A 70,415-nucleotide genomic window follows, 5' to 3' on the forward strand; every position below is an offset into this window, starting at 1 on the left:
GTGGTGTCCTCCATAAGCCTCGGAACGACACTTGCGTAGGATCTATTCCTGTTCATGCTCAGGTACACAACGTCTAATAACACCATCTACTCCTTCCTTATAAAGATGTGGGTCATCCCAAAAGTAATGTCTTAAATCATAGAAAAACTTTTTCTTTTGCTGGTATGTGAAGCTGGGTGGTATAAACTTAGCAACAATATAATTAGCATAATCAGCATACCATGGAGTACTACGAGAAGTACTTATAACATTTAATTGTTCATCAGGAAAGCTATCATTAATAGGTAGTGGGTCATCAAGAATATTCTCTAGCCTAGACAAGTTGTCTGCAACGGGGTTCTCAGCTCCCTTTCTATCAACAATATGCAAATCAAATTCTTGTAGCAAGAGAACCCATCTAATAAGTCTAGGTTTAGCATCTTTCTTTTCCATAAGATATTTAATAGCAGCATGATCAGTTTGAATAGTTACTTTAGAATCAACAATATAAGATCTGAACTTATCACATGCAAATACAACTGCTAAAAGCTCTTTTTCAGTAGTAGCATAATTTCTTTGAGCATTGTCTAGAGTCTTACTAGTATAATGAATAAAATTTAATTTCTTATCAACTCTTTGCCCTAGAACAGCACCTACAACATAATCACTAGCATCACACATAATTTCAAAGAGTAGGTTCCAATCAGGTGGCTGAACAACAGGTGCAGTGACTAATGCTTTCTTAAGTATTACAAATGCTTCTACACAATCATCATCAAAGACAAATGGTATATCTTTTTTGCAATAAATTAGTAAGTATCCGGGAAATTTTTGAGAAGTCCTTAATGAACCTCCTGTAAAATCCGGCGTGACCAAGGAAACTTCTTATACCTTTGATGTCCTTGGGACATGGCATCTTTTCAATAGCATCGACCTTGGCTTTATCAACTTCAATACCTCTTTCAGAAACTTTGTGCCCCAAGACAATACCTTCATTAACCATAAAGTGGCACTTTTCCCAATTCAAGAAAAGATTAGTTTCTTCACATCTCTGCAAAACTCGATCAAGATTGCTCAAGCAATCATCAAAAGAGGAACCATAGACGGAAAAATCGTCCATGAAAACCTCACAAATCTTTTCACAGAAGTCAGAGAATATAGCCATCATGCATCTTTAAAAGGTAGCAGGTGCATTACATAAACCAAAAGGCATACGTCTATAAGCAAAAGTACCAAAAGGGCATGTAAAAGTAGTCTTTGATTGATCTCTAGCCGACACAGGTATTTGAGAGAAACCAGAATAACCATCTAGAAAGCAATAGTGTGTATGTTTGCATAATCTTTCTAGCATTTGATCAATAAAAGGTAAGGGGTAATGATCTTTTTAGTAGCTTTATTTAATTTACGGAAATCAATTACCATCATATAACCTGTGATAATTCTTTGTGGAATCAGTTCATCTTTATCATGAGGAACAACAGTAGTACCTCCCTTCTTAGGGACACAATGGACAGGACTTACCCACTCACTATCAGCAACGGGGTAGATTATACCTGCCTCCAGAAGTTTGAGTATTTCTTTTCTTACCACTTCTTTCATTTTAGGATTTAGACGTCGTTGAGGATCACGAACTGGTTTGGCATCTGCTTCCAAATTTATTTTATGTTGACATAGAGTGGGACTAATGCCCTTAAGATCATCAAGAGTATATCCAATAGCAGCACGATGCTTCTTCAGAGTTTTCAATAATCTTTCTTCTTCATGCTCTGAAAGGTTAACACTAATAATAATAGGATATATCTTCTTTTCATCAAGATAAGCATATTTAAGATTATCAGGAAACGGTTTAAGCTCAAACACGGGTTCACCCTTGGGTGGGGGAGGATCCCCTAAAATTTCAAAAGGCAAATTATGTTGCAGAATAGGTTCCTGTTTAAAGAATACTTCATCTATTTCCCTTCTTTCATTCATGAACATGTCATTCTCATGGTCTAGCAAATAGTGCTCTAAAGGATCACTAGGAGGTACGGCAATAGAAGCAAGACCAATAATTTCATCCTTACTAGGTAATTCCTCCTCATGATGTTGTTTACTAAATTTAGAGAAATTAAACTCATGAACCATATCATCCAAGCCAATAGTAACAACATTCTTTGTGCAGTCTATGGTAGCCTTGACAGTATTTAAGAAGGGTCTACCAAATATAATGGGACAAAAACTATCTTGTGGGGAACCAAGAACAAGAAAATCAGCAGGATATTTAGTTTTCCCACACAAGACTTCAACATCTCTAACAATTCCCATCGGTGCAATAGTATCTCTATTAGCATGTTCAATAATAACATCAATATCTTCTAACTCAACAAGTGTAATGTCATGCATAATTTCTTTGTATAAGTCAATATGTATTGTACTAGCACTAGCACCCATATCACATAAGCCATGATAACAATGATCTTCTATTTTAACAGAAATAACAGGCACGCCTACCACAGGTCTATGTTTATCTTTATCACAAGGTTTAGCAATTCTAGCAGTTTCACCTTCGAACTGAATAACATGCCCATCAATATTATCAGACAAGAGATCTTTAACAATAGCAATATTAGGTTCTACTTTAACTTGCTCAGGAGGTGTATAAGTTCTAATATTGCTTTTACGAACAATAGTTGAAGCTTTAGCATGATCCTTTATTCTAACAGGGAAAGGTGGTTTCTCAATATAAGAAGTAGGAACAATAGCATCATTATAAGTGACAGTCTTTTCTTAAGCTTTAATAGGTGCAGCTACTGTTACTTCTATGGGAGGATGATATTTAAACCACTTCTCCTTAGGAAGATCAACATAAGTAGCAAAAGATTCACAGAAAGAAGCTACTATCTCAGAGTCAAGTCCATATTTAGTGCTAAACTTATGGAAAATATCGGTATCCATAAAAGATTTAACACAATCAAACTTAGGTGTCATACCTGACTCCTTACCTTCATGGAGGTCCCAATCTTCAGAGTTGTGTTTAATTCTATCCAATAAATTCCATCTGAATTCAGTAGTCTTCATCATAAAAGAGCCAGCACAAGAAGTATCGAGCATGGTGCGATTGTTATCAGAAAGCCGAGCATATAAATTTTGAATAATCATTTCTCTTGAGAGCTCGTGATTGGGGCATGAATATAACATTGATTTAAGCCTCCCCCAAGCTTGAGCGATGCTTTCTCCTTCACGAGGCCAGAAATTATATATATAATTGAGATCACGATGAACAAGATGCATAGGGTAATACTTTCGATGAAATTCCAGCTTCAATCTTTTATAGTCCCATGATCTCATATCACCACATAGCCTATACCATATCAATGCGTCTCCCTTCAAAGATAAAGGGAAGACCTTCTTCTTAGCAACATCATCGGGTATACCTGCAAGCTTAAATAATCCACAAACTTCATCCACATATATTAAGTGCTCATCAGGATGCTTTGTTCCATCTCCTGTAAAAGGGTTAGCTAGCAGTTTTTCCATCATACCCGAAGGAAATTTAAAAGGAGTTTCATTTTCAATAGGTTCAGTAGGTTGAGGAGCAACTCTTTGCTCTACTGGACGGGGTGAAGATACCCCGAACAAGCCCCTCAGAGAATTACTTTCCATAGTAACAAGTGACAGTAAATTTCAGCACACTATATAATTTTTTCCTTACCAAAGGCGCTACACTCCCCAGCAACGGCGCCAGAAAAGAGTCTTGATGACCCACAAGTATAGGGGATCTATCGTAGTCCTTTTGATAAGTAAGAATGTCGAACCCAACGAGGAGCAGAAGGAAATGATAAGCGGTTTTCAGCAAGGTATTCTCTGCAAGTACTGAAATAAGTGGTAACAGATAGTTTTGTGATAAGATAGATTGTAACGAGCAACAAGTAACAAAAGTAAATAAAGTGCAGCAAGGTGGACCAATCCTTTTGTAGCAAAGGACAAGCTGGAACAAACTCTTATAATAGGAAAAGCGCTCCCGAGGACACATGGGAATATCGTCAAGCTAGTTTTCATCACGTTCATACGATTCGCGTTCGATACTTTGATAATTTGATATGTGGGTGGACCGGTGCTTGGGTGCTGTTCTTACTTGAACAAGCATCCCACTTATGATTAACCTCTATTGCAAGCATCCGCAACTACAACAAAGTATTAAGGTAAACCTAACCATAGCATGAAACATATGGATCCAAATCAGCCCCTTACGAAGCAACGCATAAACTAGGGTTTAAGCTTCTGTCACTCTAGCAACCCATCATCTACTTATTACTTCCCAATGCCTTCCTCTAGGCCCAAATAATGGTGAAGTGTTATGTAGTCGACGTTCACATAACACCACTAGAGGCTAGACAACATACATCTTATCAAAATATCAAACGAATACCAAATTCACATGACTACTAATAGCAAGACTTCTCCCTTGTCCTCAGGAATGAACGTAATTACTCACAAAGCATATTCATGTTCATAATTAGAGGGGTAATAATATGCATATAGGATCTGAACATATGATCTTCCACCAAATAAACCAACTAGCATCAACTACAAGGAGTAATCAACACTACTAGCAACCTACTAGCACCAATCCCGGACTTTGAGACAAGAATTGGATACAAGAGATGAACTAAGGTTTGGAGATGATATGGTGCTGGTGAAGATGTTGATGGAGATTGCCCTCTCCCGATGAGAGGAGCGTTGGTGATGACGATGGTGATGATTTCCCCCTCCCGGAGGGAAGTATCCCCGGCAGAACAGCTCTTCCGGAGCTCTAGATTGGATCCGCCAAGGTTCCGCCTCGTGGCGGTGGAGTCTCATCCCGAAAAGTTCTTTCTTATTTTTTTTCTCATCGAAAGACTTCATATATGAGAAGATGGACGTTGGAGAGCCACCAGGGGGCCCACGAGGTAGGGGGCGCGCCCTAGGCGGGGCGCCCCCCACCCTCGTGAGCAGGGTGTGGCCCCCCTGGCCTTCATCTTTGGCGGGGATTTTTCTTTATTTTTTTAATATGTTCCATGGAGTTTCAGGACTTTTGGAGTTGCGCAGAATAGGTCTCTAATATTTGCTCCTTTTCCAGCCCAGAATTCCAACTGCCGGCATTCTCCCTTCTTATGTAAACCTTGTAAAATAAGAGAGAATAGCCATAAGTATTGTGACATAAAGTGAAATAACAGTCCATAATGCGATAAATATCGATATAAAAGCATGATGTAAAATGGACGTATCAGTGGTGATCCAACACCTCGGCATGGCAAGAGGCTAACGGTTTGGAAGTGGTGGCGGCGAAGAGGGGAAATGAGGCAGGCTAGGGTTGGGTTATCGCAGTCTGGCTTAAATTGCCGGCTTCCCCCCTTCGCTGGCACGCCGGAGCGGGGCCACACGACGCTGAGCGGAGGAGGCGCCCTCGTATTAGTGCATCCTCGTGTGGGCCCTAACCGCCAATCCACCGTGGCGGACACGTCTAGGCGTCCTATATCCACCCCAAATATAGACCGGGTATGGGTAGTGCCGGTCTGTCCGGAGGTTTGGGCCGGCTACGAGGAGCCCAGTTGGGTGTCAAAAAAACATGTGGGCATTGATCGGACGGTCAGTCCGGACGTTGGGACGGGCTTGAGGTCCGGCTATAGATGCTTGGAGGCAAGTTGGGAAAGGAAAGAGGGGAGGGGCGGGCGTCTTCGCGTCCCATTCATGCATGCCCCCGCCCCCTCCCTTCCTCTCTCTCTCTCTCTCTCTCTCTCTCTCTCTCTCTCTCTTGTCCTAACCTAAACCCAGCCTGGTCTCTTTTGTGCCAACGGGCCGCATTGCATTGTCGTTGCCCTATATCCCTTTCGCTTCTCCCAACCATCTTTTTCCCTCCTTCCCGGGAAAATATCTGGTGCACCGATGCTTGTGGTGCTACCGGTGCATCGAACTCATGTTGCACGTTTTAAATGTTTAAAAAATTCTGAAAAAAACGCACAATATTTATGTAGGTTGTCACAAAATTTTAAGTCAAAATTCAAAATATAGCTCTAAAAACAAAAATGATAAATTCAAGACTGAATAATACATAACATAAGTTGGGCTTTAGGTTTAACCCATTATCACACTGATGGCGAATTTGTCTTTTTTGTATCTCAAGAAATGTTTCAAATTTTTATATGAAATTTTACAACAACATACACTGATGTTGTGTCAATGTGCTAGTTTTTTTAGATTTATTAAAATGTTGTATGGCATCCGGTGCATCGGTAGCACCACAAGTATGGGTGCACCAGATACATTCCCCCTCCTTCCCTGTCGGCATGCAGGGTGGTGGACAGGATCGCCACGCAGGTCTGGGGCTGGCTCCGGTGACCGAAAAAGGCTTTCGCCCCGCTTTATATATAAAGCAAAGATCATCAACAACCCAGTACAAACGCACGCCAACACAACACACACACCCAAGGCAGGATACAAAGATGCTGAGCGCAGCAACACCACCCCTACCACTACAAGAGCAACCGGAGAACTCGGCCGTGAACACGCCACCACCAAGAGGTGAAGCCGCATATGGCGAATCGTGTGCTCCAAGGCGACACCTCCAGGAAGGGAACGACACCAGAGCGCCGTCACCGCCCGACACGAGGGTCAGGGTTTCCCCTGGAACAACACGGCGGGCAATGAAGGTCGCGACGACGCCTTCAAGAAGGGAACGATTAACCGCCGCCGGTCCGTCTGAAGATAGAGCAGGTTTTCACCCTAGCCGACAATCACCACCATCGAACGCCACACCCCGGCAACCATGCCGCCCACACGGCCATGGTCACCAGGCAGCACCAAGCCACGGGCTCTGCCCATGAGCACCGTGCTCCCACCACCAGGGCCGCCACCCTGTCATCCAAGACCTTGACACCACCTCACCCGAGAGCAGCCGCTACTCCAACCAAAGAGACGAGTGGAAAGGCCCCGTCTTTCGCACCCCTGGGCGACCCCCAGCGTCGAGACCCAAGAGGCCGGCTGAAACTAGCCTCCATCGTCCTGTCCTGCTGCACCGGGTGCGAGACGGGCTCAGTCCTGCTGCCGGGCACGAGACGAGGTTGGTCCTGCTGCCGGGCGCGAGACAAGCTCGGTCATGCTGCCGGGCACGAGACGAGATCAGTCCCGCAGCACCGAGTGCGAGACAGGTGATGGACCGCAGCTGGGAGAGGGCCAGCCCTTTGATGAAGGTAGTGTCCGAACGCCGAGGAGAGGAATAGAAGGCCAAAACAAGCCGCTTCCCGACGGGCCGACGACGGAGATGTCCGGTTGCCGCCGTGAAATGACCCGAACCACCGCCATGAGCCACCACCATGCCGTGGCAGCCCACATCCATGCCAGGACCCCGAGGGGCAGCCCCGAGCCGCCCTGCAGCGGCTGTGGTGCGCCACCGAGGTCGCAGCCCACCCCCGCGCTGCCCGTCTGCGCCAAATTCCAAACCAGGAGCCGCCGCCGCCATGAGCACTCCAGCCACCGCGCAGCCTGCGCCCCAGCCCCGCCACCACCTCCCGCACCGTGCCGGAGCAGACCGGAGTCAGGTTCGGCCAGACCTGACAAAGGACACCCCACCGCGACCAACGGAAGAGAGCCCACCTCCCGCGTTGCCTGGATCCCGCGAACACAGCGTGCTCCACCGCCCCCGTGCAACCCTCCGCACCACCAGGAGACGCCCAGCACCGCCTCCAGTCACTGCCACAGCGCCGCCGGCGCCGTCCCGCACCACGACGTACCCCGTCCCGATTGAATCTGCCCGCGGCAACCACACCACACGAGGGGGAGAAATCGCCCCGCCGCCGCCTAGGCCGATCGGGCTTTACCCGCCAGCGCGAGCAGGCGGCGACGAGGAGGGAGGAGGAGAAATAGGGCTGCTGGTGGGGGGCGGCTAGGGTTCCTCCCCTGCCGCCCGCAGGAGCGACAGAGGGAGGAGCGGGGCTGACAACAACGTTTCGGGCTTGCTGTTGTTGTCCTTGTCGTACTTTGGATAAGGTGGTTTTGTGGTCCTGGCTCCGATGATCTCCCTATCGGCCTGCAAACCTCAACTTCTTCTGTTGCTGAAGTACTCCCCAATGCCTTGTGGCCCCGAGACCATGACCAAGGGTGGTACTTAGCAAGGGTGGCCATGTGAAATACCTTTTTCCCTTTGTTTTATCATCTTCCCTAGCCTCCCTTGGGTAACTACCGCGGAGTGGTTTACTTTTTGTTCATTTGGATCTCTCCTTTCAACCAGCAGGTACTGAGGTAGAACTGCCAATCCACCTTTTTTTACACGGGACATAAGAGCAACTTCAATGGGGCGACCCATTTCGTCCGCGGCCGTCCGTTTGGGTCGGCGCGGACAAAAAAGCGGCCTAACATGCCGACCCAAATGGACGTGCGTCCGCTTTCGTCCTCCTGCCGACCCATCCCGGCCCATTTTTGAGCCTGATTTGCGTCGGCACGGACACAAGACGGACGCGCGTGCTCGCCCTCTTTCCTCACCGGGCCCGCTGGTCAGTGGCACATTGGATTCACACCCTCGCCCGCCTGCTACATCGCCGACGCCGCCGGCCATTTTTTCAGATAAAAATGGATACATCGATAGTTCTAGTGTACACAGATAAAAGAAAAGACCACTACTCGTCGTTTTCTGACTCCGACTCGGTAATGTCCTCCTCCGACGTCTGAATGTAGGCGTCAGCATGCTGCTCGTCTTGAAAGTCCCAACCCGACGTTTCTCGTAGCTTCAGTTTCAATTGAGCTGCCTGCTTCCGCGAACGCTTGTCCTCCCGATAGGCGGCTCGCTCCCTCCTCCTCGCGTCCCTCTCCAACCTCCTTTGCTTTTAGAACTGGCGCTCGTCGACGATGTCCTGCGGGAAGCCTCCGCGCCACACCACCAAGGCTTCCACGTCCTTCTCCGCGATGGCGAGGCAACGCTGCCGCCTCTGGTGGACACGACGATCCTCGTCGGTGAAAAGCCGCAGGAGAGGCGCCAGATCCTGCGTTCGCTGGCTCGACACGTTGGGAAAATTCATATCCCGACGAGGCCTTAGGAGGCACCACGCTGCCGCGTCGTGCGCGCGGGCCGCCTCCTCTGCGGTGTCGAAGGTGCCGAGGATGAGACGTTTCTCGCGAAACCAGATCTCGGAGGAGAAGGCGCCGGAGCGGCACTCGCGGACTCCGCGAAAATCCGAAGCGCCCAGGCGGCGGATCGACATGGTGGCGCAGAGGCGGCGAGAGTGGGCGACGGACAGAGTGTGGAGGGAGTGCCTTCTTTATAACGAGCGTCAGCCGCGGTGCGCGCGCGAACCTTTCCCGCGCGCTGGAGCGCCAAAACCAGCGCGCTAGGCCGCTTTCCCCTGCGCGCGTGAACCTTTCCCGCGCGCTGGAGCGCCAAAACCAGGGCGGCGACATGATCTAAAACGCGCGCGGTCATGAAATGGGTCGGCTCGTTGGGCACACTGCCGACCCAAAACTAAAAGAGGGCGGACGGCGGGCGGGCGGCCGACCCAAACGGGCAACCCATTGGAGTTGCTCTAACAGAGCATGTTATGTTACAAACTACTACCTTTGTTCCATAATATAAAAACGTTTTTGACTCTAGTGTAATGCCAAAAATGTTTTTATATTATGAGATGGAGGGAGTATTATATTGTACATCCCCATTGTAGTTTTCTGGCATGGATCTCTACTATCTTACTGCCATTTTGTAGTCACCACAAAAGAGAAGTTTTTTTGCGGGGGACCACAAAGAGAAGTTTGTAACATAAAATCGTAGTTACAGACTTCCATCTATGATTTGGATCTCAGCTATCTACTGTTGTTGCAAACTGAAGGCATCAAGTGAAACAACATCGGTCCAGTTACTCAGAATCTTTGACAGTTTACTGCGCAGTGGGAAAGCAGAAATGGTCTTTGCGACTAATCAACGAATTATTGTAAACTTCTTTAATGGGCACACAAAATGCACCGAAAACACTATAATGTGGATTCAGCCAAGACATCATTTCGTATTCAACGATTTCTTCCAGCAACCCTGCAAGAACCACTCCCACCAAGTTGGCAGACAAGCCTGACCAAAATGGCATGCCCTGGACAGACATGACGATGGCACTTGCCCATGCTCCGGTGCCTGGGAACGGAACGGCTACAAACAGCATCAGCCCGAGCCACTGGGACTCCTAGACGGGTGCAACCTTCTGTCACGTCCGCTCCAAGAAAGTTTCGAGTTTCTTCAGGTAGAGGATGATGAATGGCACAGGTAGAGCCCCTCCCCCCAGCCCCCGCGTCGCTCCGCTCGGGGCGACTCGGGCGGCAACGAAACCCTAGCGCGCGCCACCGCCCCCTGCTAGCTCCTCCCTCGTCGCCACCAGAGTAGGTCTTCGGGCAAGCCAGTGCGGCCGACGAGGACGGTAGCGGCGAGGATCTACTGCTCCGCCTCCATGTGGAGAGCCACGGACGCCGAGGCGGCGGCCTCGAAAGGAGAGGCGCCGGCTGGCTCTCCGGCGAGCAATGGTCACGGGTGCTGCTCCGCCCCCTTGACCGCGCAGGCGGCGTGGTGGCGGTGGTCGTTTGGTGGCTGGTCTTCGCGTGCGGTCTTCCCCCCGGCGGACGGCGCCAGATCTGCAGGTCTTTCCCTCCCCCTCTCATAGCTCCTTCCACCCCGGCGTTGTTGGTCCTTGGCGGTCCCTAGTTGCCGGATCTGGTGCGTTTGGGGTGCGGGAGTGGCGGCAGTCCGGGAGAAATCTGGTATGGCCCGGCCACAATGGTGACGACATCAGCTGTTGTTGTGCCCCTCCCTGGAGGCTCCGTCGAGGTTCTGTTCCCCTCTCCCCCCTCTCGCCCCGGGTGAAAACCTCATCCTTTTGGATGGGGCGGCAGCGGCGCTCTCTGCCGTCACCTTCCTGGAGGTGCCGCTCTGGTGGTTCGAGAGATGCGAGGGCGTTCTGATTTGGGGATTGGGGGATCGACGGTCGCATGGTCCGATTTTATCGTTCCGCGCTTCCTTCCTCAGCACCTTCGATCTTGATAGCTTCATCCCTTCGTGTGTGGCTCTATGTGTGTGGGCGAGGATCTTCCAAGGCGAACTCGACTCAGCTGGGGGCTGGGCTGAGTATCTCTCAAGGTTGTTCGTGGCTGCCATCTTATCTGGCTCTAGGGTGAGCTTCCCCATCTTCCGACGGTGCGGCGTCCTTCAAGCCAGGACGAGGGGCAGGGGTCCTCTTCGGAGATGGTTTTGGGTAGGTTGTTGCAGCTCACCACTCCTGGTGCAGATGAGGGCATGCTCCCTGCCTATGATGGGTCTCATCTTGTGAGTGGAGCCCTCCACCTATGGTGCTCATTCTGCGGCTGGGGACATCATCGACATCAAGCGAAGCTTTGTTGTACATTATGTTGTAGTGTTTGGTGTTGTTGAGGTTTGCAAGTTGTCTAGTAGCACCATGTATCTGCCGTCTTTTTCTTTTTCCTCTTGTAAGGTGTTGTCCGATGTAACTCCTGGCCGGTTGATGGTTTTGTTAATTCAAAGCCGGGCTCTCTCTCGAGCCTTTGTTCTAAAAAAATGAATGGCACAGGTACCATGTTCCAGGAGAAACAGAGATGTAAAGTTATTCATAGCATTAAACATTTTCTCAAGATAGATGACAAGTTGCTGACACTAGAGTGATAACTTGCAATTTACATTTTAGTCGGGCCATTGTAAATATACAGTAAAACATCATCACGGCCCTGTATATCAATCAACTGGATAAAAAACTACTATTATCAATGTTGAATAGCACTAGGCTTCCACATCATCTGGATTTTACGCACGCGGATGCTACATAGATCTATTCAGAGTGGATTCTTTCCTCTTCTTCTAAAATGGGAGTGCAGATTTTCTCCAAATGTTGATATATTGGAATTCTGCAGGAGGTTGTCAAATAGAAGCGACCCCGACCTTTGTAGTAGTGAAAGTCGAACAGCAGTTGAGTCACGTGGTTGGGGCTAAGAAGAAGAGCTTGAGAGGAAGATCGACACGTTCACCCTCCTAAACCAAACAGAATACATGTACTACAATACTAGTACCATGTCCTAGTTTCTCTCAGTGGAAGGGGGTTGTTAGACCAAGTAGTACTGACGAACTAAATTCAGGAATTTCAGGCTAAACTTGCATTGTCATGGCAGTTTCAGAGGAAGGATTCCAGAGTACAAGCTCGTTACAAGAGGAACTAGCCAACCAGGAACACTGACGGGCGACGGCGGAAGGGGGAAACCCTAAAAATGTCTGAATAGCTTGCCCAGTCTCAAGAGAGGTGGCTTTATTACAAATGAGAGAAAAACGAAGGGAAAGCAAATGAAGTACTACTGTAGACTTTGCCGTAAAGTTGAACAACGACAAGAGCGCTAGCACGAGCCGTCCGATGCTCGATCAACGATTGCTTCTTCGTCTTAACTCCCAAAGCGGTACGAAGGAAGGTGACACATCCGATGGCAGATGAACGGTGATGAAGTCTTCCCGCGCTCTTCTCATTCAAACTTAACTGAATTTAAACTACAATAGCACCGTCTTCAGATAGAACGTTGTTGGGTCCTGATAACTCCCCCTGATCAAGATCAAACCTGTCCTCAGGGTTTGAATTGAGGGAAAACTTTCTAAATGAATGTTGCGTCTTCCCGTGTAGCTTTCACTGGTGGTAAGTTACTCCATTTGATCAACCAACGGACTACAGGGATCTCGATGTCCCCTTACTTCCTTGGTAGGAGTCGGATGACTACGGCTATGACCTGGGCACCAGTTTATATAGCAATGGTGGAAAGCGGCGCCGGCGGTGCTCTCTTGGCCGGCGCACCGCTCCAATACGAGCGCCGAGATGCACTTACACATGCAACTCATATATAGTGCATTAGATACTTGTAAGTTATGAGATTTTGAACCTCTATGTTGTTCATGGTCCACGAAGTAGTAGTGAACAATATCAAGGATTTTTTGTTTCTTTCCAAAATAAAAAATAATAAAAGGACTGTGCTAACGACCAGCGACAGATCAAAAAGTGCGCTACATGGGATTCAAACCTGCATCAAATAGCTAGGGCAGGCCTAATACCATGACCAACAACCATTACACCAACCCAGGCTGTTGTTCAATACTTGAAAACAAAAGTCTTTTAAAATTCTTTTTCACCATTGTCTGATGACAAAAGGAAAGGTATTTTCTTGAAAAAAAATCACTGCATAAATGATGATGTACTATACGTGTAAATGTGTAGAGGGACTCCTCTATGACTTTTTTATCAGGGTCAGGTACATAAGTTATCAGGTCTGCGATGTGTGAGTTACCATGATATTCACACAAAAGTTATCGAGGGGATGTTTTATCAACTCCCCCCCCCCTACCCTCATCGCCAAAGTTATCAGGACCTGGGTACATAAGTTATCATGTCTACGATGTGTGAGTTACCATGCTATTCACACAAAAGCTACCAAGGGGATATTTCATCAACTCCCCCCACCCTCGTCGCCAAAGTTATTAGGACCTGGGTACATAAGTTATCAGGTCTACGATGTGTGAGTTACCATGCTATTCACACAAAAGCTACCGAGGGGATATTTCATCAACTCCCCCCACCCTCGTCGCCAAAGTTATCAGGACCTGGGTACATAAGTTATCAGGTCTACGATGTGTGAGTTACCATGCTATTCACACAAAAGCTACCGAGGGAATATTTCATCAACTCCCCCCCCCCTCGTTGTCAAAGTTACTAGGATGACTCGCATTAGTTATCAGGTCTGCGATGTGTGAGTTACCATGCTATTCATACAAAAAGTTATCGAAGGTATGTTTACACTAGTTTTTTTGGGTCAAAAAAGCTACTACGTTATTTGTACATCAGCTATCAGGACTGCGATGTGTGAGTTACCATGCTATTGACACAAAAACTATCGAGAGGATACTTCATCAACCCCCCCTCCCCCTCCTGCCAAAGTTATCAGAATAGGGTGCATAAATTATCAGGTCTGCAATGTGTGAGTTACCATGCTATTCACACAAAAGTTCGTCAACTCCCCCCTCCCCCTTCGGTCGCCAAAGTTATCAGGACAGAGATATATAAGTTATCGGGTTTGCGATGTGTGAGTGACCATGTTATTCACATAACAGTTACTGGGGTATATTTGATCAACTCCTCACAAAAAAGAAGGAAAGAAAGCAACATGGAATGGTCAAATAATATGGCGTGCATTCTTTTTCGCAACAAATGGTCCAGCTGAGCTGTTTAGTGTGTGTTTCACATTATTTGCTAGGCGTGGGTTCAAATCCCATATTTAGCAAGATTTTTTTTTGACTAAAAATGTAATGAGGGTGTGCCAATAGATCTAGCACCCCCCAAAAAAAATGACAGATCCAATTTAGAAAAAAATCGCGACAGTCAACGGAATTCGCAATCAAAGTTAGCGAGTCGTTCACATTTTAAATCTTGAACAGAGAGCCACTACGCAATATATTCATAGCCTGGACACTTTTGACAACAGCAAAGTCTGGGTGAGTTGTTTACCGTGGTGGGCCAATTGCAGGAGGTCGCGGGTTTGAATCCCGTCCTGCCCCTTTCTTTTTCGATTCCTGCCGGCAGGAAATTAGCTTTGTCAATAATAAAATACCATTTATACATAATAAAGTGGTACCCCCATATTATTACTTGTCTTAGATTTGTTGTATCTAACACTATTTTCTGTCGAATGAAGCCACACCATGAACAGGCCCGGGATCATCTAAACAGCTACGTCCTGCCCCTTTCTTTTTCGATTCCTGCCGGCAGGAAATTAGCTTTGTCAATAATAAAATACCATTTATACATAATAAAGTGGTACCCCCCATATTATTACTTGTCTTAGATTTGTTGTATCTAACACTATTTTCTGCCGAATGAAGCCACACCATGAACAGGCCCGGAATCATCTAAACAGCTACGTCCTGCCCCTTTCTTTTTCGATTCCTGCTGGCAGGAAATTAGCTTTGTCGATAATAAAATACCGTTTATACATAATAAAGTGGTACCCTCCATATTATTACTTGTCTTAGATTTATTGTATCTAACACTATTTTCTGCCGAATGAAGCCACACCATGAACAGGCCCGGAATCATCTAAACAGCTACGTACTCCACATGCCTACATCCATCCGTTGCATAATCAAGCAAAATCAAAGCAAAGATACCCAGTTGCCCATATAGACACACTTTTCTTTCTTCTCAGCCACCATAGTTAGGCTTGTGGTCTAGTAGAGGCAGGCCACCGGCACAACAAACTCATACTCCCTCCGTCCGAAAATACTTGTCTTAGAAATGGTTGTATCTAGACTTATTTTAGTTATAGATACATTCATTTTATTCATTTCCAAGGACAAGTATTTTCGGACGGAGGGAGTATTAATTATCAAAAGTCACTCCAAAACTATCTTGTGAACTGGGAAACCAGTGCCATCTGTGAGTTCTTCGAGCACCTCCAACCTCTCGCACTCATGCCACTCCCGCCGGTGCGGGAGAATCTCCAGTCCGACGAGCTCCTGCTCCTTGTCCTCCACGACGTGCCCGTCAAGCAAATGGACACGCCCCAGCCTCCGCGACGCCCTCATGATCCGCTTCACAAAGCCGGTCTGCCACGCCACTCCATCGAAGCCGATGACCACGAGTTCTCTGAGGTGATGGTGCTGTGGTTGCTCGACCTGCACGTCTAGTGATCCAGCAGCACTCACCTTCTCCAAGTTATTGTCAAACTGCATTCAGATTTTCAGAGTTCAGGATATTTGCTTTGCAGAAATATTTCAAAATCAAAAAGGTACGTGTTTTGACAAAAAAAACATAGTTATTAGGTTATTGGGTCGCCAAGGGACAGACATGAACATGTAGCGACTGCAAGTAAGGTGCGGCAGCAAATAGGATGAATATCCAGAATGTATCCCAGTCCACTGGCACGTTTGCAATGAATAACTTCTTCAGATTGGTAAGCCGGCTGATTATGGCGGTTGGTTTAAGCCACATCTGCAGACATGATATAGTGATATTTAGAACCACCTTATATAGCAATGCAACATTATGATTGATAAAGACAAGATCATTTCAGGAATGGTTCCTCACCTGATGCCCTCTCAATTGCAGAAAAAACTCCTCTACTGGTGGCGGCACCCCTTTAAAGAATTTGCTTAGTGAATGGGTGTTTTTTCTAGGAATCAAATCAAGCTCACCAGTATATGCACATCCAGTTTCCAAGAAGTTCAAACTCACATGCCTAAGCCGAGGCACCTCACCGTAGCGTAGTTTGGTTGGCTGACCCCGACAAGCAAATGTTTCAAGACAAGGCACTGAAGTCAGATAGATTTTAAAAATATCGCAGTTGTCCACTTGCAGATTCTTCAACCTTGAGTTAGGAAAATTGACGTGTAAAGGAGCTCGGCTATGCGGACTATCCCTCAGCCTCAAATCCACCAGCTGCAAGCAATCTCTCAGAATATCGTATACGAGGTGGGGACGTGAACTTCCCTTGCACAGAGTAAGTGTTGTGAGCCTCTGAAAAAACAATGGGGGGGTTGCATAATAATGACAGTAATTGGATAGCAGAAGGCGTTTCAGCCGCACATTCTGGCATCTATCTAACCGATAGAATCCCAATTGCTTGCAAGGGCTCTCGACGACAATCTCTAAATCTTCAACCCCCCATCTGCCAACCGCTGCCTTAAACCATTCATCAAGACCGGGCCTCCAAAAGGTTTGAAGCCTCAGCTTCTGGAAAGACCGTCGCTGAACATTATCGGGAGGCAGAAGGAATGCATTCACCCGTTTAACATAGCATCGCATGGCCAGACGCTCATAACGTTGCAGGATGGGTGTGAGCAGACGGACTTTCCACATCCACTGCTCACTCCTGTCTTTGATGGCATTATACCGATCGTACTTGTCACAGATGTCAGTCAGATTCTGAGTCCTCTTCACCACCTCATAGCTGGCCTTAGTCTCCATAGCTATTTTCTTCAGCCTGTGGTAGCGTGGAGGGAGAATATCATAAATGGAAAAATCATAAAATGCGTGTGATCGCCGAGGAAGATCCAGCCACCGCTTTGAAAGGACAGTGGTGGTTATTGTTGTGCGCGCGTCTAGCTTGTCAAGGATCATGATCAGTATCTCCTCAGGTAAGCTGCTGATCTTGTCCTCGCAGCAGCTGCTGTGTTCCTCCTTCGTACGCATCTGGTTTCATTTCCATGTGAAAGAATATGGAGTTATGGTCAGTGAATTCCAAGAAGCTTACCCAGATAAGTAAGCTACTTGTATTAAAAAGTACTCCCTCCGTTCCTAAATATAAGTCTTTTTAGGGATTTCAACACGGACTATATAGACATATTTTAGAGTGTAGAATCACTCATTTTGCTCCGTATGTAGTCCGCGTTGGAATCTCTAAAAAGACTTATATTTAGGAATGGAGGGAGTACTTCCTCTGTAAAGAAATATAGTGATCTAAAAGGTCTTATATTTCTTTACAGAGGGAGTAATTATTATAAGACCTCTAGTATCACAGCGAAAAACACCTTGAAAAGTGTTTTTATCAGAAACAAACAAAATAGTGACGTTCTTTTGCAGGGAAAACTAAATAATGACGTGAACAAGGAAACAGTTTAAGAGCAATTCTAACAAGTAGATAGATTATAACCCAAAAAACGCAGCAAAACAATCACCTTAAACTGCGTTGTCTCTATTTACGGCATCAGTATATATTGATACAGTTTTGCTAAAGCACATCTAGATGTGCCATCACATCTAAGTCCTATGGCATTGATCTTACATGGAGATTCGTGTGAGCATTTTCTTGATTCTGTTTCTTTTTCTGTATATGCTTGATTGAATCACTTGGGTGTACAATAACTAATAACTAAGGCACATCTAGATGTACTCGCTCTAGACAGCATATTGGTATATTCGGCAACACATGGAGCGATCCAGAAAATACAGAGATTTTTTCTTGGAAAACTAAAAAGGGGGGATTTGCGTGGCCACCAGTTTAATTGCTGGACGAGTTTGAACATTAATTGGCAGCGAGAGCAGAATTGCTTCCAAAAGATGTGAAATTTATAGGTAAAACAGGAGGCGGAGGGGGAGAGAGAGGGGATTGGGGGTGGTCGCGTACACGCTTGGACGAGGAGGGAGCGGTTGTGGCGATGGAGATGTCGGATGCCTTCCTGAGCCGGCGGTAGAGCCGAGGTGATGCGTCCATGGCCATCGGGTCTCCGAGCAGCGGTGGCTGGCCGGCCGGCCGGCAGCTCGGTGGGGGAGTAGACAGCAGCGGTGGATCTGGGATTGTTTGCGTGTCGTGGGTCGTCAGGGGGGAGAATATCAGATGGTACTTCATCCTGTACTAGAATCTGTGCCGTCGATTTGTAATCCAACGGTCCAGATTCTATGCTAGTCGCTCCCGGAAGTAAGAGACCAGACCGGACGGAACCTGGTTCGCTTCAGTACAGTATTTTCGCCGGGGGGAAAAAGTGAGTTTCTCGCGGGCGGCGGCGGCGGAGGCTCGTGCTCCAGGTCAGTGGTTCGCCGGAGATGGCCGGCGAGGGCGGAAGCGGCGGAGAGCGCGGCAAGGACCCGCTGGAGGGCGTCCGCGCCATCGTGCTGAAGCCGTCCGAGTCCCTCGACGAGTCGCGGTTCACCAAAATCGCCGGCGCCGACTTCAACGACGCCGGCCTCGGCCTCGACGGGCTTCTTGGGTCGCTCGCCTCGACGGGGTTCCAGGCGTCCAACCTCGGCGACGCCATTGACGTCGTCAATCAGATGGTACGGTACACCGCCCGCTTTTCCCTTTCTCTCCATCTGCGAGCTTGCCTTTTCCTTTTGAGCACGGGATTAGTTAGCAGAACTAGGTGAAGCAGATGATTTATTCCGTTTATTTCGCCATTTAGAGCACTTAGATAGTTGGATATATATCGCTTTGATGCAGGGTGGAGCTGACAAGTGTTTTTTTTTCCCAAAGTAAATCTTTTAGATGTATCTGAACAGTCTAGCTGAATGTGTGTCACTTTGGAGTCTTTTATTTAATCCAAGTGCTGTGCATTAAAATAGCTGGAGGTAATCTATAGATGAAGGAATGCCTGTCATATCACTATGCATGCTTCCGAAAATTAAGTACTATTTTCCAGAATTTTTGCCGATTTTCGCTACTCTCCTTACATTCTACTGACTCTTTCTCCACTGTAATTTGCTACAATGAAGTTAGATTGGAGGTTGTCGCATGAGAAGCCAACCGAGGACTGTGATGAAGCTGAACTTGACCCGAAATACAGAGAGTCTGTGAAGTGCAAGATATTCCTTGGTTTCACTTCAAACCTTGTTTCTTCCGGTATACGGGATGTAATACGGTTTCTAGTTCAACATCACATGGTAAATGCTCCAACTCTGTGTCACGTGTGCAAATCTGAAAGCAAAGCAACCTCAAATATCATTTTAAGAATCTGTGTATTAGAAGTATGCCTAGTCGCCTGGAGATGTTTGTTCCAGTTAATCACTAACTGCATATCCATTGATTTCCTAATCCATGCTAATTATTTTCCACAAAATTCTTCAGGTGGATGTTATTGTAACGACAGCTGGGGGTATAGAGGAAGACCTCATAAAATGCCTAGCACCAACGTACCGAGGTGAATTTTCTTTACCTGGGGCACTGCTACGGTCAAAAGGACTTAACCGGATAGGAAATCTGTTGGTGCCTAATGATAACTATTGCAAGTTTGAAAACTGGATCATGCCACTCTTTGACCAGATGCTACAAGAACAATCTACTGAGGTAATCATTCCTCTTGGCTTAAGCAAGCTGGTAATAATCAGTTCTAATTTTCGTTCGGTATGTCCCTAGTTACCGAAATCCCCCAATAATGTGGATTATGGCTACCCTTCCTTGTACGTGTCATGGGCCCATTATACTGCACACGGAAGCTTTTGATGCATAAATTAGCTGCAAAGTTGGTAATTTGCAGGGGATGCATGAATAGGAGAGTACATTAATTATATCTTGTATTTAGCGAAACTAGTAGTAATATAATTTTGATAGGGTTGTCTTGTAGTCTTTGAAAATTTCCTTAATTGAAGGGTACACAATTACTTTTCTGGAACAACAAATAAGCAGGAAAGAAAAAAACAATTAAAATGAAGAGAACTTAAATCTGACTCAAAGTACTTACAATAGTATTTGTTTCACATGCTATAGAAAGAATGCTTAAAACAACTGAAATTCTACATAACATGAAGTCGCGAACTTTATTGTAACCCGGTGCCATGAGTTTCCTTTCTTTCAGATGTATGCATCTAGCAATATATACATGAATAAGCATCCAGACTACAGAATCTTGTCAAACCTACTGTGTGAAGTACACTTTATAAGTTTCTGCACAAATTGCTGAAGTCTATGCAGATATTGTTGCACCTCGGTTGATATTTGATCTTTTAATTAAAGATGATCCAGCATTTCCTACAATGTGAATTCTTTGTACAAGCTTCACTGCTGACCATACTTATGTTTTTTTTTATTTCTTGTTACCTACAGAATGTTTGGACACCATCAAAAGTGATTGCTCGTCTTGGCAAGGAAATAAATGATGAAAGCTCCTACCTTTATTGGGCATACAAGGTAGCATGCTTTTGACAGTTCTTCATTATTTTTCATATTATCAGAAAGTCTGCAGGCATGTGTTTGTGTAAATGCTGATCGTATTTAAGAAGTCTGGAAATAACTATGTTTGGTAAACAGGGAGATAATCTAGAGTTTCTTCTTAAGAATTTTGTTGAGTTTGATTCTCATATTGGTTTTGTTTTACCATAAAAAATTCTTTACCGTATTGAGTCTTATGATTTACCCAGAAATAGTAATCATTCCTTAACCAAATTTTTATTTTTTCTGAAGTGGTGGGTCACAGTTTAGCAGATGTAAGTAAGCATGGTAGAGTTGCTGGCTGGTTGTTACACTTATTGGGTTGTCCTTCACTTTATTCCATGGAGAATATGCTTCACACTGGGTTCTTTTTTCTCGGTTGAAATTCTTAACTTTCAAGAACTATTTGTGCAACGACTGAAGTTGCGAAGTGCTGACTCATTAAAATCGACCAGAACAATATTCCTGTATACTGCCCAGCATTGACTGATGGATCACTCGGAGACATGCTGTTTTGTCATGCAGTTCGCAATCCTGGTCTTATTATCGACATTGTACAAGGTAAGTTCCACTTTATTTGATATCCTTACTTTGTGTTCGTTTTCAAATGCTTGAATGGTTTTGCAGATATAAGGTTGATAAATGGTGAAGCCATTCATGCAAGCCCAAGGAAGACCGGGGCCATAATTCTTGGTGGAGGCCTTCCAAAGCATCACATATGCAATGCAAATATGTTTCGCAATGGTGCAGATTATGCAGTCTATATCAACACAGCTCAAGAGTTTGATGGAAGCGACTCAGGGGCACAGCCAGATGAAGCAGTTTCATGGGGAAAGATCAAAGGTTCAGCAAAGCCTGTAAAGGTATATACAGATGCTCACAAGTTTGAGATATTTTTGTTTTGTGTTTTGCATACTAGTACTAGGTAAAATGTTCCTTAGGTATAGGGTATAATGATCATGATGCACCTGCCCAAAAGAACTGGCCCTAATTGTGCTGTGCGATGGTTTTCATACATCATATTTGGTGATCATCATTATTGTAATCTAACATTCCAGCTTTTGGAAATCCAGGTTCACTGTGATGCGACTATCGCTTTCCCGTTACTTGTAGCCGCAACATTTGCACGGAGGTCTCACGGTGCAAATTCAACCAACTGAATTTCTGGCTGCGAACTAAGGGCCTCAAATTTATTTTTTATTGATCTCCAATCATTTGACTGGGCTCTTTGGAGGATAACATAGAAGGTTTTTTGTCAGATGCCGGCCACAATTACTGATTCCTTTTGCTCGATGTACACCTGAGGTTGTAATACCAATTGTATGCTTTGTAATGAGATTATGCAAGAGGAAATGGACGATTGAGTCGTTCCTCTCTTTATCTGACTCTGGAAAACTGCGACTTCACAAGCAAAGTATCTGGTGAGGATCATTTGATTTTTTAAGACGGGCTTGAAAGAAAGGGGACTGGCTTACATCATTGGGTCAACAAAATAAAGTTGTTTGGTTGAATCAGTTTGCTGATTGACCCCTAGTACAAACGGGGGGAAATTCTTGCTAAAATTGTAAATAGTGATTGTGATACAGTATTATGAAAACGCTTGCAAATGCTATGGTCCCTATTACATCACAGTTCATTAACCGGCCTCTGGGTTGCCACAGCTGAAGCAGAATAACGGAGCACACCTCACCAAGTCAACATTGTTGTGCCCTTCAGTTCTGCTGAAGGTTATTCTGCATTTTCAACACAAAATAGCATCGCCATACAGCTTTCCTATGTCCAGCATTTCCTGCTTTAATAAAGTTACACCATTTCTGAAGAAAATGAATAGAACTAAATGAAGAGGGGTCAACAAGGTCCTCAATGAGAAAAATGGTAGTTACATGCATCAAGTCATGTTCCTTTTTTTTTATATATTGTGATCATATCTTAAACATCCTGTGAAGAGATGTAAGCAACCTGCTGAGGACTTGTTCGGTTTGCGGTTTTCCTAGAGGAATTTTTCATCTGTTAGAATTTGTTTCAGAGGAACATAGGTACAAGATTCCAGAGGATTGTGTCTATATTGACCTCATTCCTTGGAGGATTCTTTTGTTCATTCCCTAGTAGGATTCTTAGCATTAAGTGAGACCTCGTGGAAATTTTCTAAGGATTAGAGTTGGCATCTCATTCTAACCATTTACCTTTCCTACCCCTCTGATTTGGAAATCCTGTAAACTGAACGAGGCCTCAAAGAATAATGGCTAGAGACACACTCCCCACAAGATAGATTAACAAATCGTTGCTTCATTGCAGAACAACCTGAAATAACAAGAGCATGAAAGGAAACCAAACAAGTTTGGGAATTTCACAAAATGTTCATGTTTCCAAAATTTGTTCATAGATTAAAAAAATGCTTGCGTTTTTTTCAGAAATTACAAAAACTGCTCCATTTTCGAAAAAATATTATCTTTTATAAAAATGTTTGTATTTACAAAGAAATCGGAATTTAAAAGAACTGCCTAAAAAGACTGATTTTTTTAACTTCTAAAATAGACTGCTGCAGTGCCAGTACGACACAGCGAAATCACTAATTAAGGAGTACTCATTGCAAAGAACACTCCACTTTTCCAGGTCGCGACAAGTGACGCACATGCAGCGCGTCACTTGTCGCAACCTGGGAGTTTACCCTTTTTCGTAGATCCGTTTATTCAAAACGTTTTATCTCTTAAACCGTGCGTCCAAATCTCGAACCGTTTTCACCATTGAATTCCTCGCGTCGAGATCTTCAAAATTAGATCCCATGTTGATAGATTTTGACAAACTTTTTTTTTCACGAAAAAAAACGGACGAAAAAAACCGAACCGGGAGCATGGTTTTTTCCCCTTTTCGAAAGAGGCACGCCCGTGCCTCTCGCAAAATCACAACCGTGCCTCTTATGGAAGCAAAACAGTAACTTTCGTGTAAGGAAAAAAAACAGAAAACGCGTTTTTTTCCGTTTCCGAGAGGCACGGCCGTGACTCTCGCGGAAGCACAACCGTGCCTCTCACGGAAGCAAAACAGTAACTTTCGTGTAAGAAAAAAAAACAGAAAACGCGTTTTTTTCCGTTTCCGAGAGGCACGGTCGTGACTCTCGCGGAAGCACAACCGTGCCTCTCGCGGAAGCAAAACCGTGACTCCCGCAAAAAAAAAACAGAAAATGTGTATTTTTTCCCTTTCCGAGAGGCACGGCCGTGACTTTCGCGTAAGCACAACCGTGTCTCTCGCGGAAGCAAAACCATGACTCTCATGAACGAAAAATATAGAAAACACGTTTTGTTTTTCCCTTTCCGAGAGGCACGGCCGTGACTCTCGCGAAAGCACAACCGTGTCTCTCGCGAAAGCAAAACCGTGACTCTCGCGAAAGAAAAAAAATAAAAAACGTGTTTTTTTTTCGTTTCCGAGAGGCACGGCCGTGACTATCGCTAAAGCACAACTGTGCCTCTCGCGGAAGAAAAACCGTGACTTTCACGAAAAAAAGAAACAAATTTTTTTTTTAAAATTTTTTTGATCGAAAAGCTAAGAAAGACCGGGGAAAAACTAAAATGTCGAAAAAAACCCGGAAAAAACCGTTTGAAAAGCCGAAAACTCGTGCGGAAAAATAAAAAAACAAAATCCGAAGGGAGCGTCCAGAGCACGACACGTGGCGAATGGCTGAGAGTGCGCCAAGTGGCGCTGATCGTTGCGAGGCTTCCGAAGGAGCGCTCGTTAACTAGTTGCTCCCCACGACACAGTGCATCGGACTGGGTCGTGACCGTGCGCGTCAAATGGGCGGCCCAGTCGTGGCCTCCCCTTTGGGCCGTGATCTTTTCGCTCAGGGAGACGGGAGCTGACATGGGCTGCCGTGCATCCTCTCTTAAGCTTAAGCTTAAGCTTGAGGCCCAGCCCAGTCCAGCAAACAGGACAGCCACCGCCTGCGGAAGCCGTCACGCCACGCCGTGAAACTGTACAGGCCAGGGTGTTGCAACCGACCGGAGCCGGAATCCGACGGCACCTCTGCTCCCTCCACCGCGCCGAGCTCCCCACAAAACACCGTACGCCTCCGCCCCAATCCCGGACGCGCGCCTCCCCAAGTCCCCCGCCGCCCGACGCTCTCTCCGACAAGTAGACCAGACCCCTCTCCGCCGCGCCGGATCCCCGCCGCCGCCGACCTCCTCCGCCTCTCCCCTCGTCGGCGGAACCTCCCTTCCGCCGCCATGCTGTTGGGCGCGAAGGTGGTTCCCCGCGACAAGGCTGTGCTGGTGAGCTCCCTTGCATCCCCTACCTTCCACTTCTCAGTCTGCGCACGGGATTTGATTTGGTTTGATTTTACTCCTTTCTGTAGAAGCAAGGAGGCGGCGACGGCTCGGGATCCGACGGCTCTCCCGGGAAGGCGCGCACCAAGCGTGGCAGCAGCAAGAGGAGAGACAGGGAGGAGAAGCGGAGGCGGAGGCACCGGCGGAGGAGCCGGCGCAGGTCGGACAGCTCGGAGGAGGGGTCGGACGACTCGGTCGACGAGGAGGAGGAGAAGGAGCTGAGCCGGAGCAAGCACCGGAGGAAGCGCCGCAGGGGGCGCCGCGACTTCTCCGACGAGGATGAATCCAGCGCCGAATCTGATAAAGGAAGAGGTAAATATAATAAACGTGGTGAATTTTGGTTCAGGTGTAGGTGTGCTTTGGTCAGTAGGGTTTTTCAGGGTGGACTGTGCTTAATCGCGTGGCATTTGCCGGTGCAGGTAGTGGCAAGGGGAAGCAAAGAGGTGCTGCAAGTGATGATGATGATGATGAGGAGGATGAAGAGGAAGAGATGGGAGGCGACGGGATGAGGGCGGGTGAGGTTGTCAGAAAGGAGATGGGCCTTGAATGGATGCTTAAATCGGCAAGCAGCAGTCAGCCGGAGGGCAGCCGTGCTCAGAGGGCTGAGAACGAGGAGGACAAGTTTGAGGCTACACATGAAGAGGTAATGTAACAGTATTTACTTAAAAGAACTTGTTGATGTTCATGTGTGTTCAGTTGATTATCTCTTTTTTTTTCCAATTATTGACTATGGCAGGTGAAGAAACCTAACCCGAAAGAAATGAACCCCTATTTGAGGGACAATGGCAGTGGCTATCCTGATGAAGCCACCGCTGCAAATGCAGCCAGTCAGTTGCTTGCATCTTCTGTTGTCGGTGACGGAGGTGCTAGCTGGCGGCTTAAGGCTTTGAAACGTGCAAAAGAGCAAGCAGCTCGTGAAGGTAGAAAGATTGAGGAGGTGTGTGCATCACCACATATGCTTTTTCAAATACAGTTTTAGGTAGTCATCCTCTAACTTCTAAGCTTATTCAATCACTGCAGGTAGTTGAAGAGAGATGGGGTTCATTGGGTCACTTAGCCGCATCAGTCTCAACATCCAGAGTTGCCCCTTCTTATGCCCATTTGCAGGCCATTAGGGGTAGAAAAGCTGGACAAGGAGACTACTCTGAGAAATCCTCCAAAGTAGATCGGAAGGAGGACCAGCGAGGCGAGGAGAGTGGTGGTGGTCGCCAATATTTGCAAGGCGTCTCCTCCCGGGATCATGCAATGAGAAAACCCAGGCCTGATTCTGTACCTTGGAAGAAAAACAGACAGAATATATCCTCTGAGGATCAAACGCTCATCTCGTCAGCACTAGCAAGCATCAACAAATTTTCTAACGATGGAAGCTTTATGGATAAAATCAGTAACCATGGTAGTAAAAATACAAATGTTTCAAATGTCGAGAAGAGGGATAGTGATCAGAAAGCCCACCAGGAGAGTTCAAAGATATCATCTTCAGTGAGCACACAAAAGCAGCAGGAGAGTTCAAAGATATCATCTTCAGTGAGCACACAAAAGCAGGAGAGTTCAAAGATATCATCTTCAGGTAGCACTCAAAAGCTAAATGCAAACCAGTTAGCTGCGAAGGTTCTGCAGCTCCGAATGAAAGGCAAGCACGAAGAAGCTGACCAACTTTCGGTAAGTGTCTCTATTGTTACTGTGACAAATTGACAGACTGTTCCCCCCAGTTTATTAGCAAATCACTAGTTTGTGAAATTGAATTTACAACATAACAGTGATTATTTAATCCATTTGAATGCACATAAAGCCTCTCCAACATTTCCTTGACAATTAGCAACAAAGCGTGCTAGGAACTCTATCAAACAATGCTGGCATAGGAAATTTGGACTGTCTATATGGTTAACCTACAGTTTAGGATACAGTGGCTCTATCAAATTTTCTTGTGCTTGCATACACTGCAAGTAGAGGCCACATGAGTTCTTAACTAATAACTTTTTTTCTCAGAGAGAAATGGAGACTGTGCTGGAAAACCAGAGTGCTTCTGTTGAAGAGCCTAGGCATGTAAAGGAAAATAGCTCAACCAGGTTTTTCAATCTTATGTTAAAATTCATCTTACTAGTTGATGCCATGGCTACCTGTTACCTATCCTAAGTTGTGATTTACATTCTGTCTGCTGCTTCTGTGTTGAAACAAAATTTGCTTCAGGGAGGTTAAGATGCTAAAATTTCTAAGCCGCTTGTGCATATTTCATGATTATGTTTTACTTATTCTCTGTTCAGTACCCTTGAAAGGAAGTGCATATGCTGTTTAAGACATGTTTGGTTTGTGATGCCCTACTTGCCTTTTTTGCTTTTGGATGTTTTAGCATTTTTGTCTGTGATGCTTGATTGAAGAAGTGATGCAACCTCATGTATTCAAACATACCCTTGTTATCATTCTGAACTAGTAAATTACTGATACCTGTTCATCTAAAGATGTGCACCAGCTTGTCATATGATGTGATTCTGCAAGATAATGGTAATGGTTAGCACCCCAGCATTGGCCCAGATGGTATCCATACTGTAGTTCAGAAAAGAAATGTGTCCGCATCTGCATGGCTATGCTGAAATCTGAGAGATAGCAATCATCCACCGCTAAAATGATCATTCAGTTCCATTATGTCAATGTCTTAGTTGCCAGTAACGTTTATCAGGCATAGCTGTATGCTATGCAACTGAATTGCTCCCTGAAATATTTCTGATATCCCTACATGTGTCATATTATGCAAAACACAATATGCACCTGTATTGCTGTGTGGATATACTCTAGTTTGAACAGCAGATCTCTAGTTTATTTGTCTGCCTCTGACGCATATTGTCTTTTTCAACTGTAGGCATACAATAAAGCCCAGTGCAGCTGATCGCAGGAAAAGAGAAGAGGATGCTGACCTCCATCTTGCAAATAAAATTATGCACAACAAACAGTACAACATGAGTAAAAGTGTAGAGGATGAATATGAATATGGTGATGCTCCCACTAAGAAAGGCAAAAGGACCAGAGAGGCACACCAGGAGAATAGGGGCACTCAGAGACATATTTTAACTCAGAAAGAGCGCTGTTTGTATTGCTTTGAGAACCCATCCAGGCCAAAGCATCTGGTTATTGCTATAGGGAACTTCACTTACTTGATGCTGCCACAGTTTGAGCCTCTTGTTCCTGGACACTGTGTCATTCTTCCATTGCAGGTGAGACAACTTACCATGTGCTGGAAATACAATTAAGAAATCATCTGTGCATGCTGCTTTTATAAGAAATCAACCTGCTTCAACTTGATTGTGCTTTTGAATACCCTATTATGGACCCTTATGGTTTTCGTTGCAGCTCTTATGAATTGCCTGTATTTTCTTGTACTCTTATTGATTCTGTGTGTTTTTAATGTTTGCAGCATGAGTCTTCAACAAGAACAGTTGATAAAAATGTCTGGGAGGAGATTCGCAACTTCAAGAAGTGCCTTCTGAAGATGTTTGCGCAGCAGGACAAGGATGTGGTTTTCATGGAGACTGTCATAAGCCTGGTCAAACAGCAGAGGCATTGCATGATTGAATGCATCCCTGTCCCATGCGAAGTTTCAAACAAAGCACCCATGTACTTCAAGAAGGTCTGATATCTATTGCTTTCTGCATAACTTACTGAGAATAATCTGGTGCTTCTGTGCTTGTTGTTCTAATGAAATTCCTTCTGTTTGCTCCAGGCGATCGACGAAGTTGAGGAGGAATGGTCACAGCACGAGATGAAGAAGCTCATTCCAACGACCGGTAACCTGCGGCAGGTCATCCCGGAGAACTTCGCCTACTTCCACGTGGAGTTTGGTCTGGACCGCGGGTTCGTCCACGTGATAGACGACGAGAGCAAGTTCGGTGCTGGTTTCGGGCTGAATGTACTCAGAGGGGTGCTCCGGTTGCCGGGGGAGGACATGCACCGTCGCCGGAGGCACGAGTCCATGGATAACCAGAAGCAAGCCGTCGCCAGCTTCATGAAGGACTGGGAGCCCTTCGACTGGACGAAGCAGCTCGAGTAGAAGATGTGTAAATACAATCTCGGGGACAGTTTGGTAGACTCACGCAATTTGCACCGACAGTTTTGCAGGGAAGAGATTGTGCTGATGTTGTCATGTATCTATGTTTTTAAATGCTTTTCTGGTTGAATTTAGCATTTGACAGGATATAGCTGTGAACTTTATTACTAATTCAAATGTACTCCCTCCGCTCCAAATTACTCGTCGTGGTTTTAGCTGTTGAACTAAAACCACGACGAGTAATTTGGAACGGATGGAGTATTTTGAAGCGACGGCATTAGAGGCAGCCCAGAATGCCATCATTGATCAAACTATAAATGAAATAAAAAGAGGTCTAATTTTTTATTTTTCAGCAGCAGGGGTCTTTTCTTCCTCTCCTTCCTCGCCGCTCCGGTCGCCTTCTTCCTTGACAACCTCACGCGCGAGCTTGGTGTGCACCGGCGCCTTGCTCGAATACAAGCTCGGGCAGCCATGAATGACAATGGCAGCGAGCTCAGGCTCGTGCCCTAGCTCCCTGCTCGGCCTCCGTCGGACTCACACGCACGCGCGCGTCGTCCCGCGTCCCAAGTACACCAGCGACGCCGCTCGTTTGGTCGCCATGGGCCAAAGGCGCCAACTTTGGGCCCTGTTCGAACTCACCCACCCACACACGCGCACGAACACCTTCGGCCTGCTCCGGCGAAGCACGCCGCCGTGCGTGCCCAGCAACGGATTCAAGGCCGTGATCTTTTCTTCTTGTTTTCGTGTAGACCTGCGAGCCCATGCCTCAAATTGCGCCGCGCTGCTACTTGTCCGCAAGCACACGCATCCAACGCAGTTAGTTGCTCCATCCTTTTTGGGTTTATTTTGCCTTCAATTGTTCACCCTATGACATGTGGGTCCCACGCCTCCTATTGACCGGTCAAATGATCTGATTGACCTTGACCTCGGCGGCGCGGGTTCAAATCCTTTTTGGGTTTATTTTTGGCTTTAATTGTTCACCCTATGACATATGGGTCCCACGCCTCCTATTGACAGGTGAAATTGCTATATAATCCGGAAATCTGCTTTGGCTCTCGGGTCCAGATGCACCCGTAATCTAGACCGCAAGCCTGCATCAAGATTCGCACATAGCCTAGTGTTCCCTCACGTATTCTCAATTATATATAATTATCAAGCTGGTACGTTCAACTGACAGTTGTCTACTGCACTCGAACGTGCCGTGTAGTCCAGATGGAGGAGCGACAGATCTGGATGAAAACAGAGACGGAGCTAGACCAACGGGCTATAACGGCAGCACGCCATTCCAGACATTTTTCCCCTGCCGTCATACCTGTCTCTTCTTCGCCCCAGCCCACACCATCTTCTTCCTCTGCAAGCTTCTGACTCATCCAAACACTCCCTCCTCTCGTCAATGGAGTCTTCTTCCTCCTCCACCAGGCGTCGCCCGCCGCCACTTCCGCTAATCCTGTGCTCATTTTGCAAAGAGAAAATCATCACCGCCGTCTGTGGCCCCCGCAGATCTCATCCAATTATAGTCGCATATTATACAACTGCTATTTTGATGCATATACTAGTGTTGTTATGCAATTCAATAGTTTGACATCCAAACATGATTCGTATTGAAACCTGAGTAGGATTCTGTGAGTCAATTCAATTAACACCCAAACAACCGAATTCATTCATGTCCATACAGTTTCCTGACTGAATTGGAATTGAAACCAATTCAAGATGGAGGCCTCGAATATAGACATCCAAACACAGTGTAAGTCTAGTCATAGTGGAGTTAACTTAGAATGGTGTCATGCATATGACACTAGTCTATATTACTACCTTAGCTTGTAGACTCATTTTCTTTTAGGAAAAGCGCTATGTGATGGTAATATAGGGCCAGTTCTTTTGGGCCAGAATCGCCCCCTCCCCAGCTTCTCCCAGAATCACCACTCCATATGTTTTTTACAATCCTAACTAATTAGACCTTAACTAGATAGGATTGTCAAAAAAATATGGAGTGGCGATTCTGGAAGAAGCTGGGGAGGGGGGTGATTCTGGAAGAATCGCCGAAAAGAACTGGCCCATAATATGTTACCACCATCTCTTTCCCCCATTTAATACTATTCCATGTCACCAATGTGCATAGTTGGCATTGCATGAGGATACATGTCACTACCTTTGCTACTCCCACTGTGACTAGTCTAACCCGCCGTGAGAAAACCGACACAGCCACACGCCACGACAACACCTTGTTAGCACCCGACAACCTCTGGTTAGACCCCACTAGTTTCGTTAACTACTTTCATTTTCCTATGATTAACGCAAATCTCAATTAGTCCTACTGGTTAGCCCCTCACTACCCTAACGCGTCGGCCATGGTTCGATTCCCCACCCTAGTATGCGAGGCGACTGCTTATGACGCTGGTAAGTGATCAAGTCACGAGCTCCTCTTCTCCTAAGCATGTTATGTAATTTGGCTCCTCTTCCGTGTTTTGTTTGGCAGAGGGTGAAGGAGAAGCTAATCTTTGGGTGGGGGAGGGGGGCAGTGGCCCCCAGCCTTGATATAACACTTAAAAATACATTTTAGAGTCTTCAATAGAATATAAAGTGTAGTCATTAGCCCCCCAAAACATTCATGTTTCCTCTTTAGCCCCCATCCCCAGCCGTCGACATCTTCGTCTCCCTCCAAAACTGCCAAGGGAGCATCTGCAGTTTCTGCACACCATAGTTGCACTTTGTGCTCAATTGTCGATTTCCATTGGCTAGTTGCCTTCATATTGAATATTTGCACCGTGTTTGGTGCCAGATTTGAACATTGTAGTATGCGGCCTCCATGTCACTTTTATTTTAATTGATAATCTTTCGCCCATGTAATGCATACACTTGTCATAACAAAGCAAAATAAGAAGTGCAGGTAAAGTTTTGGTCTTTCACGGTTATGCTTTGGTCTTGCACTACCTGGTCAAATTGGAGTTCTCTTTGTTGTGAGCCGAGGGACCTTTGCAAAATTAAAATAAAATAAAATAGAAATATACAGAAGAAAAAGGGAAACAGAATTAATAAGCCTAGTGCAAGCAAACTTCTGATTGCGTACCACTGTACCCCTATCCCCACTGTTCATTTTTGCATTAAAGTTCGTCCAAGCAAACTCCTCTTTTTTGTTTTTCTCAAATGGAAGAACATTTAAACTCAAAACTTTCCAGATCGACATCACATATGTACTACCGTGTGCAGAAATGGTTTTTGGATTTTTTTTGGCACAACATAAATTCTAAAAAATGATACTTTCTCCGTTCATTTTTATAAGTCGTTTCAGACAAGTGAAATTGTGTTGTTTTGCACACTGTCTGAAACATCTACAAAGCCTTATAAAAGCGACCATAGGGAGTACAATTCATTCGAAAAATGAAATTTGACAAATTTATGTCTCCTATAAAAATGGAAACATTTTATACAACGAGTAGCACCTGTGTATAGTTGACCTGCAATGTTTCAAGGTAACATGTTCTCTTGTTTGGAAGAAACAAAAAAAGTGAAATTTCTATCACTGCAATGATAGCACGAATCTTGATGCAAACTAAATGATCTAGCTCAAATATATTGCTCACCCTGTTTCGCTCGAAATATCCATCCGACAAAAACCGATATCTTGAGGCGTTATTTTCTTTGCAGATCCCATTTTTTGAACATCCGTCGGTTTCATAGTTGCTGCCTTGGAAAAGTGATACCAGTACTACACACTGCACATCTCCCACACATTCCTGCTCTGTACATTCTGAATCTACCTTCAGGTTCTTGTGCTGTACTGTACATATACATACACATACAGTGGTCTGCTACGTCTAACAACAATGGAGGCCAGTCTATAACAAACCAGAGAGGCCGAGTCCACGCTCGTCGACATGATCCATGGATGGACGACGGCTACCGCAGCCGGAGATGCTCCTCTGTCCTGCACACACATGTAAGAAGACTCAGAGAAGGATCATTCGAGGCTATCATATTCATATCATCGGCGACCAAGAGCATGAATTAATGGCATGGCGGCGAGCGATGATGCGACGGAATGGGCGGCTCACGCACATGGGGAAGAAGAGGCAGACGAGCGTGAGCAGCAGCGCGAGGACGAGGCAGGCCATGCCGGTGACGAGGTAGGCGCGGCCGAGGAACGCGTTGCGCCCGCCCAGCGGCCCGGCGGTGGACAGCACCACCGCCTTGCCCCCCTCGAAGCTGTACGTGTTGTAGCTGTTCCGCACCGCCACCGCCACCGTCTCGCCGGCGTCCAGGTCCGCCTCCACCCTCCCGTACAGCTTCCTGAACCGCGGCATCGCCGCCGTCCGCATCCACACCATCAGCTCCTCCTGCTCGCTCAGCTGCACGCCCCACGGTCCCCCCGATCATATATCAGCGTCATCATCATCCGTCGATCGCCGTCGGCATGAACAAGACGTACGAGCAGGAACTTACGGGCTTTCTCGGGTCGAGCCGCCCGCCGCCGACGAGGCTGCCGTTCTGGAAGTTCTTGGGGTACACGTGCTTGCCGAACAGCCGCTCCCGCTCGCTCCGCCACGAGATCCCGCTCTTGATCACCCTCAGCGCCTCGCCGCCGCCGATGCCGCCCGCGCGACGGGGGCGGCGGGCGAAGCTGTAGGTGTCGTTGAAGAGGCTCCAGGCCACGAGGCCGCAGGGCACCACGGGGATGCCTTTGCCGGCGTAGGCTTCAGGCTTGCAGTCCTTTATGTCGGCGTTCGCCTCCTCCTTGGGGTCGCTCAGCTGCGCGATGTTGAAGCTCGTCGCGTACCTGAATGAATCCACCTCGAATTTGAAATTCTGGTGCTCGTATCTGAATCCTGACAAATTTTGAATTTGCATGAAATTTGTACCTTCTGTGGTTCTGGTAGAACCTGTCGAGCTGGTAGTATACGAAGATTGGCCTCTTCATAGCATTGGGGATCTACATGCAGTTGAAGGACAGAGGAAAGATGCACTCATTTTACCAAAGCCGTCTTCGTGGATTGAAGGCGTAAAACGGGTCACTTTTCTTTCTATCGGTGACGCTAATTAATGGGAATTGTTCTTTATTTTCGTAATTACCTTGAGGTTTATTGTGCATGTCTTGTTTATCGACGCGTTCTGGATGAAGCCCACTTTGTTGTGAAGCATGTTCTTCGGCACGCATTTCGTGTCGTAACGGTAGACCACTTCGAAGACCTGTCGTAAAGAAAAAAAATACCATTTCAAACTTGAATTCGACGAAGGGACAAGTTTCAAGTACATGTTTGTGTAAATAACAACAGAAATTAAGCACAACCGCAAGGATATATATATACCTTATTTGAAGCCGCGTAGCAAGCAAGGCCAATCGGAATGAAGAGTAAGCCCACGAATACAAGAATGGGAATGACCTGGTTGCCCAGAGTTTGAATTTGTGAAACATGAGACATTTAGGGGGAAAAGGTGTGAAATGATGAGGTTTGTGCAGACAAACAATTGGGGTCTCACCATATGGGGTGCCATTATAGGCTTGCACGCTGGGAGTTGTTGCTGAGTAAATGCATGATCTTCAGAATCAACACAATGGTTGGAGGTTAGTATGTACAGTACTATGCTCGTAAATCTTTACCACGAAAATGACCACCCATCGAGTTAATTAATGATTTTAATCAAGTAAATTGTTGATTTTGTATTTTATACAAATAAATTACTTCTAGTTTCATGTAGCTTTAGTGAACAGGAATTAATGTTCTTTTTCAGTTTGCGGCGTATCAAGTTACGAACAGACGAATTACAGATCATCTAACAGAACAGTTGAAGATTCGAAGCAGTTTAAAAGAAAAGAACAACTCAGGGATATACTTGTAGAATCAAGCTGCAGCTACGGCTAATAAGAACAATTCAAGTCTCGCATCAAACAAAACAACAAATCGAGTACGAAAACAAAGCAAAAAAGAATCTGCTTCTGTGGGGAGAGATGAATTACAGCGAGGCCTGTTGCGTTTCACCGCTGCGGTGGCCGCCGGCGGGCCGTCCCTGCCGCTGCCGGAGCTCGGTCCGGCGGCGGCGGCGGCACCGTTGGCCGGCGGCATCGCAGCCTCCTCCGATGACGACGAACTCCTGGCCGCAACTGCTCCAAGAAAGTATGCAATGGAGGTCGAAGTGACGCGGGTTTGGTGCCCCGACCGTCAGAAGGAATTAAACAAGAAGTGAAGGCGATGTGGCACGGCAAAAGGAGGGAAAGGAAAGGATCGGCGAGGTTTAGGAGTAGAGGGGAAGCAAGCAAGGAGGCTCGAGAGAGAGAGACAAGCTGTCCCTGTAAACCACCGGAAAGGCAAGCATCACCTACTTGAACCTAACCGGAGGTCTGCATCCATCAACCAACTCTCCCTCGGAGAAGTCTTGGGTCACCTGCTCCGGACGGATGGCCTTGGATCAAATATTATCTGTCTTTATCCACTGATATTGTGTGTCTGGATACACTAAGGCGCCGGCCTGTTGGGTGTTCTTGGCTGTGTTTGGCATTGTTAAACAATCGATAGATAATAATAATACGGCCGGAGTGCGCGTCAACGATGATGCAGAGGCCGGGGCAGGGCTGGTTGATCGATCATCCTTTTTTTAGGCGCTTGCTTCTCTGACTTGGGTTCGTTTTTGTCGATGTGCTTCGGCAGCAATGCCTGTGGAGCATGTGGAAGGAACTAGGAAGGGGGGAAGAGGGGGAGGGGCATTGGATAATCCGGAGTCGAGAACCAGGTGTCCAACAACAGCTAATACAGCCAGCAATATCTGTACAAGGGCTACACACAGCTGCATTTTGTTGTTGTTCCATGTGTGTTTTGTCTGTTGGTTTGTGGGTCTCTACGGGCTGAGTAAGGGGTGTTTGTTTTCAGGGACTTTTTGATGTAGGGACTAGAAAAGGTCTTTCTTAGAAACTTTTTAACCAAACAGGAGGGACTACTAGAAACTAAAAGTTGCTTTTTAGGACTAAATGAAGAAGACTCTCAAGGAGAGTCTTTTTTGAGACTTTTCCAACAATGCCCCTCCATGCATCCATTGGCCCGCCGCCCACATGGTGTTGTTTGGTTGTTATTTTTCTTATACTAGGGGTAACATGGTCATTAATAACCTCTAGGGAGGGACTAGGGACTTTTTAGTCTCTGGAAACAAACATAGAGGGACTTTTTAAGGACTAAGGACTTTTTAGTTAGGACTAGAAAAAGTCCAAGGACTTATGAACCAAACAGGGCCTAAGCCAAGAAGCGTCAGGGCTGCTCGAGAAAGGGATTGCAGCACCTGAGCTCCACTGCTCTCTATATTTAAACATTTTGAAATTCGTGTTTTAGAAGTTTCGAAAAATATGAATTTTTTTCTGGGGATACATATACACATTCTGAATATCTGTGGCATGTTTTGGTAGAAATCTCGCTTTGTTTTGGGCTATAGAAAAAAAAACAAATTTCTGACAATGTATAAGAGAAAAGGGGTGCCATTTTTGTCAGAGATTTATCTTTTCTGTATTTCTCAAAATACAAAGTATTTCTTTTTCAGATTTTTACCGGGCCTTAGGAATGTGTGTGTTTATTCACATATTTGATTTAAGATTTTTTTTAGCAACCGAAGTGTGTTTTTCAAAATTTTCAAATATCAAGAGCCCTGGAGCCCGGTAGCTGCAAGCACTTTTCGCAGGCTGCTCGCCACAATGCGTGATCGGCATTTGTTATCTTTGGCTTTTGACTTTTGTTGTGATGATCGTCATCAATTATGCGGAAAGTGGGCATGCTTATGCAGTGATTGTTACTCAATGCTTTTATGCTGTGCATATCATAACATAGATGGAAAAGGTCATGTCCGGCAATGCAATCTGGTATAGCACGGCTCATGCCATTTATCTTGGTGGGTGCATAGAGAAGCAGGGGCAAATAATCATCTCAGCGTGACCCCACTTGGATATGCCAATTTATTTATTTTGACTATAAATAAAGTCAATCAACACATAAAGAGGAACGGTCGACGTTTGAAATTGAAAAAAGAAACAGGTTTGATGCATGTATACAAAGGAATATTTGTCAATCGCAGCTGCATTATTGGTGGTGTGTTAGCACAACTGAATCGAAATATATCTTTCAAAAACAATGGCATGGTAGAATCTTGCGCTGTACAAAGGGCCCATGTGGGTGGTAACCGCAAGTTTCTATGCATGAAGAAACACTTCTCCTTTCCAACACCGAACAAATACAGAAACTGCACAACAAAATCCGCCCCAAGAAAATCTAGAATCCAAAGCATCATATAGACATGGTCATCGGAAGAATCTTCTGAGACGCGGGCTGTGGTTTGATCTCCCATGAAGCCTTCTCAACCGACTCTCCAGGGAGAATGAAAGGCAACGAGATCTCCTTGATCATCAGATCGCCGCAGAAGGGGCACTCGCTCGCCACGGCGTCGTCCAGCTGTGACCTCAGCTGTTAAAAGAAACAATCACAATGGCATCAGCATAAGAACTGCAGGTTGCAATATAATCGGAGTGTGAGCATCACCCGACCTTGTCGACTGTTGGTGCGCTACTGACAATAGATTCACCATTCCCGGTCCCACCGTTGTCTTTTGCTGCTTTCCTGTCCATCAAGCTTAGCTGCTTCTGAAGGTTCAGTATTCTCTCGGCCTACAAGAAGGATGAAGGAACAGTTGAACATCTACTGAACTTAAGCCTAGTCTCTACTTGAAATTGTGCAGAGAGACTTACTTGCGCTTGGCTGGTGCAGCGAGTTACATGGGCAATCAAACAATTCGCATGGAAGGCGTGTCCACAGGGAAACACATAGAAGGGGGCCATGTGCCCAACAGACGTATAGCTTCTTCCTACCTGGTGCAATCCTCCCACGGTCAATATTTTGCGCCGGCATACCTGTTAGTTCAGGACAACGAATTAGCACCATGATGTACTGCGTCAGATATAACAATAAGTACATAAAATTCATACGAAGGTGAACCGTCTACCCTAAAACAGGAAAGAACGTGGATGCACTTGAGGACACAAGCTGTACTAACAAGACAGATATAAAGCCTGTATTGTGGGTCATCTTTTTTCTGGAACTTGAATTTACATGCTGCAGAGGGATGGAAACTACTGACTTATTATCACATAAAAACTGCAACAGGCACACAAGTCAGTAAAACTAATATACCAAAGAGACATCGGAGGGACCATTCTCTTACCCCACATTCCTCCTCACGATCAATCACTGTGTATCTCTGAGCAAGGGCACCAATATCACTTCTGATGTTGTCTGCTCCACGTGTAGCATCATCCATTTCTGCCTTCAGTTGCTCAATCTGGCTATTATAGTCCTTGAGAGATTTGCAGATTTCTTCCTGTTCGAAACATGCTTTCATTGTTATTGGCTTATTGCCACACAAAAGGGCATGGAATAATTAAAACTGAAATGTGGAACAGTAACTGTAAACTAGGGCAACGTGAATTCATGAGCCTTTAAGACGAAATGAACATTAGAAGGCCGTTTTATATGTACAAAGTAGATCGGACTGCATGAGCTTTCATAAATCTTACTTTAAAGTCATCAATCAATACGAAGTCTGGGAAAAATGGCAAGATATCCTCAATCTTCAGCAGGTTGTTAGTTTCTGACAGAAATTCTATAGCTTTCTTTATGTTCTCCCTCTTGACTCCTTTCTCTTGCTCGATGACATGCTTTGCAACCTTAAGCCACAGCTTCTTTCTAAGCTCTTCATCATCTTCAACTTTGTCTGCTTCTGCCTTTGCAAGCTCCAAGTCCACCTAACGACCAATAAAGTACAGCAATTAGGGAACCTCAGGAAATGAGAGCACAAAAGTCATCAATATGTAAAGGCACAACAGATGCTTCTCAGATTAAACATAGTGAAGTTTACCCTCAAAGCAAGTGCCACAGCTTCCTCATGCATGGACATCATGCTGTAAATACGAACACAAGCACGCATCCTCTTTGCTTGGAGACATAGACGCAGAGCATACTGGGGTTCGTAAAAGAACTCAGGTCCATTTGCTTGTCCACTCCCGAACTTGGTGTCGAGAAATTGTAAAAGCTGGGACTCATCCGCCTGCAGACGGACAGACCAGAGTATAGAAAACATATATCAGTTCATATGCGCAGCAAATATTCACTTATGGCACTCGCAAGTTACAACCTAGTAAACGAATGCAGGAAAGATGAATAAATGACATGAGCACAATGCAACAGTAATTGCATTGCTACTATGCATGGGGATAAAGTCAATGCTTTCAACAGAAATAAGACAAGTATCGTTATAAAATTACTCCGCATTTCCCTTTTAGTTTGTAAGAACGGCAAGATAATGTACCTTCTTGGCATACAGTACACATGAGCAACAAATGTATGCACTATGGCAAGAAAATATACCTTCTTGGAATACAGTGAGAGCAACAAATTGTGGACTCCAGGATCCTCATTGTTCAAATCTTTGACACAAAATTCCAAGTACTTAATGACCTCATGTGTTTCATTCCTGCAAGAATTGCCAACATGTTTACATTCATATATCATCTAAACAACAGAACAAATTAGCAGCTCATGATTGTAGGCTGCTCCAGATCTTTGAGAACAACGGTACTAAAATACTTTTAATAGTTCGAATCAAAGTTTTTCCATCTAGGTTTTATTTCAAAAAAAGTTTTTCCATCTAAGTAGGATTAAAGTCCAATATAGCTGCAGATTTGAAATTAACATTTCAATATAACAGACATATTTTTACTATAATAACAGAAGTAAGCTAGTAAGATTGTTCCTACATCAAGACCATAGTATTCTAATAGAAGAAAACAATAGATGATAAGCTGTTTGCATATCATACTTGGCATGTGGTTCGCTCACATAACGCATCATTGCTGGTATAAGCTTCCCTGGATTCAACTTGTTTCTTGCCATCATCCATGATTCAACGGTCTCGTAAGCATCTAACATGATTAAATCTGGGGCAAATTTATACTGCAAGAACACAAAGTTGTAGGTAAATTTTTTGCTTCACTTAACAAATTTAGCTGCTCAATAACCGATACAAGTAAAAACAAGGTAACTTGCATGCGGTAAATAAAACACCATATTTTTTAGTTCTAGAGAAGTACCACAAGGTCTACTGGAACATTATGTCGTTGAAGCACTTCCAAGGCTTTCCTTGCTTCTCCTTGCTGAACCAGTAACCAGAAGGAAATTAGCACCGATGCCTCAGCAAATGTCAATGGGTTCGCAGAAGAATGATCCATATAAACAAAATTTGTGTATTATTATATGATTTTTACAGAGAATACGGTGCATCAAAGTGAAGCGATGGGTTCAACAGAACATGTGGAACAAAGTCCAGTGCAGCGATACTTCATAAATCACTTCTGCTGAGACCAGCGTAAAAGATTAAAGTCCGGAAACATTTATAGATTGATGTATCATGTGGAATAACTATTCCTCTATTATTTTTACGCATATACGAATTTATTCAAAAATAAAGTTGTTCAAGAAAAATAGAGAGAAGGGAATTTAGTGGTAGACATTTACAGCAAGGACACAAGATTGACCTAGCTTCTTATTATTAAGATGAAAGTCGACATTTATAGATCAATGTATCATGTGGAATGACTATTCCTCTATTATTTTACACGTATAAGAATTTACTTATACAAAATAAAGTTGTCCAAGAAAAAGAGAGGAGGTAATTTAGTGGCAGGCATTTATGAAGGTATGCACTAGCCCAAGCCCATTCCAGTACATATGTTACCGGAACATGCTTCTAAGAAAAATAGGTAGAAAGGTTATGTGATTTGCCTGCTGCTTTCTGATCCTCGGTAAAGCATGACATTAAAATATTATGATAAGACTAGCTAGCACTTGTGTTCGATATCATGTACGCTCAACAGCGATAGTGTTAACACCTTCCTTAAGAACATCTCCAATAGGTTCCCAAAAAAACTATCCCAAGAAGTGGTGATTGGGGGGGGGGGGGGGGGGGGTGCTTTTCTCAGAACCCAATAATTCTTTCCGCAATACTAAAATCTAACATATGGGTCTCACTTGTCAATGAGATATCTCTCTCTATCTCGACGACTCCGGCGGTACGGGTGCTCCGGTGGCTCGGGTGATGTCGCACTTATTGAGACTCGTGTTGGGAGGGGTCAATTACCCCAACATAGTGGGGGAGTTGGTCTGTTTTATTAGGAGTCCCCAATGATTTTTCACGGAAAGGGGGTCTGTTGGAGCAGGTTTTTGGCCCAACTTCCCCAACATCTGATTTTTATTGGGGAAAAGGGTTCTGTTGAAGATGTACTAAGTTAATAAGTGCCTGACCTGAATGTAATGATGAACCACAATTTCATACTGCTCCTTCAAACCAGCAAAATACACCAGCTCATCCACTCTGCCATAACTGTCAACATTTTGAAGAGATTGATCAGAGGCGTATACATGCAACCATCAAAACAGGAAAACACAGGGTAGCTCATGCATTATACAAGTACAAAAGAACCATCTAAACTACACAATCAGCATAATTTTACATTCACCCATTTATACAACTCAGTGTTCTTAATCCATAACCTTACGGAATACTCCCTCCGTCCCAAAAATAAGTGTCATGGGATTATTTTGGGACGGAGGGAGTATAATATATGTACAGATGTCCTGGGATTATAACAAAAACAGCAATTAGCTTTCTGATCATCTCAGGTTCCTTGGTGTTTTAATTTTTATTCACAAGTTTTGATCGATACTTCACGTTTATGTTCAGCTTATCACAAATATACAACATGCAGTCTTAACTGCTTCACTATGCATGTGCTATCCAAAAATATGCTGTATGCATATATGTGAATGTCCAAATTAAGAATCTAACTGAGATGTAATGTGCACCAATAATAGGCATACCTTTCCAGTAGTATCATTGTTGTTGCTTCATCTAATACATCTTTGCTATCACTGAGAAACGCACGGAATTCATCTACTACTGAACGATATGCCGAGCTATTGGAATTTGTTACTGTATTTGTAGTGGTGCCTGTGCCATCTTCCAACAGGAGACGATTAATCTACAGAAGTTGTGCAAAATATACTGAATAAGCCCAACAAACTCAGTTATGCAACCGGATATTGAAGCAATATTTCTAGTATCAATGCAATTTAAGTTACATTATTTTGAATGCTGGATAATGGAATCATGGTCAGTAGGTACCTTATCTAAGTAAAGCTCAGTAGCCCAAGTCGAGATCATCGTTATTTGCATCTTGTCATCTTTGGTGAGGTTATCAAGCCTTCTCAATAAGAAAGTCCTGAGAGCATCCTGTCAGGTAGACAAAGTCAACGATTGCAGACATAGACAGTGTAACACTGTAAAATCTTATGAAATAGTGCACCCAAGCACAACAAAAGCTTACTGTAAGTAAATGCACAACCTTAATGATACTATATTTGTCATGATGAATATTGGAAGTAATAAAACTACAAGATCAGGATAAATGAATAGATCTCACAGAAGTTTTTCAACAATGCACACTGATTAGTAGGATTACTCTAGAAGGATAGTACATTCAAAAGCTTGCAAAAATGTACTAAAGTTTTGAGTAAATTACCTGCTCACCTACGGATATAAACTTTAAACTGATCTCTTCAAATGATAAAATATAGTTCATCTGAAACCAAAGAACAAGTCCTCAAATGAACAAGGACAACAAAATAGCAAGAAAAGCTACTAAGGAACACAGTTAACAGTATGGCTTTCACCTTTGCATAAAATGAAGCTGCTATGTAATATTCTTTTGCAGCAAATGCAGCATCAGCCTGCAAAAGAAATGGTTTTTGTATAACAGAAGGCATTGATCATTGCAATACTCCAAATAACATCCAGCATATCATCATATATAAGAAAATGATGCAGGAGCACAAAAGAATGCATGGGACGATTTTGCGAACATGCTCACATGCATCGAGATGTATGAACATCGTTTCACATTGATCTCTACGAATACAAGCATTACCTGCACTAGATAAACCTGGTCCCTCTGGAAAGGGTTAAGGCAATGGGACAAAGCAACAGCATATGCCTTCATATCCAAGTACACTTGCCACATGTCACGACCCTCATCAGACGTAGAAACCTAAATGACAAACAATATTAGTAACATTATTAAATAACTCAAAAGCAAGTATCAGAATTCCGAACCTGGAATATAGAGGTTTCATCAAATGCATAGAAAACTCCAGTTGATGCATCACTACAAAGCCCGATGATTCCTTTTGAAGATTCGGGTGCATTATCAACTACAAGCTCCTCCACAATTTGCTGACTGATTCTGTTCACTACCTAAGAAATGCAGGTTATGTGATGCCTTGCCTTTATAAGTACTAGACAGTGGGGAAGATAAAAAACAATTCAAGAGAGCAAATAAACCACAGATAAAATACGCAAATCTATTTATAGAACCATCTTACCTTAATTTTGTCTTCAATCAAGAGCAGAAAATGGAACTCAGACACTGCAAATGATGCTGGTTTTATGTTGGAATCTCCAAGTTTTGAATAGTCAAAGAAACCTTTGTTTTCCACAAAGTTTTCATCTCCACTCGTAGAGCTGCAGAACTAAAATTAGTAAGAACAAAAACAAATACTAAATAAATAAAGTGTTCTAAATTGAATTCCCCAATATATAGTTCAAGAAAATAGCAGTAACTAAAATATAATTATAGCAAGAAAACGTAAAACAGCACCATAATTTTTCTGAGAGGGAACAATAGGCTTTTAAAAAGCCTCATATGGACACTTGACCTTTGACCTTGCTTCTTAACATTAGGTTTAATCTTGGGTTATGACTATGCTGGCTTGGTGCCGAAAAACTGGCTTAGTGCTTGGCTTGATATTAATAAAGGTTGAACCCTGCCCCAAAAGAACGGTTCAAGAAGCTAGCTGGAGATTATGGAATTTAAAGTTCATAGACAAATCTAGAGTAACACAAGCATTCATTAGGCTCATCTTATAATGTTCGTTCTATTTGGAAACAGAATTTGATTTCTCATAGTTTCATGTTATTAAGCTAAACACTGATCATTAATGTCTGTCACAATAAATGGGTACAAAGCCAATATTTTGGAAGTAACCCCGGAAAGGAATCTAATTATCTCATTTTCATGTGGACTGTCTAAGTCATATTATGTACATTAGTAGTTCATGTTCAAAAAGTTATGACAAATATGAGTATTAGGAGCATATCAGAAATTCATTCTTAGGTGCAATCTGGTTAGACAAAGCCATGATCTAGTTCCTTTACAAATTACAAAACAGAATTAAGCTAAATATAGAAACAACATATTTCACCTGTGTTGAGCTCCAAAATTGAGTTCACCGTAATAAATTCCAGCTCCAGAAAGCCATCCAAAGTGTTTAGCCCTTCTTTGCTTGATAAAGAAGTGTAGTTCACTGGACTCCATGCAATGGATACATATGTTACAAACATAAAATTCTTATGCACAATAATAGTGTATAGAAGGAAGTCCCTTTGCTGCATCATAAAAATAAGACCAAGTTAGACTTACCTATTAGGTATTTCTCCTGGGAGCTCCATGAAGTGAATGGCACGGTCGGTATAGCTAGCAAAAACAGTCTGGGCAACAAAGTTTATATATTAGACTATATATTAAGAAAATGAGGGCATATACAGGTCTTGCATGTCTGATTTCTTTTGGCTGAAGCAGGTCTGAAATTCAAAACCAAAATCGCAACCGAAAAACTGAAACACAACATAAAAATCTTCTTCAGAAAAATGTGTAGTATCTGCTGCTGCTAGCAGAATGACAAGGCATTCCAAGTGTACGTTCTAAATTCTGATCATGTACATTAATCTACAAGGCATACTGAGTTGAAATGGCTGAGTATAAGGTATAGCATTTTCCATGTTGCCGAGTCACGTACTCACGTTACTCGATGTAAACAAGATCAACAATGATTCTTTTGATTTAAACTAAGTTGTTTTTCTCACAAATAGGCTCACTATCGATAGTCAATACCACATCGGAAGATGCAACGAATAAATTGAGAAATACTACTTACTTCCAGAGAACCAATGCCGGTGAACGAGTAAAGCCGTGTGGGGGTGACAGCCATCACATAGTATCTCGTGGCGTTCCCAACCACAGCTGTCTCCATCTGCGCAACCAAATTGCTCAATAACACTCCCTCCAACACAAATGTAAGCAATGAACCATGGCGCCGGTAGCAACAATTCAAACCTGCAGGTCCTTGATGCCCTCTCGCAGCTCGGTGAGCTCGAAGAGCAACTTCACATACTTCTCCTTCTTATCAGCCTCATCCACGGCCATCTCAAAGATCTGTCCAGCCTCGGTCCCCAGGATCACCTCCTTGGTTGACGCTGCAGCAACAAAATCACAGAGAATAACCAATCAAGAACAGTGAAACAGCAAAGAAGACCTTGGATCATCAAAATATATTTGGATCGATCAGCAAAAACCTTCGGTGATGGCTTGGCGATTCCAGGCGACAGCATTGACGAGGAGGCCACGGAGGCGGGGGGGTGGCTTTGGGCGCGGCCACCTGGCATGGTGGTAGTATGTCTCTGCGCCACCCGGGTGGATCACCGTGACAATACAGTGCTTGCCACCGGGGTCCAGGAAAACCCGGTGAACTGCATGGTCGCCGGAGCGGCCACCCCCGAGGTCGATATCTGAAGGAGAGGAAACAGTTATTAGCCAAACAGAAACAGGTCTGCGAAGAGGAGAGATGAGAGGGGGTAGGGGTGGAGACTTGCCCAGGGCATCCTCAAAGGAGAAGTCGTGGCGGACGAGCCAGCCACGGGAGGTGCCAAGGACGATGACATCACTGCCAGCGGCCATAGAGGTGATGGCCCCATGGCCCCTCGCGGCCTGGCGCTCGAGGGGGTCGACAGAGAAGAGCTGGCCGGCGTCCATGGCAGCCGGTAGATGAGTTTGTCAGAGATTCTGGGCTCAGGGTCAGTTTTTGTCTTGGATCACTGGGCCAGTTCTTTTCAGCTGCAGATTCTGCGGAAGTGGATTCTGCTGGGCTGCCCAGGGTATCAGTTGAGTGCAGAATCCCCTGAGAAATTGCAGTCCAGTTCTTTTTAACTGCTGCATTTTGAAATTGTTGTATGAGCTGTCTGTTGAAATGTGAAATGTCTATAATACCCTGACTGGGAGTGTTGAGTACCTAACACCGAGATATTTCGTACTGTTTTACCGAGAATATGAGCACCAAAACGATTTACGAACATAAAGTGCTAAATATTACAATAAAAAAAGCTGTAAAGTTTTCTTCCCGGCAAAACAATTTACAAACAACATAGATAAATTGTTCACTGCCATACACCTTATGCGCAAAACACAAATGCTTGTAGATCCATGTGTTGTAGCTACACAAATTGGCAACGAGATTTGGAAGCATCCATGTGCTTGTACAATTATCACATGTTCTCAGACTAGTAGTTCTCTCTGTTGCTCAGAACCAGCGGCGGATCTAGGATTTAAAACAGGGTGATCCACTTAAGCAAAAATTGACAACAAACATGGCATGCCAGCGTTCTAATTAATTTACCGATAGCACATGGAAATAGATCAATATGGTCTTGCACACATACCAAAAATCTCAAATGTGCATAAGAGAAGCCTACATGATACATACCTTGAGAAGTTCAAACAAGACTATGCGGCATTCTTAATTTGTTAGAGTGGCATTGTTAGAGTAACTTGTTAAGAGTGGCAAACAATCAGATGCATCATTATTATGTCGCTGATCAGGTGTTCATGTACTGGACATCAAAATGATGTGTATGTGTTCACAGGACTGTGTGTTCATGTACTGGCTAGCAAGCCTGATTGTTTAGTTAACGCGATAGACTTGACTCTTCCACCTGATTGATGCAATCGACAGCAAAGAGCAAACCCTAAATCAGAACTTGGGGAATGGGCAGTGGACAACTTACCTCAAGTACTCGAATCGGGCTAATGGCTGGCCTCCGGGCAGGGTTGCTGGCTTGCTGCCGGCCGAGTGCCGGAGTCAGCGGAGGGCGGATTGGGCGGCGGGCGGCGGGCGCCGGCTTGCAGGGGCGTCAGGGGGCGCGCTGGCGCCGAGCGCCGAGCGGGCGGGGCGGGCAGGGGCGGATCCTGGTCCTCTAGCGACCGGCGACGGCGTCCGGCGAGGCAGGCGAGATCGGGAGCCGAGCAGCCGAGGTCGGAGACGGGCAGGGCTGCCGGGCTGGGGTTTTTTTTTTTTTGAGGGTCGGCTGCCGGGCTGGCGCGTCTGTCCCGGTGTCCCCCTCTCCTCGGTGCGTTGTTTGTTGGGCTAGCCCGCTGAGATCCGGACGAGTAAACCATTATTTGTTGGGCTTTTTTTCTCCTCTGGCCCATCTGTAATTTCCTATGGTTGGGCCGGTCTAAAATCCCAGGCTGGGCCGCAGCCCACCCCGTAGATCCGCCAATGGGCATATTGGTGAAGGGCGGGGTTTTGGGAAGAAGATGCCAGCCGTTGGATTTCAATCAAACGAGTGGGAAAATTGACTTTGTAGTCGGCCCTTTTTTTAGGGCTCGGAGGTATGGCTCATGGGGATGTGGTTTTTTCATCGAATTGCTAGCTTTATTATTGAACTAAAATTTGGTTACGGTATATGCCATCAGGCAGCTGGTGAGAAACTCATATCTTTGATCAAGCCAACTCTCGTCCCATCCATCGTACAAGCACATTATGCACACTAATGGGCCAACATATTGAGAGACCGTTCGACATGACTAACTGAAAAGGAAGCAAAACTAGCGGAAATCTAATTCGGCTCTTGGGAGCATATGCTCCTACTCACCAAAAATGTTTTCTGCAAATGCCAAAAAAATGTGAGAAAATTTAGATGTGTTCATTGTCAGACCTAAATGCTATCTACAAATTTTAGGGGAAAAGCTTCAGCATTTTGACTTGTGGAAAAAAAACAAGTCAAACAACGAATGTTATCTCCAAACGTTACACTTAAAAAAATCACTAATGCAACAATGCTATGCCGTTTCGCATGAAAATTGTCAAGCACGCTTATTTCACTAACAAGAACATCTACATATTTTTAAATTTATTTAGTATTTATTTTTAATTATTGTCCACCCAAGGGCATATGCACCCCAGAGCCAAAACGGCTACCTAATGTCTCCTCAAATTCCCCTTTTTAGGGACCAATTGTAACACCCACGATGCGGCTATATCTCCCACGTGTCAGGGCACGACTTAGAGGCATAGCCACACGGTAGGTTTGTCACAAGATGGGTAATCTTCACACAATCCCATGTACTGAATAAGAGAGGGATAAAGAGTTGGCTTACAATCGTCATTTCACACAATACATAAATATAACATACATCATCCAGAATACAATCAAGATCCGACTACGGAACCAAAATAAAAGAATAAAACTCCAAATGCTAGATCCCCGATCGTTCCAACTGGACTCCACTACTGATCAACCGGAAACTAAATCAACACAACGAACAAGATCTTCATCGAGCTCCCACTTGAGCTCAGTTGCGTCATCTTCACTGGTATCATCGGCACCTGCAACTGTTTGGAAGTATCTGTGAGCCATGAGGACTCAGCAATCTCACACCCGCGAGATCAAGACTATTTAAGCTTATGGGTAGGAAAGGTTATTGAGGTGGAGCTGCAGCAAGCACTAAGCATATATGGTGGCTAACATACGCAAATAAGAGCGAGAAGAGAAGCAACACAACGGTCGTGAACTAGAAGTGGTCAAGAAGTGATCCTAAAACTACTTACGTTCAAGCATAACACAAGAACCGTGTTCACTTCCCGGACTCCGCCGAGAAGAGACCATCACAGCTACACACGCGGTTGATGCATTTTAATTAAGTTAAGTGTCAAGTTCTCTACAACCGGACATTAACAAATTCCCATCTTCCCATAACCGCGGGCACGGCTTTCGAAAGTTCAAACCCTGCAGGGGTGTCCCAACTTAGCCCATCACAAGCTCTCACGATCAATGAAGGATATTCCTTCTCCCAGGAAGACCCGATCAGATTCGGAATCCCGGTTACAAGACATTTCGACAATGGTAAAACAAGACCAGCAAGACCGCCCGATGCGCCGACATCCCGATAGGAGCTGCACATATCTCGTTCTTAGGGCAACACCGGATGAGACAAGCTACGAGTAAAACCAGACCTCGAGTTTCCCCGAGGTGGCCCCGCAGGCGGCTCGGTTCGGACCAACACTTAGACAAGCACTGGCCCGGGGGAGTTAAAATAAAGATGACCCTCGGGAGCGCGACTCCCAAGGGAAAAGTAGGTGGTGGTGAGGCAAATGGTAAAACCAAGGTTGGGCCTTGCTGGAGGAGTTTTATTCAAAGCGAACTGTGAAGGGGTCCCCATAACACCCAACCGTGTAAGGAACGCAAAATCAAATAACATAACACTGGTATGACGGAAACTAGGGCGGCAAGAGTGAAACAAAACACCAAGAATAAGGCCGAGCCTTCCACCCTTTACCAAGTATATAGATGCATTAATTAAATAAGAGATATTGTGATATCCCAACAAATCCATGTTCCAAACTGTAAGTGCATCTAGTGCCACCCCTAGTTGGTTTTGGAGTATTGACGACAAACCTAGTTGAGGGACTAATGTGTTTGTGAGAATTGCAGGATAACACAGGTAGAAGTCCCTCATTGTTTCAATTTTACTACCAGAGATGACCCCTAAAATGTATGAAGACATTGAAGTCAAAGGTGGTATATGAAGATATTCACATTGAAGACTATGACAAGAGAAGACACTATATGAAGCCTATGGAGCTCGAAGACTTAGATCTTTCGTAGTTCTTTTTCTTCTTGTGTTGAGTCATAGGAACCACCGTACTGTTAAGTGGGGTCCAAGAGAACCAGTCAGAATGACTGAAGTGATACCTAAACCAAAAACCTATGTCTTCGAGTGAAGACTATGAGAGCGAATCTTGTCCAGAGTCGGACAAGTCAGCTTTGCTTGTAGCCCAAGTAAAGTTGCTGTGTGAGTTTGAAATCTGACCGTTGGAACACGTGTCAGTTCCTTAGTGACTCAGGGTCATTTCGGACAAATCAGGTCGGGTTGCCAAGTGGCTATAAATAGCCCACCCCCTACAACCATAAACGGTTGGCTGCTCAGATTGAAAGTACGGCTTTTGTCGTTTGAGAGCAACCCACCTCGAAGCCTTTGAGAGAGAATTCCTTGCGAGGATAAAGCCCTAACCACCAGAGCCAGAGAGAATTGGGCATCACTTAAGTCTTCTTGTCTGTGTGATCTGAAGACTTATTACACTTGAGGACTGTGCATCCTCCAGCCGGTTAGGCGTCGCGTTCTGAGCATCCAAGAGACATTGTGGATTGCCGGTGAACGAAGTCTGTGAAGGTTTGGGAGTCTACCTTGAAGACTTACCAGAGTGATTGGGCGAGGTCTATGTGACCTTAGCTCAAGGAGAATACGGTGAGGACTGGGTGTCCTGAGCTGCGTGTTCAGGACTGGGTGTCCGGGACTGTGTGTCCTAAGGTTTAAATACCTAGCCGCTCCAACCAGACGTACAGTTGTCACAGCAAGTGGAACTGGTCCAACAAATCATTGTCTTCAACGAGTCATTGGTTTCATCTTCACTTCACTTTACTTACTGTTACTCATTGTAAAGTCATTGTATGTTTGCACTATCATTTGTCTTCACTGAGTGACTGCGTGTTCTGTTTTGCTTCACAATAACTTCCTACCTGATCCTTACTACCTAGCTGCTATTAGTCTTTGTGCTTTCACTTCATTGAATACTTGATTATGGTTTTCCTAGTGTAGTCTACCTTCCGCTGCATGGTAATAGGTTTAATTTTATCGTTTGTCTTCAAAACTTCTATGTTCTGAAGACTTTCATAAAAATCGCCTATTCACCCCCCCTCTAGTCGATATAACACACTTTCAATTGGGCTCAGAGCAAGGTGCTCCCTTGTTCTGTGTGATTCGGTTTAACCACCTGGAGTTTTAGCTATGTCGACTGCAGGGATAATTAAAGTCTCCGCTGCGTGCCCCGTCTTCGATGGAACTGAATATCCCTACTGGAAGAATAAGATGCGCATGCATCTTGAAGCCATTGACGTCGACCTATGGTATGTCGTCGAGAACGGCGTTCCCAAGGCTGGAGAAGGTGTCACTGATGCTGATGTCAAGAAATTCGTTCAACTGGACTCTACTGCCAAGAATATCATCTGTGGTCATCTGACCAAAGGACAGTATGGCCGTATGAGTGCTTTGAAGACATCCAAGCTGGTCTGGGACTGGCTCTCCAAGGTCAATGAAGGCATCTCAACCCAGAGAGATCAGAGAATCAGTGTCCTTCGCAACCTCTTCAACCGCTTCAAGCGAAATGACAATGAGAATGTCCAGCACACATTTGACTGACTCACTAACATCACAAATGAGCTTCAAGCCCTCGGCACCACTGAGATTACCAAACACGAAGTTGTCAAGACGCTGCTGAGATCACTTGATAGTTCGTTTGACATCCTGGCCCTGATGATTCAAGAACGTCCTGATTTCAAGACACTCGATCCGTCTGACATACTTGAGAGGCTCAACACACATGAGTTTCAGCTTTCGGAGAAAAGAGATATCTACGGTCCAAACTATGGGCGAACTCGTGCCTTGAAGGCAAAAGCTGTCTCCTCATCTGAAGAAGAATCTGGCAGCAGTTCTGATGATCCTGAAGACATTGGAAGGGAACTTGCTATGCTTGTCAAGAAGTTCCAAAAATTCACCAAGAAGAAAGGCTTCAGAAAGTCTTCCCCATCAAGTTCAAGGAATGATGAAGCTCCTGCTCATGACTACAAGAAGAAAACATGTCACAAGTGCAAGAAACTTGGCCACTTCATCTCTGAGTGTCCACAGTGGGACAATGAGAACAAAAAGAAGAAGAAGAGCAAGGAATATGACTCTGACGATAAGAAGAAGAAGAAGAAATACTCAAAGTCTTCTTCCAAGTCTTCCTCAAAGTCTTCATCACACAAGAAGAGCTCATCTGGCAAGGCACGTGCGTTTGTTGGCAAGGAAATGGATTCAGAGGAGGAGTCTGCTTCTGAGGAGGCGGAGGTGGAGTCTGAGGAGGAATCCGACTCAGGAGTCGCAAGTCTGGCTACAGCATACGTTGCCAAGTCCATCTTCAACACTGAAGACAATGACTTCATCACCGACACCGATGCAAATGATAAGGACTACTCCGCTTCTACCTACTACTTCATGGCACGCGGTGCCAAGGTAAACACACGCACTACTCACTATCAAACATCTAGTGACGATGACTCTGATTGTGGTTCAAAACCTAGCTACAAAACACTTGCTAAAATTGCAACTGAACAACAGAAAGCTATGGAACATATTCAAAAACTGTTAGACAAAAGCGATGATCTGTTAGGTGCTGAAATGACTCGATCTGAATCCTTAATTAAAGACATAAAAAATCTTCACGTTAAGTATCAGGAACTTGAAAGTCGTCATGAAACTCTCTCAACAACTCATGAAAAGCTTTCCTATGATTATCTTCAAAGGAAGCAAGATCTTGAGAAATTGAGAGCGGTTCATGAAGATCTTCAAACGGAAAACGAGTCACTTCGCGCCAAACAGATCAGTCCCGCTCAGGAAGGATTTGAACCACCATGTCTTAAATGCATTGAGCGTGATAATGCTATTTCTATTGCTGAATGTTCTACTGCTACTGCTGTTGCAATACCTTCAACTTTTGATGTGGTAACTAACCCCTCTGCTGAGGATACCACCGCTATTGCTGATGAGAATGCTAGGTTGAAGACATTGCTTGAAACAGGGATGTACAAAAGTCTTAAAGGGCATCAGACGCTATGTGATGTCCTGAAAAAGCAGATTCTGAACCAAAACCCTAGGAAAGAGGGTGTAGGGTTCGTAAGGAAAATGAATGCAGATGGCTCTTACTGGAAACCTGAGCAGTACCCCAAAACCATATGGGTTGCTGCAAAGGAACCTTCAGCAAATCCATCCAATCTATCTGGCTTCACTTGTGCTAACCCCATTATCATTGATGAATCCTTTAACGCAGACTATATACTGTTTAAGAATCAGAATGGTGAAGTATTTGCCAGGTACATTGGTACTAACTGCAGGAATGGACCGCCTATGAAGAAGATCTGGGTTCCGAAAAGGTGTCTGGAGAGCCTTCCTGTGAATGTCATCATGACACCTCACGTGAAGAAGACAAACCTTAGACCAAAGACTTCATACGGTCCAAAGGCTTCATACAGACAGAGGACTCACCTGAGTCGCACTAACGCAAATGTTTTGCAGGGAAACCATACTCAGGCATATGAATATGAGAGCGGTTCATCAAACCGCCATGTTCATAAGACCAAGAACTATTCTACTTATTCTTATGAGTACTATTGTCCGCCTGCAAGACTGTTTGCTAAGGCTTCAAAGCCAAAATTCTCAGATGCTACACTTAGACTTATTGCTTCTAAGCCGCCCTTGATGTGGGTGGCTAAGAAAGCTTAACTCTCTTTTGCAGGGAAAGGTCTCCAGCAGAAAACCAAAATCGTCTGACGCTATTGCTGGGGACCTTAAACATCTTGTAGGGCGCAAGATCAAATGTCCAAATGGTCTTACTATGTACTTCGTACCTGAATCGCTTGCTACTCTCCCTATTAGTCCTAACCTGGATCTAAGCTTTCATAAACCACTGGTTCGTCAAATGTTTTTGCTTCACAATGCTCTTGGTGAAGCCTATCCCCCTAACTGCACTGTAGGGTATGACACCAGCGTCTTCAGAATGAATTATTGACAGTGGGTGTACAAATCACATGACTGGCAAAAGAAGTCTTCTTATGGACTCAACCTTACGTCCATCCGACAAGAGCCACATCACATTTGCTGACACTGGTAAAAGTAAGGTATTGGGTCTAGGTAGAGTTGCAATCTCAAGGGATCAACACATGGATAAAGTCATGCTTGTTGAATCCCTTGGCTTCAACTTAATGTCTGTCTCAATGCTTTGCGATTTGAACATGATCGTAATGTTTGGAAAATATCGTTGCCTTGTACTAATGGAATCTGACAAGTCTCTAGTGTTTGAAGGGTATCGAAAAGATGATTTGTACGTGGTAGATTTCTCAGCAGGGCCACAGCTTGCAGTATGTCTTCTAGCAAAGGCTTCAGAATGTTGGCTCTGGCATCGGAGGCTTGGACATGCTGGCATGAGGAACCTCCACACCCTTGCGAAGAAGAAGCATGTCATAGGCATCGAGGGCATCAAGTTCAAGAAAGACCACTTATGCGGTGCCTGTGAAGCAGGGAAGATGACGAGGGCCAAACATCCCTCGAAGACAATCATGACCACTACTCGACCCTTCGAACTGCTTCACATGGATCTTTTCGGTCCCACTCATTACTCAACTCTAACTACTACTACTTGCCTCTATGGCTTCGTTATTGTTGATGATTATTCTAGATATACTTGGGTGCACATAATCCTTTACAAGACTGAAGTGCAGGATGTCTTCAGACGCTTCGCCAATCGAGCTATGAACAATTTTGGCGCCAAGATAAAGCACATCAGAAGTGAAAATGGCACTGAATTCAAGAACACTGGCCTTGATACATATCTTGATACCTTGGGCATCACACATGAATTCTCAGCCCCGTACACGCCACAGCAGAATGGCGTCGTCGAACGCAAGAACAGAACACTAATTGAGATGGCCAGAACGATGCTAGATGAATACAAGACCCCAAGAAAATTCTGGCCCGAAGCCATTGATACTGCATGCCATACAATCAATCGTGTTTATCTTCACAAGCTACTGAACAAGACATCTTATGAGATTCTTACTGGCAAGAAGCCAAATGTCAGTTACTTCAGAGTATTTGGCGCAAGGTGCTGGATCAAGGACCCACATCACACCTCAAAATTTGCACCAAAAGCACATGAGGGTTTTATGCTTGGATATGGAAAGGATTCGCACTCCTACAGAGTCTTCAATCTCTTTCATTACAAAGTGGTTGAAACAGTGGATGTGCGGTTCGATGAGACCAACGGTTCACAAAGAGAGGAGCTGCCAAATGTGCTAGATGAAGTTCCATCCAGTGAATCAATCAAGCTAATGGGAATTGGAGAAATTATACCTTCTGAAGCTCATCCTGAAGAAGAACTTATCATTTCAGCACCTGATCAACATGAAGACAATGCTCTGTTGGAAATATGCCCTAGAGGCAATAATAAGTTAGTTATTATTATATTTCCTTGTTCATGATAATCGTTTATTATCCATGCTAGAATTGTATTGATAGGAAACTCAGATACATGTGTGGATACATAGACAACACCATGTCCCTAGTAAGCCTCTAGTTGACTAGCTCGTTGATCAATAGATGGTTACGGTTTCCTGACCATGGACATTGGTTGTCATTGATAACGGGATCACATCATTAGGAGAATGATGTGATGGACAAAGACCCAATCCTAAGCCTAGCACAATATCATGTAGTTCGTATGCTAAAGCTTTTCTAATGTCAAGTATCATTTCCTTAGACCATGAGATTGTGCAACTCCCGGATACCGTAGGAGTGCTTTGGGTGTGCCAAACGTCACAACGTAACTGGGTGGCTATAAAGGTACACTACAGGTATCTCCAAAAGTGTCTGTTGGGTTGGCACGAATCGAGACTGGGATTTGTCACTCCGTGTAAACGGAGAGGTATCTCTGGGCCCACTCGGTAGGACATCATCATAATGTGCACAATGTGATCAAGGAGTTGATCACGGGATGATGTGTTACGGAACGAGTAAAGAGACTTGCCGGTAACGAGATTGAACAAGGTATCGGGATACCGACGATCGAGTCTCGGGCAAGTATTGTACCGATAGACAAAGGGAATTGTATATGGGATTGATTAAGTCCTTGACATCATGGTTCATCCGATGAGATCATCGTGGAACATGTGGGAGCCAACATGGGTATCCAGATCCCGCTGTTGGTTATTGACCGGAGAGTCATCTCGGTCATGTCTGCATGTCTCCCGAACCCGTAGGGTCTACACACTTAAGGTTCTGTGACGCTAGGGTTATAGAGATATTAGTATGCGGTAACCCGAAAGTTGTTCGGAGTCCCGGATGAGATCCCAGACGTCACGAGGAGTTCCGGAATGGTCCGGAGGTAAAGAATTACATATAGGAAGTGCTATTTCGGCCATCGGGACAAGTTTCGGGGTCACCGGTATTGTACCGGGACCACCGGAAGGGTCCCGGGGGTCCACCGGGTGGGGCCACCTGCCCCGGGGGGCCACATGGGCTGTAGGGGGTGCGCCTTGGCCTATATGGGCCAAGGGCACCAGCCCCAAGAGGCCCATGCGCCAAGAGAAGAGGGAAAGGAAGAGTCCTAAAGGGGGAAGGCACCTCCGAGGTGCCTTGGGGAGGAGGGACTCCTCCCCTGGCCGCACCCTTCCTTGGAGGAAGGGCCAAGGCTGCGCCTCCCCCCTCTCCCTTGGCCCTATATATAGTGGGGGGAAGGGAGGGCAGCCCAACCTAAGCCCTGGCGCCTCCCTCTCCCTCCCATGACACATCTCCCTCCTCCCACAGCGCTTGGCGAAGCCCTGTTGGAATCCCGCTACTTCCACCACCACGCCGTTGTGCTGCTGGATCTCCATCAACCTCTCCTCCCCCTTGCTGGATCAAGAAGGAGGAGACGTCGCTGCTCCGTACGTGTGTTGAACGCGGAGGTGCCGTCCGTTCGGCGCTAGGATCATCGGTGATTTGGATCACGACGAGTACGACTCCATCAACCCCGTTCTCTTGAACGCTTCCGCGCGCGATCTACAAGGGTATGTAGATCCACTCCTCCCTCGTTTCTAGATGACTCCATAGATAGATCTTGGTGACACGTAGGAAAATTTTGAATTTATGCTACGTTCCCCAACAGTGGCATCATGAGCTAGGTCTATGCGTAGTTTCTATGCACGAGTAGAACACAAAGTAGTTCTGGGCGTTGATTTTGTTCAATATGCTTACCGTTACTAGTCCAATCTTGATTCGGTGGCATTGTGGGATGAAGCGGCCCAGATCGACCTTACACGTACTCTTACGTGAGACTGGTTCCACCGACTGACATGCACTAGTTGCATAAAGGTGGCTAGCAGGTGTCTGTCTCTCCCACTTTAATCGGATCGGATTCGATGAAAAGGGTCCTTATGAAGGGTAAATAGCAATTGGCATATCACGTTGTGGTTTTTGCGTAGGTAAGAAACGTTCTTGCTAGAAACCCATAGCAGCCACGTAAAACATGCAAACAACAATTAGAGGACGTCTAACTTGTTTTTGTAGGGTATGCTATGTGATGTGATATGGCCAAAAGGATGTGATGAATGATATATGTGACGTATGAGATTGATCATGTTCTTGTAATAGGAATCACGACTTGCATGTCGATGAGTATGACAACCGGCAGGAGCCATAGGAGTTGTCTTAATTTATTTATGACCTGCGTGTCAACATAAACGTCATGTAATTACTTTACTTTATTGCTAACCGTTAGCTATAGTAGTAGAAGTAATAGTTGACGAGACAACTTCATGAAGACACGATGATAGAGATCATGATGATGGAGATCATGGTGTCATGCCGGTGACAAGATGATCATGGAGCCCCAAGATGGAGATCAAAGGAGCTATATGATATTGGCCATATCATGTCACTATTATTTGATTGCATGTGATGTTTATCATGTTTATACATCTTGTTTACTTAGAACGACGGTAGTAAATAAGATGATCCCTCACTAAAATTTCAAGAAGGTGTTCCCCCTAACTGTGCACCGTTGCAAAAGTTCGTCGTTTCGAAGCACCACGTGATGATCGGGTGCGATAGATTCTTACGTTCACATACAACGGGTGTAAGCCAGATTTACACACGCAAAACACTTAGGTTGACTTGACGAGCCTAGCATGTACAGACTTGGCCTCGGAACACAAGAGACCGAAAGGTCGAGCATGAGTCGTATGGTAGATACGATCAACATGAAGATGTTCACCGATGATGACTAGTCCGTCTCACGTGATGATCGGACACGGCCTAGTTGACTCGGATCATGTAATCACTTAGATGACTAGAGGGATGTCTATCTGAGTGGGAGTTCACAAGATGAACTTAATTATCCTGAACATAGTCAAAAGGTCTTCGCAAATTATGTCGTAGCTCGCGCTTCAGTTCTACTGTTTAGATATGTTCCTAGAGAAAATTTAGTTGAAAGTTGATAGTAGTAATTATGCGGACTAGGTCCGTAAACTGAGGATTGTCCTCATTGCTTCATAGAAGGCTTATGTCCTTAATGCACCGTTCAGTGTGCTAAACCTCGAACGTCGTCTGTGGATGTTGCGAACATCTGACATACACATTTTGATAACTACGTGATAGTTCAGTTAAACGGTTTAGAATTGAGGCACCGAAGACGGTTTTGAAACGTCGCAAAACATATGAGATGTTTTGAGGGCTGAAATTGGGATTTCAGGCTCATGCCCACGTCAAAAGGTATAAGACCTCCGACGATTTTCTTAGCCTACAAACTAAGGGAGAAAAGCTCAATTGTTGAGCTTGTGCTCAGATTGTCTAAGTACAACAATCGCTTGAATCGAGTGGGAGTTGATCTTCCAGATGAAATAGTGATGGTTCTCCGAAGTCATTACCACCAAGCTGCTAGAGCTTCGTGATGAACTATGATATATCAGGGACATATATGATGATCCTTGAGATATTCGCGATGTTTGACACCGCGAAAGTAGAAATCAAGAAGGTGCATCAATTGTTGATGGTTGGTGAAACCACTAGTTTCAAGAAGGGCAAGGGAACAAAGGGATACTTCATGAAACGACAATTCAGCTGCTGCTCTAGTGAAGAAACCCAAGGTTGAACCCAAACCCGAGACTGAGTGCTTCTGTAATAAGGGGAACAGCCACTGGAGCAGAATTACCCTAGATACTTGGTAGATGAGAAGGCTGGCAAGGTCGATAGAAGTATATTGGATATACATTGTGTTGATGTGTACTTTACTAGTACTCCTAGTAGCACCAGGGTATTAGATACCGGTTCGGTTGCTAAGTGTTAGTAACTCGAAACAAAAGGCTACGGAATAAACGGAGACTAGCTAAAGGTGAGCTGACGATATGTGTTGGAAGTGTTTCCAGGGTTGATATGATCAAGCATCGCACGCTCCCTCTACCATCGAGATTGGTATTAAAACCTAAATAATTGTTATTTGGTGTTTGCGTTGATCATAGACATGATTGGATTATGTCTATCGCAATATGGTTATTCATTTAAAGAGAATAATGGTTACTCTGTTTATTTGAATAATACCTTCAAATGGTCTTACACCTGAAATGAATGGTTTATTGAATCTCGATCGTAGTGATACACATGTTCATGCCAAAAGATAGTAATGATAGTACCACCTACTTGTGGCACTGCCACTTAAGTCATATCGGTATAAAACGCATGAAGAAGCTCCATGTTGATGGATCTTTGGACTCACTCATTTTTGAAAGGATTGAGACATGCGAACCATGTTTGTTGGTAGATATGCATGAAGAAACTCTATACAGATGGATCGTTTGGACTCACTTTATTTTGAATCACTTGAGACATGCAAATCATACCACATGGGCAAGATGACTGAAAGCCTCGTTTTCAGTAAAATGGAACTAGAAAGCAACTTGTTGGAAGTAATACATTTTGATGTGTGCAATCCAATGAGTGCTGAGGCATGTAGTGGATATCGTTATGTTCTTACTTCACAGATGATTTGAGTAGATGTTGAGTATATTTACTTGATGAATCACGAGTCTGAATTATTGAAAGGTTCAAGTAATTTCAGGGTGAAGTTGAAAGATCGTCGTGACAAGAGGATAAAATATCTATGATATGATCATAGAGATGAATATCTGAATTGCGAGTTTGGCACAGAATTAAGACATTGTGGAAATTGTTTCACAACTAATACAGCCTGGAACACCATAGTGTGATGGTGTGTCCGAACATCATAACTGCACCCTATTGGATATGATGCATACCATGATGTCTCTTATCGAATTACCACGATAGTTTATGGGTTAGGCATTAAAGACAACCACATTCACTTTAAATAGGGCACCACGTAATTCCGATGAGATGACACCGTATGAACTATGGTTTAGGGAAACCTAAGCTGTCATTTCTTAAAAGTTTGGGGCTGCGACGCTTATGTGAAAAAGTTTCAGGCTGATAAGCTCGAACCCAAAGCGGATAAATGCATCTTCATAGGACACCCAAAACAGTTGGTTATACTTCCTGTCTCAGATTCGAAAGCAATAAGGGATTGTTTCTAGAATCGGGTTCTTTCTCGAGGAAAAGTTTCTCTCGAAAGAATTGAGTGGGAGGATGGTGGAGACTTGATGAGGTTATTGAACCGTCTCTTCAACTAGTGTGTGGCAGGGCACAAGAGTTGTTCCTGTGGCACCTACACCAATTGAAGTGGAAGCTTATGATAGTGATCATGAAACTTCAGATCAAGTCACTACCAAACCTCGTGGGATGACAAGGATGCATACTACTTCAGAGTGGTACGTAATCCTGTCTTGGAAGTCATGTTGCTAGACAACAATGAACCTACGAGCTATGGAGAAGCGATGGTGGGCCCGGATTCCGATAAATGGCTCGAGGCCATAAAATCCGAGAGAGGATCCATGTATGGAAACAAAGTGTAGACTTTGACAGAACAGCTCGATGGTCATAAGGCTGTTGAGTGCAGATGGATTTTAAAAGGAAGACGGACAATGATGGTAAATATCACCATTAAGAAAGCTCGACTTGTCGTTAAGATGTTTTCCGACAAGTTCAAGGAGTTGACTACGATGAGACTTTCTCACTCGTAGCGATGCTAAGAGTCTGTTGGAATTATATTAGTGATTACTGCATTATTTATGAAATCTTGCAGATAGGATGTCAAAACATTGTTTCCTCGACGATTTTCTTGAGGAAAGGTTGTATGTGATACAACCGGAAGGTTTTGTCAATCCTGAAAGATGCTAATAAGTATGCAAAGCTCCAGCAATCCTTCTAGGGACTGGAGTAAGCATCTCGGAATTGGAATGTATGCTTTGATGATGATCAAAGATTTTGGGTGTATACAAAGTTTATGAGAAACTTGTATTTCCAAAGAAGTGAGTGGGAGCACTATAGAATTTCTGATGAATATATGTTGACATATTGTTGATCAGAAATGACGTAGAATTTCTGGAAAGCATATAGGGTTATTGGAAAGTGTTTTTCAATGGAAAGCCTGGATTAAGCTACTTGAACATTGAGCATCAAGATCTATAAGGATAGATCAAAACGCTTAATGGTACTTTCAAATGAGCACATACCTTGACATGATCTTGAAGGTGTTCAAGATGGATCAGTCAAAGAAGGAGTTCTTGCCTGAGTTGTAAGGTATGAAGTTAAGACTTAAAGCTCGACCACGGCAGAAGAAAGAGGAAGGACGAAGGTCGTCCCCTATGCTTTTATCATAGGCTCTCTACAGTATGCTATGCTGTGTACCGCACCTGAAGTGTGCCTTGCCATGAGTTAGTCAAGGGGTACAAGAGTGATCCAAGAATGGATCACAGGACAGCGGTCAAAGTTATCCTTAGTAACTAGTGGACTAAGGAATTTTCTCGATTATGGAGGTGGTAAAAGAGTTCGTCGTAAAGGGTTACGCCGATGCAAACTTTGACACTAATCCAGATTATTCTGAGTAGTAGACTGGATTCGTATAGTAGAACAGTTATTTGGAATAGCTCCAAATATAGCGTAGTAGCTGCATCTACAAGATGACATAGAGATTTGCGAAGTACATACGGATCTGAAAGATTCAGACCCGTTGACTATAACATTTCTCACAAGCATAACATGATCAAACCCAGAACTCATCGAGTGTTAATCACATGGTAATGTGAACTAGATTATTGACTCTAGTAAACTCTTTGGGTGTTAGTCACATGGGGATGTGACCTTGAGTGTTAATCACATATCGATGTGAACTGGATTATTGACTCTAGTGCAAGTGGGAGACTGTTGGAAATATGCCCTAGAGGCAATAATAAATTAGTTATTATTATATTTCCTTGTTCATGATAATCGTTTATTATCCATGCTAGAATTGTATTGATAGGAAACTCAGATACATGTGTGGATACATAGACAACACCATGTCCCTAGTAAGCCTCTAGTTGACTAGCTCGTTGATCAATAGATGGTTACGGTTTCCTGACCATGGACATTGGATGTCATTGATAACGGGATCACATCATTAGGAGAATGATGTGATGGACAAAGACCCAATCCTAAGCCTAGCACAAGATCATGTAGTTCGTATGCTAAAGCTTTTCTAATGTCAAGTATCATTTCCTTAGACCATGAGATTGTGCAACTCCCGGATACCGTAGGAGTGCTTTGGGTGTGCCAAACGTCACAAGGTAACTGGGTGGCTATAAAGGTACACTACAGGTATCTCCGAAAGTGTCTGTTGGGTTGGCACGAATCGAGACTGGGATTTGTCACTCCGTGTAAACGGAGAGGTATCTCTGGGCCCACTCGGTAGGACATCATCATAATGTGCACAATGTGATCAAGGAGTTGATCACGGGATGATGTGTTATGGAACGAGTAAAGAGACTTGCCAGTAACGAGATTGAACAAGGTATCGGGATACCGACGATCGAATCTCGGGCAAGTATTGTACCGATAGACAAAGGGAATTGTATATGGGATTGATTAAGTCCTTGACATCGTGGTTCATCCGATGAGATCATCGTGGAACATGTGGGAGCCAACATGGGTATCCAGATCCCGCTGTTGGTTATTGACCGGAGAGTCATCTCGGTCATGTCTGCATGTCTCCCGAACCCGTAGGGTCTACACACTTAAGGTTCTGTGACGCTAGGGTTGTAGAGATATTAGTATGCGGTAACCCGAAAGTCGTTCGGAGTCCCGGATGAGATCCCAGACGTCACGAGGAGTTCTGGAATGGTCCGGAGGTAAAGAATTATATATAGGAAGTGCTATTTCGGCCATCGGGACAAGTTTCGGGGTCACCGGTATTGTACCGGGACCACCGGAAGGGTCCCGGGGGTCCACCGGGTGGGGCCACCTGCCCCGGGGGGCCACATGGGCTGTAGGGGGTGCGCCTTGGCCTATATGGGCCAAGGGCACCAGCCCCAAGAGGCCCATGCGCCAAGAGAAGAGGGAAAGGAAGAGTCCTAAAGGGGGAAGGCACCTCCGAGGTGCCTTGGGGAGGAGGGACTCCTCCCCTGGCCGCACCCTTCCTTGGAGGAAGGGCCAAGGCTGCGCCTCCCCCCTCTCCCTTGGCCCTATATATAGTGGGGGGAAGGGAGGGCAGCCCAACCTAAGCCCTGGCGCCTCCCTCTCCCTCCCATGACACATCTCCCTCCTCCCGCAGCGCTTGGCGAAGCCCTGTTGGAATCCCGCTACTTCCACCACCACGCCGTCGTGCTGCTGGATCTCCATCAACCTCTCCTCCCCCTTGCTGGATCAAGAAGGAGGAGACGTCGCTGCTCCGTACGTGTGTTGAACGCGGAGGTGCCGTCCGTTCGGCGCTAGGATCATCGGTGATTTGGATCACGACGAGTACGACTCCATCAACCCCGTTCTCTTGAACGCTTCCGCGCGCGATCTACAAGGGTATGTAGATCCACTCCTCCCTCGTTTCTAGATGACTCCATAGATAGATCTTGGTGACACGTAGGAAAATTTTGAATTTATGCTACGTTCCCCAACAGTGGCATCATGAGCTAGGTCTATGCGTAGTTTCTATGCACGAGTAGAACACAAAGTAGTTCTGGGCGTTGATTTTGTTCAATATGCTTACCGTTACTAGTCCAATCTTGATTCGGTGGCATTGTGGGATGAAGCGGCCCAGACCGACCTTACACGTACTCTTACGTGAGACTGGTTCCACCGACTGACATGCACTAGTTGCATAAAGGTGGCTAGCGGGTGTCTGTCTCTCCCACTTTAATCGGATCGGATTCGATGAAAAGGGTCCTTATGAAGGGTAAATAGCAATTGGCATATCACGTTGTGGTTTTTGCGTAGGTAAGAAACGTTCTTGCTAGAAACCCATAGCAGCCACGTAAAACATGCAAACAACAATTAGAGGACGTCTAACTTGTTTTTGTAGGGTATGCTATGTGATGTGATATGGCCAAAAGGATGTGATGAATGATATATGTGACGTATGAGATTGATCATGTTCTTGTAATAGGAATCACGACTTGCATGTCGATGAGTATGACAACCGGCAGGAGCCATAGGAGTTGTCTTAATTTATTTATGACCTGCGTGTCAACATAAACGTCATGTAATTACTTTACTTTATTGCTAACCGTTAGCTATAGTAGTAGAAGTAATAGTTGACGAGACAACTTCATGAAGACACGATGATAGAGATCATGATGATGGAGATCATGGTGTCATGCCGGTGACAAGATGATCATGGAGCCCCAAGATGGAGATCAAAGGAGCTATATGATATTGGCCATATCATGTCACTATTATTTGATTGCATGTGATGTTTATCATGTTTATACATCTTGTTTACTTAGAACGACGGTAGTAAATAAGATGATCCCTCACTAAAATTTCAAGAAGGTGTTCCCCCTAACTGTGCACCGTTGCGAAAGTTCGTCGTTTCGAAGCACCACGTGATGATCGGGTGCGATAGATTCTTACGTTCACATACAACGGGTGTAAGCCAGATTTACACACGCAAAACACTTAGGTTGACTTGACGAGCCTAGCATGTACAGACTTGGCCTCGGAACACAAGAGACCGAAAGGTCGAGCATGAGTCGTATGGTAGATACGATCAACATGAAGATGTTCACCGATGATGACTAGTCCGTCTCACGTGATGATCGGACACGGCCTAGTTGACTCGGATCATGTAATCACTTAGATGACTAGAGGGATGTCTATCTGAGTGGGAGTTCACAAGATGAACTTAATTATCCTGAACATAGTCAAAAGGTCTTCGCAAATTATGTCGTAGCTCGCGCTTCAGTTCTACTATTTAGATATGTTCCTAGAGAAAATTTAGTTGAAAGTTGATAGTAGTAATTATGCGGACTAGGTCCGTAAACTGAGGATTGTCCTCATTGCTTCATAGAAGGCTTATGTCCTTAATGCACCGTTCAGTGTGCTAAACCTCGAACGTCGTCTGTGGATGTTGCGAACATCTGACATACACATTTTGATAACTACGTGATAGTTCAGTTAAACGGTTTAGAATTGAGGCACCGAAGACGGTTTTGAAACGTCGCAAAACATATGAGATGTTTTGAGGGCTGAAATTGGGATTTCAGGCTCATGCCCACGTCAAAAGGTATAAGACCTCCGACGATTTTCTTAGCCTACAAACTAAGGGAGAAAAGCTCAATTGTTGAGCTTGTGCTCAGATTGTCTAAGTACAACAATCGCTTGAATCGAGTGGGAGTTGATCTTCCAGATGAAATAGTGATGGTTCTCCGAAGTCATTACCACCAAGCTGCTAGAGCTTCGTGATGAACTATGATATATCAGGGACATATATGATGATCCTTGAGATATTCGCGATGTTTGACACCGCGAAAGTAGAAATCAAGAAGGTGCATCAATTGTTGATGGTTGGTGAAACCACTAGTTTCAAGAAGGGCAAGGGAACAAAGGGATACTTCATGAAACGACAATTCAGCTGCTGCTCTAGTGAAGAAACCCAAGGTTGAACCCAAACCCGAGACTGAGTGCTTCTGTAATAAGGGGAACAACCACTGGAGCAGAATTACCCTAGATACTTGGTAGATGAGAAGGCTGGCAAGGTCGATAGAAGTATATTGGATATACATTGTGTTGATGTGTACTTTACTAGTACTCCTAGTAGCACCAGGGTATTAGATACCGGTTCGGTTGCTAAGTGTTAGTAACTCGAAACAAAAGGCTACGGAATAAACGGAGACTAGCTAAAGGTGAGCTGACGATATGTGTTGGAAGTGTTTCCAGGGTTGATATGATCAAGCATCGCACGCTCCCTCTACCATCGAGATTGGTATTAAAACCTAAATAATTGTTATTTGGTGTTTGCGTTGATCATAGACATGATTGGATTATGTCTATCGCAATACGGTTATTCATTTAAAGAGAATAATGGTTACTCTGTTTATTTGAATAATACCTTCAAATGGTCTTACACCTGAAATGAATGGTTTATTGAATCTCGATCGTAGTGATACACATGTTCATGCCAAAAGATAGTAATGATAGTACCACCTACTTGTGGCACTGCCACTTAAGTCATATCGGTATAAAACGCATGAAGAAGCTCCATGTTGATGGATCTTTGGACTCACTCATTTTTGAAAGGATTGAGACATGCGAACCATGTTTGTTGGTAGATATGCATGAAGAAACTCTATACAGATGGATCGTTTGGACTCACTTTATTTTGAATCACTTGAGACATGCAAATCATACCACATGGGCAAGATGACTGAAAGCCTCGTTTTCAGTAAAATGGAACTAGAAAGCAACTTGTTGGAAGTAATACATTTTGATGTGTGCAATCCAATGAGTGCTGAGGCATGTAGTGGATATCGTTATGTTCTTACTTCACAGATGATTTGAGTAGATGTTGAGTATATTTACTTGATGAATCACGAGTCTGAATTATTGAAAGGTTCAAGTAATTTCAGGGTGAAGTTGAAAGATCGTCGTGACAAGAGGATAAAATATCTATGATATGATCATAGAGATGAATATCTGAATTGCGAGTTTGGCACAGAATTAAGACATTGTGGAAATTGTTTCACAACTAATACAGCCTGGAACACCATAGTGTGATGGTGTGTCCGAACATCATAACTGCACCCTATTGGATATGATGCATACCATGATGTCTCTTATCGAATTACCACGATAGTTTATGGGTTAGGCATTAAAGACAACCACATTCACTTTAAATAGGGCACCACGTAATTCCGATGAGATGACACCGTATGAACTATGGTTTAGGGAAACCTAAGCTGTCATTTCTTAAAAGTTTGGGGCTGCGACGCTTATGTGAAAAAGTTTCAGGCTGATAAGCTCGAACCCAAAGCGGATAAATGCATCTTCATAGGACACCCAAAACAGTTGGTTATACTTCCTGTCTCAGATTCGAAAGCAATAAGGGATTGTTTCTAGAATCGGGTTCTTTCTCGAGGAAAAGTTTCTCTCGAAAGAATTGAGTGGGAGGATGGTGGAGACTTGATGAGGTTATTGAACCGTCTCTTCAACTAGTGTGTGGCAGGGCACAAGAGTTGTTCCTGTGGCACCTACACCAATTGAAGTGGAAGCTTATGATAGTGATCATGAAACTTCAGATCAAGTCACTACCAAACCTCGTGGGATGACAAGGATGCATACTACTTCAGAGTGGTACGTAATCCTGTCTTGGAAGTCATGTTGCTAGACAACAATGAACCTACGAGCTATGGAGAAGCGATGGTGGGCCCGGATTCCGATAAATGGCTCGAGGCCATAAAATCCGAGAGAGGATCCATGTATGGAAACAAAGTGTAGACTTTGACAGAACAGCTCGATGGTCATAAGGCTGTTGAGTGCAGATGGATTTTAAAAGGAAGACGGACAATGATGGTAAATATCACCATTAAGAAAGCTCGACTTGTCGTTAAGATGTTTTCCGACAAGTTCAAGGAGTTGACTACGATGAGACTTTCTCACTCGTAGCGATGCTAAGAGTCTGTTGGAATTATATTAGTGATTACTGCATTATTTATGAAATCTTGCAGATAGGATGTCAAAACATTGTTTCCTCGACGATTTTCTTGAGGAAAGGTTGTATGTGATACAACCGGAAGGTTTTGTCAATCCTGAAAGATGCTAATAAGTATGCAAAGCTCCAGCAATCCTTCTAGGGACTGGATTAAGCATCTCGGAATTGGAATGTATGCTTTGATGATGATCAAAGATTTTGGGTGTATACAAAGTTTATGAGAAACTTGTATTTCCAAAGAAGTGAGTGGGAGCACTATAGAATTTCTGATGAATATATGTTGACATATTGTTGATCAGAAATGACGTAGAATTTCTGGAAAGCATATAGGGTTATTGGAAAGTGTTTTTCAATGGAAAGCCTGGATTAAGCTACTTGAACATTGAGCATCAAGATCTATAAGGATAGATCAAAACGCTTAATGGTACTTTCAAATGAGCACATACCTTGACATGATCTTGAAGGTGTTCAAGATGGATCAGTCAAAGAAGGAGTTCTTGCCTGAGTTGTAAGGTATGAAGTTAAGACTTAAAGCTCGACCACGGCAGAAGAAAGAGGAAGGACGAAGGTCGTCCCCTATGCTTTTATCATAGGCTCTCTACAGTATGCTATGCTGTGTACCGCACCTGAAGTGTGCCTTGCCATGAGTTAGTCAAGGGGTACAAGAGTGATCCAAGAATGGATCACAGGACAGCGGTCAAAGTTATCCTTAGTAACTAGTGGACTAAGGAATTTTCTCGATTATGGAGGTGGTAAAAGAGTTCGTCGTAAAGGGTTACGCCGATGCAAACTTTGACACTAATCCAGATTATTCTGAGTAGTAGACTGGATTCGTATAGTAGAACAGTTATTTGGAATAGCTCCAAATATAGCGTAGTAGCTGCATCTACAAGATGACATAGAGATTTGCGAAGTACATACGGATCTGAAAGATTCAGACCCGTTGACTATAACATTTCTCACAAGCATAACATGATCAAACCCAGAACTCATCGAGTGTTAATCACATGGTAATGTGAACTAGATTATTGACTCTAGTAAACTCTTTGGGTGTTAGTCACATGGGGATGTGACCTTGAGTGTTAATCACATATCGATGTGAACTGGATTATTGACTCTAGTGCAAGTGGGAGACTGTTGGAAATATGCCCTAGAGGCAATAATAAATTAGTTATTATTATATTTCCTTGTTCATGATAATCGTTTATTATCCATGCTAGAATTGTATTGATAGGAAACTCAGATACATGTGTGGATACATAGACAACACCATGTCCCTAGTAAGCCTCTAGTTGACTAGCTCGTTGATCAATAGATGGTTACGGTTTCCTGACCATGGACATTGGATGTCAGTGATAACGGGATCACATCATTAGGAGAATGATGTGATGGACAAAGACCCAATCCTAAGCCTAGCACAAGATCATGTAGTTCGTATGCTAAAGCTTTTCTAATGTCAAGTATCATTTCCTTAGACCATGAGATTGTGCAACTCCCGGATACCGTAGGAGTGCTTTGGGTGTGCCAAACTTCACAAGGTAACTGGGTGGCTATAAAGGTACACTACAGGTATCTCCGAAAGTGTCTGTTGGGTTGGCACGAATCGAGACTGGGATTTGTCACTCCGTGTAAACGGAGAGGTATCTCTGGGCCCACTCGGTAGGACATCATCATAATGTGCACAATGTGATCAAGGAGTTGATCACGGGATGATGTGTTATGGAACGAGTAAAGAGACTTGCCGGTAACGAGATTGAACAAGGTATCGGGATACCGACGATCGAATCTCGGGCAAGTATTGTACCGATAGACAAAGGGAATTGTATATGGGATTGATTAAGTCCTTGACATCGTGGTTCATCCGATGAGATCATCGTGGAACATGTGGGAGCCAACATGGGTATCCAGATCCCGCTGTTGGTTATTGACCGGAGAGTCATCTCGGTCATGTCTGCATGTCTCCCGAACCCGTAGGGTCTACACACTTAAGGTTCTGTGACGCTAGGGTTATAGAGATATTAGTATGCGGTAACCCGAAAGTTTTTCGGAGTCCCGGATGAGATCCCAGACGTCACGAGGAGTTCTGGAATGGTCCGGAGGTAAAGAATTATATATAGGAAGTGCTATTTCGGCCATCGGGACAAGTTTCGGGGTCACCGGTATTGTACCGGGACCACCGGAAGGGTCCCGGGGGTCCACCGGGTGGGGCCACCTGCCCCGGGGGGCCACATGGGCTGTAGGGGGTGCGCCTTGGCCTATATGGGCCAAGGGCACCAGCCCCAAGAGGCCCATGCGCCAAGAGAAGAGGGAAAGGAAGAGTCCTAAAGGGGGAAGGCACCTCCGAGGTGCCTTGGGGAGGAGGGACTCCTCCCCTGGCCGCACCCTTCCTTGGAGGAAGGGCCAAGGCTGCGCCTCCCCCTCTCCCTTGGCCCTATATATAGTGGGGGGAAGGGAGGGCAGCCCAACCTAAGCCCTGGCGCAAATATCGGATGTCCATGATGGGGGAGCTGAAGTTCTTCCTCGGTCTTCAAATAC

General features: G+C 44.6%; 5 protein-coding genes across 7 annotated transcripts; 2 read left to right on the forward strand and 3 right to left on the reverse strand.

Moving 5' to 3' along the window:
• Positions 1-15,160: 15,160 nt before the first annotated feature.
• Positions 15,161-18,357, reverse strand: LOC125510551 (uncharacterized). The gene is made up of 4 exons (XM_048675767.2): positions 18,121-18,357; positions 16,083-17,186; positions 15,843-15,986; positions 15,161-15,721 (listed from the first exon to the last, which is right to left on the reverse strand). Exons 1-4 carry the CDS (start codon positions 18,340-18,342, stop codon positions 15,389-15,391), a joined length of 1,803 nt encoding a protein of 600 aa, XP_048531724.2. The 5' UTR covers positions 18,343-18,357; the 3' UTR covers positions 15,161-15,388.
• Positions 18,358-18,434: 77 nt separating this feature from the next.
• LOC125510552 (deoxyhypusine synthase) lies at positions 18,435-22,078 on the forward strand. Its single transcript, XM_048675768.2, has 7 exons — positions 18,435-18,767; positions 19,203-19,370; positions 19,555-19,773; positions 20,530-20,613; positions 21,090-21,195; positions 21,262-21,497; positions 21,708-22,078. The coding sequence occupies exons 1-7, from the start codon at positions 18,537-18,539 to the stop codon at positions 21,792-21,794; spliced, it is 1,131 nt and encodes a 376-aa protein (XP_048531725.1). The 5' UTR covers positions 18,435-18,536; the 3' UTR covers positions 21,795-22,078.
• Positions 22,079-24,582: 2,504 nt separating this feature from the next.
• On the forward strand, positions 24,583-29,154 carry LOC125510554 (CwfJ-like family protein). Of its 2 annotated transcripts, none has more exons than XM_048675772.2 (9): positions 24,583-24,893; positions 24,977-25,259; positions 25,367-25,590; positions 25,684-25,884; positions 25,968-26,606; positions 26,934-26,986; positions 27,802-28,153; positions 28,354-28,566; positions 28,660-29,154. In XM_048675772.2, exons 1-9 carry the CDS (start codon positions 24,849-24,851, stop codon positions 28,984-28,986), a joined length of 2,337 nt encoding a protein of 778 aa, XP_048531729.2. In that variant the 5' UTR covers positions 24,583-24,848; the 3' UTR covers positions 28,987-29,154. The 2 variants fall into 2 exon arrangements, with proteins under 2 accessions (XP_048531729.2, XP_048531728.2); XM_048675771.2 differs by having other exon boundaries at positions 24,584-24,893; positions 26,934-27,013.
• A 3,428-nt stretch (positions 29,155-32,582) lies between these two features.
• On the reverse strand, positions 32,583-35,381 carry LOC125510555 (ALA-interacting subunit 5). Its single transcript, XM_048675773.2, has 8 exons — positions 34,937-35,381; positions 34,459-34,517; positions 34,287-34,361; positions 34,051-34,167; positions 33,840-33,910; positions 33,424-33,757; positions 33,040-33,329; positions 32,583-32,908 (listed from the first exon to the last, which is right to left on the reverse strand). Exons 1-8 carry the CDS (start codon positions 35,040-35,042, stop codon positions 32,881-32,883), a joined length of 1,080 nt encoding a protein of 359 aa, XP_048531730.1. The 5' UTR covers positions 35,043-35,381; the 3' UTR covers positions 32,583-32,880.
• Positions 35,382-36,947: 1,566 nt separating this feature from the next.
• Positions 36,948-47,252, reverse strand: LOC125510556 (zinc ion binding protein). 2 transcript variants are annotated; one of them, XM_048675775.2, is made up of 24 exons: positions 46,954-47,252; positions 45,766-46,099; positions 45,469-45,681; positions 45,230-45,369; positions 45,051-45,146; positions 44,537-44,604; positions 44,319-44,420; positions 43,440-43,578; positions 43,171-43,311; positions 42,986-43,105; positions 42,732-42,788; positions 42,581-42,640; positions 42,184-42,291; positions 41,880-42,040; positions 41,304-41,382; positions 40,094-40,156; positions 39,823-39,956; positions 39,372-39,477; positions 38,863-39,051; positions 38,522-38,749; positions 38,170-38,325; positions 37,697-37,858; positions 37,496-37,615; positions 36,948-37,415 (listed from the first exon to the last, which is right to left on the reverse strand). In XM_048675775.2, the coding sequence occupies exons 2-24, from the start codon at positions 45,923-45,925 to the stop codon at positions 37,239-37,241; spliced, it is 2,979 nt and encodes a 992-aa protein (XP_048531732.2). In that variant the 5' UTR covers positions 45,926-46,099; positions 46,954-47,252; the 3' UTR covers positions 36,948-37,238. The 2 variants fall into 2 exon arrangements, with proteins under 2 accessions (XP_048531732.2, XP_048531731.2); XM_048675774.2 differs by having other exon boundaries at positions 45,766-46,102.
• Between the last annotated feature and the right edge of the window lie 23,163 nt (positions 47,253-70,415).

The sequence above is a fragment of the Triticum urartu genome, chromosome 5A (genome assembly GCF_056163025.1).
Source record: "Triticum urartu cultivar PI428250 chromosome 5A, HENAU_Tu73, whole genome shotgun sequence".
NCBI lineage: Eukaryota > Viridiplantae > Streptophyta > Magnoliopsida > Poales > Poaceae > Triticum > Triticum urartu.

Coding starts and splice junctions, on each gene's coding strand:
- LOC125510552 (XM_048675768.2), top strand. CDS start 18,537: ATGGCCGGCGAGGGCGGAAGCGGCGGAGAGCGCGGCAAGGACCCGCTG. Junction 18,768..19,202: donor TTGACGTCGTCAATCAGATG/GTACGGTACACC, acceptor GCTACAATGAAG/TTAGATTGGAGGTTGTCGCA. Junction 19,371..19,554: donor TTCTAGTTCAACATCACATG/GTAAATGCTCCA, acceptor AAAATTCTTCAG/GTGGATGTTATTGTAACGAC.
- LOC125510556 (XM_048675775.2), bottom strand. CDS start 45,925: ATGGACGCCGGCCAGCTCTTCTCTGTCGACCCCCTCGAGCGCCAGGCC. Junction 45,147..45,229: donor AGGGCATCAAGGACCTGCAG/GTTTGAATTGTT, acceptor TTGGTTGCGCAG/ATGGAGACAGCTGTGGTTGG. Junction 42,641..42,731: donor CAGCTTCATTTTATGCAAAG/GTGAAAGCCATA, acceptor CTTTGGTTTCAG/ATGAACTATATTTTATCATT.
- LOC125510551 (XM_048675767.2), bottom strand. CDS start 18,342: ATGAAGTACCATCTGATATTCTCCCCCCTGACGACCCACGACACGCAA. Junction 17,187..18,120: donor CTCCCTCCTCGTCCAAGCGT/GTACGCGACCAC, acceptor AAATGAAACCAG/ATGCGTACGAAGGAGGAACA. Junction 15,722..15,842: donor TGCAGTCGCTACATGTTCAT/GTCTGTCCCTTG, acceptor ATCTGAATGCAG/TTTGACAATAACTTGGAGAA.
- LOC125510555 (XM_048675773.2), bottom strand. CDS start 35,042: ATGCCGCCGGCCAACGGTGCCGCCGCCGCCGCCGGACCGAGCTCCGGC. Junction 33,911..34,050: donor CATGCACAATAAACCTCAAG/GTAATTACGAAA, acceptor AACTGCATGTAG/ATCCCCAATGCTATGAAGAG. Junction 33,758..33,839: donor TTCTACCAGAACCACAGAAG/GTACAAATTTCA, acceptor GGATTCATTCAG/GTACGCGACGAGCTTCAACA.
- LOC125510554 (XM_048675771.2), top strand. CDS start 24,849: ATGCTGTTGGGCGCGAAGGTGGTTCCCCGCGACAAGGCTGTGCTG. Junction 25,260..25,366: donor CGAATCTGATAAAGGAAGAG/GTAAATATAATA, acceptor TTGCCGGTGCAG/GTAGTGGCAAGGGGAAGCAA. Junction 28,567..28,659: donor CACCCATGTACTTCAAGAAG/GTCTGATATCTA, acceptor TGTTTGCTCCAG/GCGATCGACGAAGTTGAGGA.